The following is a 72,089-nucleotide window of genomic DNA, read 5'->3' as shown; positions in this document are numbered from 1 at the left end:
AAAAACCCATTTGAGTTTTTAAGTTCAAAATACAGGCCTACCTCCTCCCCTACAGCCTGCCTGTCCATCTCCAAAAATAGCCTTTTTGACAATTATACGCTCCTGTTTTAATTTGAAAAAAAAAACTAACAATAAAGTTGCCATATGCTGTCATCCTTTCATCCACTTGTCCTTCTAAACTTATTTTCCTAAAGCCTCCTACACTTATACTGTTCTTATGTTGCCAAGATATCGGGAAACCTGGCCCAAAAATTATGGATTGTAAAAGGGTAGCAGCATAAGGGAAAATACACATTTTGAACCCAAAAACCTATGAGTGTTTTCAGGTTAAAAATAGAGGCCTACCTCCTCCCCTTCTGCCTGCCTGTGCATCTCCAAAAATAGCCTTTTTAACAATTACCATATTTATCGGGGTATACCACGCACCGGCCTATAACACGCACCCTCATTTTACCAAGGATATTTGGGTAAAAAAAGTTTTTTACCCAAATATCCATGGTAAAATGAGGGTGCGTGTGTGAGCGTGTATACCCCGATACACCCCCAGGAAAGGCAGGGGGAGAGAAGCCGTCGCTGCTCCGCTTCTCTCCCCCTGTCTCTCCTGGGTTCTAGAGCCCTGCTGCCGGCCCTTCTGTCCCCCTGGCTATCGGCGCCGCTGCCCGTTCTGTCCCCCTGACTATCGGTGCCGGCGCCCCATTGCCGGCACCGATCGCCAGGGGGAGAGAAGCGGCACCAACAGCCAGGGGGAGAGAAGGGGCAGCGGCACCCATTGCCGGCGCCGCTGCCCCGTTTCCTCCCCCCATCCCCGGTGGCATAATTACCTATTGCCGGGGTTGGGTCCGCGCTGCTGCAGGCCTCCGGCGTGCGTCCCCTGCGTCGTTGCTATGCGCTGCACGGCGCGGCGCATGACGTCAGTGCGCCGCGCATAGCAACGTTGCAGAGGACGCACGCCGGAGGCCTGCAGCAGCGCGGACCCGACCCCCTGCAACAGGTAATTATGCCACCGGGGCTAGGGGGAGGCAACGGGGCAGCGGCGCCGGCAATGGGTGCCGCTGCACCTTCTTTCCCCCTGGCTGTAGGCGCCGCTTCTCTCCCCCTGGCTATCGGCGCCGGCAACGGGGCGCCGGCACGATAGTCAGGGGGACAGAACGGGCAGCGGCGCCGATAGCCAGGGGGTGAGAAGGGCCGGCAGCAGGACTCTAGACCCCAGGAAAGGCAGGGGGAGAGAAGCGGGCAGCGACGGCCTCTCTCCCCCTGCCTTTCCTGGGGGTGTATCGGCGTATAACACGCACATAGACTTTAGGCTAAAAATTTTAGCCTAAAAAGTGTGTGTTATACGACGATAAATACGGTATACGCACTATTTTTTGTTTGTTTTAGGAAAAAGCAAACAGTTAAGTTGACATACGCTGCAATCCTTTCATCCATTTGTCCTTCTACACCTATTTTCCTAAACCATCCTACACTAATACATTTTTCATGTCGCCAAGTGATCAGATTTCCTGGCCCAAAAATTATGGATTATAAAAGAGTAGCAGCATAAGGAAAAATTACACATTTTGAACCCAAAAAAACATTTCAGTTTTTAAGTTCAAAATGCAGGCCTACCTCCTCCCCTTCAGTCTTCCTGTCCATCTCCAAAATAGCCTTTTTAACAATTATATGCTCCTCCATTGCTTTGAAAAAATGCAAACAGTAAAGTTGCCATATGCTGCCATCCTTTCATACATTTGTCCTTCTACACCTATTTTCATAAACCATCCTACGCTAATACAGTTCTCGTGTCGCCAAGTGATCGGACTACCTGGCCCAAAAATTATGGATTATAAAAGGGTAGCAGCATAAGGAAAAATTACACATTTTGGACCCAAAAACCCATTTGAGTTTTTAAGTTCAAAATACAGGCCTACCTCCTCCCCTACAGCCTGCCTGTCCATCTCCAAAAATAGCCTTTTTAACAATTATACGCTCCTGTTTTAATTTGAAAAAAAACTAAGAGTAAAGTTGCCATATGCTGTCATCCTTTCATCCTCTTGTCCTACTAAACTTATTTTCCTAAAGTCTCCTACACTTATACCGTTCTTATGTTGCCAAGATATCGGGAAACCTGGCCCAAAAATTATGGATTGAAAAAGGGTAGCAGCATAAGGGAAAATACACATTTTGAACCCAAAAACCTATGAGTGTTTTCAGGTTAAAAATTCAGGCCTACCTCCTCCCCTTCTGCCTGATTGTGCATCTCCAAAAATAGCCTTTTTAACAATTACCGTATTTATCGGGGTATACCACGCACCGGCCTATAACACGCGCCCTCATTTTACCAAGGATATTTGGGTAAAAAAAGTTTTTTACCCAAATATCCATGGTAAAATGAGGGTGCGTGTGTGAGCGTGTATACCCCGATACACCCCCAGGAAAGGCAGGGGGAGAGAGGCTGTCGCTGCCCGCTTCTCTCCCCCTGCCTTTCCTGGGGTCTAGAGCCCTGCTGCCGGCCCTTCTGTCCCCCTGGCTATAGGCGCCGCTGCCCGTTCTGTCCCCCTGACTATCGGTGCTGGCGCCCCATTGCCGGCACCGATCGCCAGGGGGAGAGAAGCGGCACCGACAGCCACGGGGAGAGAAGGGGCAGCGGCACCCATTGCCGGCGCCGCTGCCCCGTTGCCTCCCCCCATCCCCGGTGGCATAATTACCTGTTGCCGGGGTCGGGTCCGCGCTGCTGCAGGCCTCCGGCGTGCGTCCCCAGCGTCGTTGCTATGCGCTGCACGGCGCGGCGCATGACGTCAGTGCGCCGCGCCCTGCATAGCAACGATGCAGGGGATGCACGCCGGAGGCCTGCAGCAGCGCGGACCCGACCCCCGGCAACAGGTAATTATGCCACCGGGGCTGGGGGGAGGCAACGGGGCAGTGGCGCCGGCAATGGGTGCCGCTGCCCCTTCTCTCCCCCTGGCTGTCGGCGTCGCTTCTCTCCCCCTGGCTATCGGCGCCGGCAACGGGGCGCCGGCACCGATAGTCAGGGGGACAGAACGGGCAGCGGCGCCGATAGCCAGGGGGTGAGAAGGGCCGGCAGCAGGACTGTAGACCCCCAGCAAAGGCAGGGGGAGAGAAGCGGGCAGCGACGGCCTCTCTCCCCCTGCCTTTCCTGGGGGTGTATCGGCGTATAACACGCACATAGACTTTAGGCTAAAAATTTTAGCCTAAAAAGTGCGTGTTATACGCCGATAAATACGGTATACGCACTATTTTTTGTTTGTTTTAGGAAAAAGCAAACAGTTAAGTTGACATACGCTGCAATCCTTTCATCCATTTGTCCTTCTACACCTATTTTCCTAAACCATCCTACACTAATACATGTCGCCAAGTGATCGGACTTCCTGGCCCAAAAATTATGGATTATAAAAGAGTAGCAGCTTAAGGAAAAATTACACATTTTGAACCCAAAAAAACATTTCAGTTTTTAAGTTCAAAATGCAGGCCTACCTCCTCCCTTTCAGTCTTCCTGTCCATCTCCAAAATAGCCTTTTTAACAATTATATGCTCCTCCATTGCTTTGAAAAAATGCAAACAGTGAAGTTGCCATATGCTGCCATCCTTTCATCCATTTGTCCTTCTACACCTATTTTCATAAACCATCCTACGCTAATACAGTTCTCGTGTCGCCCAGTGATCGGACTACCTGGCCCAAAAATTATGGATTATAAAGGGTAGCAGCATAAGGAAAAATTACACATTTTGAACCCAAAAACCCATTTGAGTTTTTAAGTTTAAAATACAGGCCTACCTCCTCCCCTTCAGCCTTCCTGTCCATCTCCAAAATAGCCTTTTTAACAATTATATGCTCCTCCTTTGCTTTGAAAAAATGCAAACAGTGAAGTTGCCATATGCTGCCATCCTTTCATCCATTTGTCCTTCTACAACTATTTTCACAAACCATTCTACACTAATACAGTTCTCGTGTCGCCCAGTAATCGGACTACCTGGCCCAAAAAATATGGATTATAAAGGGTAGCAGCATAAGGAAAAATTACACCTTTTGAACCCAAAAACCCATTTGAGTTTTTAAGTTTAAAATACAGGCCTACCTCCTCCTCATCAGCCTGCCTGTCCATCTCCAAAAATAGCCTTTTTAACAATTATACACCCTTTTTTTTTTTTGCTTTACGTAAAGCACACAGTTAAGTTGACATACGCTGCAATCCTTTCATCCATTTGCCCTTTTACACCTATTTTCCCAAACCATCCTACACTAATACAGTTCTCCTGTCACCAAGTGATCGGACTACCTGGCCCAAAAATTATGGATTATTAAAGGGTAGCAGCATAAGGGAAAATTACACATTTTTAACCCAAAAACCCATTTGAGTTTTTAAGTTTAAAATACAGGCCTACCTTCTCCCCATCAGCCTGCCTGTCCATCTCCAAAAATAGCCTTTTTAACAATTATACGCTCCTGTTTTAATTTAGAAAAAAAAAGCAAACAGTAAAGTTGCCATATGCGGTCAAACTTTTATCCATTTGTCCTTCTAAACCTATTTTCTTAAACCATCCTACACTCAAACTGTTCTTGTGTTGTCAAGCTATCGAACTACCTTGCCCAAAAATTATAGATTGTAAAAGGGTAGCAGTATAAAGGAAAATTACACATTTTGAACCCAAAACCCCATTTGAGTTTTTAAGTTAAAAAAAATACAGGCCTACATCCTCCCCTTCAGCCTGCCTGTCCATCTCCAAAAAATAGCCTTTTTAACAATTATACGCTCCTGTTTTATTTTGAAAAAAACAAACAGTAAAGTTGCCATATGCTGTCATCCTTTCATCCATTTGTCTTAAACTTATTTTCCTAAAGTCATCCTACACTCATACTGTTTTTATGTTGCCAAGATATCGAGCTACCTGGCCCAAACATTATGGATTGTAAATGGGTAGCAGCATAAGGGAAAATTACACATTTTGAACCTAAAAACCTATGAGGGTTTTCAGGTTAAAAATACAGGCCTACCTCCTCCCCTTCAGCCTTCCTGTCCATCTCCAAAAATAGCCTTTTTAACAATTATACGCCCTTTTTTTTTCCTTTAGGAAAAGCAAACAGTGAAGTTGACATATGCTGCCATCCTTTCATTCATTTGCCTTTTGCACCTATTTTCCCAAACCATCCTACACTAATACAGCTCTGCTGTCGCCAAATGATCGGACTACCTTTCTCAAAAATTATGGATTATAAAAGGGTAGCAGCATAAGGGAAAATTACACATTTTGAACCCAATCACCCATTTGAGTTTTTAAGGCCTACATCCTCCCCTTCAGCCTGCCTGTCCATCTCCAAAAAATAGCCTTTTTAACAATTATACGCTCCTGTTTTAATTTGACAAAAAGCAAACAGTAAAGTTGCCATATGCTGTCATGCTTTCATCCTTTTGTCCTTCTAAACCTATTTTCCCAAAGCATCCTACACTCATACTTTTCTTATGTCGCCAATTTATCGAACTACCTGGCCCAAAAATTATGAATTGTAAATGGGTAGCAGCATAAGGAAAAATTACACATTTTGAACCCAAAAACCCATTTGAGTTTTTAAGTTCAAAATACAGGCCTACCTCCTCCCCTTCAGCCTACCTGTCCATCTCCAAAAATAGCCTTTTTAACAATTATACGCTCCGGTTTTAATAAAAAAAAAAAAGCAAACAGTAAATATGCCCTATGCTGTCAAGCTTTCATCCATTTGTCCTTCTAAACCTATTTTCTTAAACCATCCTACACTCATACTGTTCTTATGTCGCCAAGTTATCGAACTACCTGGCCCAAAAATTATGGATTGTAAAATCATAGCAGTATAAGCGAAAATTACACTTGATCCCAAAAACCCATTTGAGTTTTTAAGTTCAAAATATAGGCCTACCTCCTCCCCTTTAGCCTGCCTGTCAATCTACAAAATAGTCTTTTTAACAAATATATGCTCCTCCTTTGCAAAAATGCAAACAGTGAAGTTGCCATATGCTGGCATCCTTTCATCCATTTGTCCTTCTACACCAATTTTCCCAAACCATCCTACACTAATACTGTTCTCATGTCGCCAAGTGATTGGACTACCTGGCCCAAAAATTATGGATTATAAAAGGGTAGCAGCATAAGGAAAAATTACACATTTTGAATAAAAAAAAAAACATTTGAGTTTTTAAGTTCAAAATACAGGCCTACCTCCTCCCCTTCAGCCTGCCTGTTCATCTCCAAAAATAGCCTTTTTAACAATTATACGCTCCTGTTTTAATTTGAAAAAGAAAACTAACAGTAAAGTTGCCATATGCTGTCATCCTTTCATCCACTTGTCCTTCTAAACTTATTTTCCTAAAGCCTCCTACACTTATACTGTTCTTATGTTGCCAAGATATCGGGAAACCTGGCCCAAAAATTATGGATTGTAAAAGGGTAGCAGCATAAGGGAAAATTACACATTTTGAACCCAAAAACCTATGAGTGTTTAAAGGTTAAAAATAGAGGCCTACCTCCTGCCCTTCAGCCTGCCTGTGCATCTCCAAAAATAGCCTTTTTAACAATTATACGCACTTTTTTGTTTGTTTTAGGAAAAAGCAAACAGTTAAGTTGACCTATGCTACCATCCTTTCATCCATTTGTCCTTCTACACCTATTTTCACAAACCATCCTACACTAATACAGTTCTCGTGTCGCCCAGTGATCGGACTACCTGGCCCAAAAATTATGGATTATAAAAGAGTAGCAGCATAAGGAAAAATTACACATTTTGAACTCAAAAACCCATTTGAGTTTTTAAGTTTAAAATACAGGCCTACCTCCTCCTCTTCAGCCTTCCTGTCCATCTCCAAAATAGCCTTTTTAACAATTATATGCTCCTCCTTTGCTTTGAAAAAATGCAAACAGTGAAGTTGCCATATGCTGCCATCCTTTCATCCATTTGTCCTTCTACACCTATTTTCACAAACCATCCTACACTAATACAGTTCTCGTGTCGCCCAGTGATCGGACTACCTGGCCCAAAAATTATGGATTAAAAAGGGTAGCAGCATAAGGGAAAATTGCACATTTTGAACCCAAAAACCCATTTGAGTTTTTAAGTTCAAAATACAGGCCTACCTCCTCCCCTTCAGCCATCCTGTCCATCTCCAAATTAGCCTTTTCAACAATGAAATGCTCCTCCTTTGCATTAAAAAAAATGCAAACAGTGAAGTTGCCATATGCTGCCATCCTTTCATCCATTTGTCCTTCTACACCTATTTTCCTAAACCATCCTACACTAATACATATCTCATGTCTTCAAGTGATCGGACTTCCTGGCCCAAAAATTATGGATTATAAAAGAGTAGCTTTATAAGGAAAAATTACACATTTTGAACCCAAAAAAACATTTGAGTTTTTAAGTTCAAAATGCAGGCCTACCTCCTCCCCTACAGCCTGCCTGTCCATCTCCAAAAATAGCCTTTTTAACAATTATACTCTCCTGTTTTAATTTGGAAAAAAAAAATAGCAGTAAAGTTGCTATATGCTGTCATCCTTTCATCCACTTGTCCTTCTAAACTTATTTTCCTAAAGCCTCCTACACTTATACTGTTCTTATGTTGCCAAGATATCGGGAAACCTGGCCCAAAAATTATGGATTGTAAAAGGGTAGCAGCATAAGGGAAAATTACACATTTTGAACCCAAAAACCCATTTGAGCTTTTAAGTTCAAAATACAGGCCTACCTCCTCCCCTACAGCCTGCCTGTCCATCTCCAAAAATAGCCTTTTTAACAATTATATGCTCCTGTTTTAATTTGAAAAAAAAAACTAGCAATAAAGTTGCCATATGCTGTCATCCTTTCATCTCCTTGTCCTTCTAAACTTATTTTCCTAAAGCCTCCTACACTTATACTGTTTTTATGTTGCCAAGATATCGGGAAACCTGGCCCAAAAATTATGGATTGTAAAAGGGTAGCAGCATAAGGGAAAATTACACATTTTGAAGCCAAAAACCTATGAGTGTTTACAGGTTAAAAATAGAGGCCTACCTCCTGCCCTTCAGCCTGCCTGTGCATCTCCAAAAATAGCCTTTTTAACAATTATACGCACTTTTTTTGTTTGTTTTAGGAAAAAGCAAACAGTTAAGTTGACATATGCTACCATCCTTTCATCCATTTGTCCTTCTACACCTATTTTCACAAACCATCCTACACTAATACAGTTCTCGTGTCGCCCAGTGATCGGACTACCTGGCCCAAAAATTATGGATTATAAAAGAGTAGCAGCATAAGGAAAAATTACACATTTTGAACTCAAAAACCCATTTGAGTTTTTAAGTTTAAAATATAGGCCTACCTCCTCCCCTTCAGCCTTCCTGTCCATCTCCAAAATAGCCTTTTTAACAATTATACACCCTTTTTTTTTTGCTTTACGTAAAGCAAACAGTTAAATTGACATACGCTGCAATCCTTTCATCTATTTGTCCTTTTACACCAATTTTCCCAAACCATCCTACACTAATACAGTTCTTATGTCACCAAGTTATCAGACTACCTGGCCCAAAAAATATGGATTATGAATGGGTAGCAGCATAAGGGAAAATTGCACATTTTGAACCCAAAAACACATTTGAGTTTTTAAGTTCAAAATACAGGCCTACCTCCTCCCCTTCAGCCATCCTGTCCATCTCCAAATTAGCCTTTTCAACAATGAAATGCTCCTCCTTTGCTTTCAAAAAAATGCAAACAGTGAAGTTGCAAAATGCTGCCATCCTTTCATCCATTTGTCCTTTTACACCTATTTTCCTAAACCATCCTACACTAATACATATCTCATGTCGCCAAGTGATCGGACTTCCTGGCCCAAAAATTATGAATTATAAAAGAGTAGCAGCATAAGGAAAAATTACACATTTTGAACCCAAAAAAACATTTGAGTTTTTAAGTTCAAAATGCAGGCCTACCTCCTCCCCTTCAGCCTTCCTTTCCATCTCCAAAATAGCCTTTTTAACAATTATATGCTACTCCTTTGCTTTGAAAAAATGCAAACAGTGAAGTTGCCATATGCTGCCATCCTTTCATCCATTTGTCCTTCTACACCTATTTTCATAAACCATCCTACGCTAATACAGTTCTCATGTCGCCAAGTGATCGGACTACCTGGCCCAAAAATTATGGATTATAAAAGGGTAGCAGCATAAGGAAAAATTACACATTTTGGACCCAAAAACCCATTTGAGTTTTTAAGTTCAAAATACAGGCCTACCTCCTCCCCTACAGCCTGCCTGTCCATCTCCAAAAATAGCCTTTTTGACAATTATACGCTCCTGTTTTAATTTGAAAAAAAAACTAACAATAAAGATGCCATATGCTGTCATCCTTTCATCCACTTGTCCTTCTAAACTTATTTTCCTAAAGCCTCCTACACTTATACTGTTCTTATGTTGCCAAGATATCGGGAAACCTGGCCCAAAAATTATGGATTGTAAAAGGGTAGCAGCATAAGGGAAAATTACACATTTTGAACCCAAAAACCTATGAGTGTTTACAGGTTAAAAATAGAGACCTACCTCCTGCCCTTCAGCCTGCCTGTGCATCTCCAAAAATAGCCTTTTTAACAATTATACGCACTTTTTTTGTTTGTTTTAGGAAAAAGCAAACAGTTAAGTTGACCTATGCTACCATCCTTTCATCCATTTGTCCTTCTACACCTATTTTCACAAACCATCCTACACTAATACAGTTCTCGTGTCGCCCAGTGATCGGACTACCTGGCCCAAAAATTATGGATTATAAAACAGTAGCAACATAAGGAAAAATTACACATTTTGAACTCAAAAACCCATTTGAGTTTTTAAGTTTAAAATACAGGCCTACCTCCTCCCCTTCAGCCTTCCTGTCCATCTCCAAAATAGCCTTTTTAACAATTATATGCTCCTCCTTTGCTTTGAAAAAATGCAAACAGTGAAGTTGCCATATGCTGCCATCCTTTCATCCATTTGTCCTTCTACACCTATTTTCATAAACCATCCTACGCTAATACAGTTCTCATGTCGCCAAGTGATCGGACTACCTGGCCCAAAAATTATGGATTATAAAAGGGTAGCAGCATAAGGAAAAATTACACATTTTGGACCCAAAAACCCATTTGAGTTTTTAAGTTCAAAATTCAGGCCTACCTCCTCCCCTGCAGCCTGCCTGTCCATCTCCAAAAATAGCCTTTTTGACAATTATACGCTCCTGTTTTAATTTGAAAAAAAAAACTAACAATAAAGTTGCCATATGCTGTCATCCTTTCATCCACTTGTCCTTCTAAACTTATTTTCCTAAAGCCTCCTACACTTATACTGTTCTTATGTTGCCAAGATATCGGGAAACCTGGCCCAAAAATTATGGATTGTAAAAGGGTAGCAGCATAAGGGAAAATACACATTTTGAACCCAAAAACCTATGAGTGTTTTCAGGTTAAAAATAGAGGCCTACCTCCTCCCCTTCTGCCTGCCTGTGCATCTCCAAAAATAGCCTTTTTAACAATTACCATATTTATCGGGGTATACCACGCACCGGCCTATAACACGCACCCTCATTTTACCAAGGATATTTGGGTAAAAAAAGTTTTTTACCCAAATATCCATGGTAAAATGAGGGTGCGTGTGTGAGCGTGTATACCCCGATACACCCCCAGGAAAGGCAGGGGGAGAGAAGCCGTCGCTGCTCCGCTTCTCTCCCCCTGTCTCTCCTGGGTTCTAGAGCCCTGCTGCCGGCCCTTCTGTCCCCCTGGCTATCGGCGCCGCTGCCCGTTCTGTCCCCCTGACTATCGGTGCCGGCGCCCCATTGCCGGCACCGATCGCCAGGGGGAGAGAAGCGGCACCAACAGCCAGGGGGAGAGAAGGGGCAGCGGCACCCATTGCCGGCGCCGCTGCCCCGTTTCCTCCCCCCATCCCCGGTGGCATAATTACCTATTGCCGGGGTTGGGTCCGCGCTGCTGCAGGCCTCCGGCGTGCGTCCCCTGCGTCGTTGCTATGCGCTGCACGGCGCGGCGCATGACGTCAGTGCGCCGCGCATAGCAACGTTGCAGAGGACGCACGCCGGAGGCCTGCAGCAGCGCGGACCCGACCCCCTGCAACAGGTAATTATGCCACCGGGGCTAGGGGGAGGCAACGGGGCAGCGGCGCCGGCAATGGGTGCCGCTGCACCTTCTTTCCCCCTGGCTGTAGGCGCCGCTTCTCTCCCCCTGGCTATCGGCGCCGGCAACGGGGCGCCGGCACCGATAGTCAGGGGGACAGAACGGGCAGCGGCGCCGATAGCCAGGGGGTGAGAAGGGCCGGCAGCAGGACTCTAGACCCCAGGAAAGGCAGGGGGAGAGAAGCGGGCAGCGACGGCCTCTCTCCCCCTGCCTTTCCTGGGGGTGTATCGGCGTATAACACGCACATAGACTTTAGGCTAAAAATTTTAGCCTAAAAAGTGTGTGTTATACGACGATAAATACGGTATACGCACTATTTTTTGTTTGTTTTAGGAAAAAGCAAACAGTTAAGTTGACATACGCTGCAATCCTTTCATCCATTTGTCCTTCTACACCTATTTTCCTAAACCATCCTACACTAATACATTTTTCATGTCGCCAAGTGATCAGATTTCCTGGCCCAAAAATTATGGATTATAAAAGAGTAGCAGCATAAGGAAAAATTACACATTTTGAACCCAAAAAAACATTTCAGTTTTTAAGTTCAAAATGCAGGCCTACCTCCTCCCCTTCAGTCTTCCTGTCCATCTCCAAAATAGCCTTTTTAACAATTATATGCTCCTCCATTGCTTTGAAAAAATGCAAACAGTAAAGTTGCCATATGCTGCCATCCTTTCATACATTTGTCCTTCTACACCTATTTTCATAAACCATCCTACGCTAATACAGTTCTCGTGTCGCCAAGTGATCGGACTACCTGGCCCAAAAATTATGGATTATAAAAGGGTAGCAGCATAAGGAAAAATTACACATTTTGGACCCAAAAACCCATTTGAGTTTTTAAGTTCAAAATACAGGCCTACCTCCTCCCCTACAGCCTGCCTGTCCATCTCCAAAAATAGCCTTTTTGACAATTATACGCTCCTGTTTTAATTTGAAAAAAAAAACTAACAATAAAGTTGCCATATGCTGTCATCCTTTCATCCACTTGTCCTTCTAAACTTATTTTCCTAAAGCCTCCTACACTTATACTGTTCTTATGTTGCCAAGATATCGGGAAACCTGGCCCAAAAATTATGGATTGTAAAAGGGTAGCAGCATAAGGGAAAATACACATTTTGAACCCAAAAACCTATGAGTGTTTTCAGGTTAAAAATAGAGGCCTACCTCCTCCCCTTCTGCCTGCCTGTGCATCTCCAAAAATAGCCTTTTTAACAATTACCATATTTATCGGGGTATACCACGCACCGGCCTATAACACGCACCCTCATTTTACCAAGGATATTTGGGTAAAAAAAGTTTTTTACCCAAATATCCATGGTAAAATGAGGGTGCGTGTGTGAGCGTGTATACCCCGATACACCCCCAGGAAAGGCAGGGGGAGAGAAGCCGTCGCTGCTCCGCTTCTCTCCCCCTGTCTCTCCTGGGTTCTAGAGCCCTGCTGCCGGCCCTTCTGTCCCCCTGGCTATCGGCGCCGCTGCCCGTTCTGTCCCCCTGACTATCGGTGCCGGCGCCCCATTGCCGGCACCGATCGCCAGGGGGAGAGAAGCGGCACCAACAGCCAGGGGGAGAGAAGGGGCAGCGGCACCCATTGCCGGCGCCGCTGCCCCGTTTCCTCCCCCCATCCCCGGTGGCATAATTACCTATTGCCGGGGTTGGGTCCGCGCTGCTGCAGGCCTCCGGCGTGCGTCCCCTGCGTCGTTGCTATGCGCTGCACGGCGCGGCGCATGACGTCAGTGCGCCGCGCATAGCAACGTTGCAGAGGACGCACGCCGGAGGCCTGCAGCAGCGCGGACCCGACCCCCTGCAACAGGTAATTATGCCACCGGGGCTAGGGGGAGGCAACGGGGCAGCGGCGCCGGCAATGGGTGCCGCTGCACCTTCTTTCCCCCTGGCTGTAGGCGCCGCTTCTCTCCCCCTGGCTATCGGCGCCGGCAACGGGGCGCCGGCACGATAGTCAGGGGGACAGAACGGGCAGCGGCGCCGATAGCCAGGGGGTGAGAAGGGCCGGCAGCAGGACTCTAGACCCCAGGAAAGGCAGGGGGAGAGAAGCGGGCAGCGACGGCCTCTCTCCCCCTGCCTTTCCTGGGGGTGTATCGGCGTATAACACGCACATAGACTTTAGGCTAAAAATTTTAGCCTAAAAAGTGTGTGTTATACGACGATAAATACGGTATACGCACTATTTTTTGTTTGTTTTAGGAAAAAGCAAACAGTTAAGTTGACATACGCTGCAATCCTTTCATCCATTTGTCCTTCTACACCTATTTTCCTAAACCATCCTACACTAATACATTTTTCATGTCGCCAAGTGATCAGATTTCCTGGCCCAAAAATTATGGATTATAAAAGAGTAGCAGCATAAGGAAAAATTACACATTTTGAACCCAAAAAAACATTTCAGTTTTTAAGTTCAAAATGCAGGCCTACCTCCTCCCCTTCAGTCTTCCTGTCCATCTCCAAAATAGCCTTTTTAACAATTATATGCTCCTCCATTGCTTTGAAAAAATGCAAACAGTAAAGTTGCCATATGCTGCCATCCTTTCATACATTTGTCCTTCTACACCTATTTTCATAAACCATCCTACGCTAATACAGTTCTCGTGTCACCAAGTGATCGGACTACCTGGCCCAAAAATTATGGATTATAAAAGGGTAGCAGCATAAGGAAAAATTACACATTTTGGACCCAAAAACCCATTTGAGTTTTTAAGTTCAAAATACAGGCCTACCTCCTCCCCTACAGCCTGCCTGTCCATCTCCAAAAATAGCCTTTTTAACAATTATACGCTCCTGTTTTAATTTGAAAAAAAACTAAGAGTAAAGTTGCCATATGCTGTCATCCTTTCATCCTCTTGTCCTACTAAACTTATTTTCCTAAAGTCTCCTACACTTATACCGTTCTTATGTTGCCAAGATATCGGGAAACCTGGCCCAAAAATTATGGATTGAAAAAGGGTAGCAGCATAAGGGAAAATACACATTTTGAACCCAAAAACCTATGAGTGTTTTCAGGTTAAAAATTCAGGCCTACCTCCTCCCCTTCTGCCTGCCTGTGCATCTCCAAAAATAGCCTTTTTAACAATTACCGTATTTATCGGGGTATACCACGCACCGGCCTATAACACGCGCCCTCATTTTACCAAGGATATTTGGGTAAAAAAAGTTTTTTACCCAAATATCCATGGTAAAATGAGGGTGCGTGTGTGAGCGTGTATACCCCGATACACCCCCAGGAAAGGCAGGGGGAGAGAGGCTGTCGCTGCCCGCTTCTCTCCCCCTGCCTTTCCTGGGGTCTAGAGCCCTGCTGCCGGCCCTTCTGTCCCCCTGGCTATAGGCGCCGCTGCCCGTTCTGTCCCCCTGACTATCGGTGCTGGCGCCCCATTGCCGGCACCGATCGCCAGGGGGAGAGAAGCGGCACCGACAGCCACGGGGAGAGAAGGGGCAGCGGCACCCATTGCCGGCGCCGCTGCCCCGTTGCCTCCCCCCATCCCCGGTGGCATAATTACCTGTTGCCGGGGTCGGGTCCGCGCTGCTGCAGGCCTCCGGCGTGCGTCCCCAGCGTCGTTGCTATGCGCTGCACGGCGCGGCGCATGACGTCAGTGCGCCGCGCCCTGCATAGCAACGATGCAGGGGATGCACGCCGGAGGCCTGCAGCAGCGCGGACCCGACCCCCGGCAACAGGTAATTATGCCACCGGGGCTGGGGGGAGGCAACGGGGCAGTGGCGCCGGCAATGGGTGCCGCTGCCCCTTCTCTCCCCCTGGCTGTCGGCGTCGCTTCTCTCCCCCTGGCTATCGGCGCCGGCAACGGGGCGCCGGCACCGATAGTCAGGGGGACAGAACGGGCAGCGGCGCCGATAGCCAGGGGGTGAGAAGGGCCGGCAGCAGGACTGTAGACCCCCAGCAAAGGCAGGGGGAGAGAAGCGGGCAGCGACGGCCTCTCTCCCCCTGCCTTTCCTGGGGGTGTATCGGCGTATAACACGCACATAGACTTTAGGCTAAAAATTTTAGCCTAAAAAGTGCGTGTTATACGCCGATAAATACGGTATACGCACTATTTTTTGTTTGTTTTAGGAAAAAGCAAACAGTTAAGTTGACATACGCTGCAATCCTTTCATCCATTTGTCCTTCTACACCTATTTTCCTAAACCATCCTACACTAATACATGTCGCCAAGTGATCGGACTTCCTGGCCCAAAAATTATGGATTATAAAAGAGTAGCAGCTTAAGGAAAAATTACACATTTTGAACCCAAAAAAACATTTCAGTTTTTAAGTTCAAAATGCAGGCCTACCTCCTCCCTTTCAGTCTTCCTGTCCATCTCCAAAATAGCCTTTTTAACAATTATATGCTCCTCCATTGCTTTGAAAAAATGCAAACAGTGAAGTTGCCATATGCTGCCATCCTTTCATCCATTTGTCCTTCTACACCTATTTTCATAAACCATCCTACGCTAATACAGTTCTCGTGTCGCCCAGTGATCGGACTACCTGGCCCAAAAATTATGGATTATAAAGGGTAGCAGCATAAGGAAAAATTACACATTTTGAACCCAAAAACCCATTTGAGTTTTTAAGTTTAAAATACAGGCCTACCTCCTCCCCTTCAGCCTTCCTGTCCATCTCCAAAATAGCCTTTTTAACAATTATATGCTCCTCCTTTGCTTTGAAAAAATGCAAACAGTGAAGTTGCCATATGCTGCCATCCTTTCATCCATTTGTCCTTCTACAACTATTTTCACAAACCATTCTACACTAATACAGTTCTCGTGTCGCCCAGTAATCGGACTACCTGGCCCAAAAAATATGGATTATAAAGGGTAGCAGCATAAGGAAAAATTACACCTTTTGAACCCAAAAACCCATTTGAGTTTTTAAGTTTAAAATACAGGCCTACCTCCTCCTCATCAGCCTGCCTGTCCATCTCCAAAAATAGCCTTTTTAACAATTATACACCCTTTTTTTTTTTTTGCTTTACGTAAAGCACACAGTTAAGTTGACATACGCTGCAATCCTTTCATCCATTTGCCCTTTTACACCTATTTTCCCAAACCATCCTACACTAATACAGTTCTCCTGTCACCAAGTGATCGGACTACCTGGCCCAAAAATTATGGATTATTAAAGGGTAGCAGCATAAGGGAAAATTACACATTTTTAACCCAAAAACCCATTTGAGTTTTTAAGTTTAAAATACAGGCCTACCTTCTCCCCATCAGCCTGCCTGTCCATCTCCAAAAATAGCCTTTTTAACAATTATACGCTCCTGTTTTAATTTAGAAAAAAAAAGCAAACAGTAAAGTTGCCATATGCGGTCAAACTTTTATCCATTTGTCCTTCTAAACCTATTTTCTTAAACCATCCTACACTCAAACTGTTCTTGTGTTGTCAAGCTATCGAACTACCTTGCCCAAAAATTATAGATTGTAAAAGGGTAGCAGTATAAAGGAAAATTACACATTTTGAACCCAAAACCCCATTTGAGTTTTTAAGTTAAAAAAAATACAGGCCTACATCCTCCCCTTCAGCCTGCCTGTCCATCTCCAAAAAATAGCCTTTTTAACAATTATACGCTCCTGTTTTATTTTGAAAAAAACAAACAGTAAAGTTGCCATATGCTGTCATCCTTTCATCCATTTGTCTTAAACTTATTTTCCTAAAGTCATCCTACACTCATACTGTTTTTATGTTGCCAAGATATCGAGCTACCTGGCCCAAACATTATGGATTGTAAATGGGTAGCAGCATAAGGGAAAATTACACATTTTGAACCTAAAAACCTATGAGGGTTTTCAGGTTAAAAATACAGGCCTACCTCCTCCCCTTCAGCCTTCCTGTCCATCTCCAAAAATAGCCTTTTTAACAATTATACGCCCTTTTTTTTTCCTTTAGGAAAAGCAAACAGTGAAGTTGACATATGCTGCCATCCTTTCATTCATTTGCCTTTTGCACCTATTTTCCCAAACCATCCTACACTAATACAGCTCTGCTGTCGCCAAATGATCGGACTACCTTTCTCAAAAATTATGGATTATAAAAGGGTAGCAGCATAAGGGAAAATTACACATTTTGAACCCAATCACCCATTTGAGTTTTTAAGGCCTACATCCTCCCCTTCAGCCTGCCTGTCCATCTCCAAAAAATAGCCTTTTTAACAATTATACGCTCCTGTTTTAATTTGACAAAAAGCAAACAGTAAAGTTGCCATATGCTGTCATGCTTTCATCCTTTTGTCCTTCTAAACCTATTTTCCCAAAGCATCCTACACTCATACTTTTCTTATGTCGCCAATTTATCGAACTACCTGGCCCAAAAATTATGAATTGTAAATGGGTAGCAGCATAAGGAAAAATTACACATTTTGAACCCAAAAACCCATTTGAGTTTTTAAGTTCAAAATACAGGCCTACCTCCTCCCCTTCAGCCTACCTGTCCATCTCCAAAAATAGCCTTTTTAACAATTATACGCTCCGGTTTTAATAAAAAAAAAAAAAGCAAACAGTAAATATGCCCTATGCTGTCAAGCTTTCATCCATTTGTCCTTCTAAACCTATTTTCTTAAACCATCCTACACTCATACTGTTCTTATGTCGCCAAGTTATCGAACTACCTGGCCCAAAAATTATGGATTGTAAAATCATAGCAGTATAAGCGAAAATTACACTTGATCCCAAAAACCCATTTGAGTTTTTAAGTTCAAAATATAGGCCTACCTCCTCCCCTTTAGCCTGCCTGTCAATCTACAAAATAGTCTTTTTAACAAATATATGCTCCTCCTTTGCAAAAATGCAAACAGTGAAGTTGCCATATGCTGGCATCCTTTCATCCATTTGTCCTTCTACACCAATTTTCCCAAACCATCCTACACTAATACTGTTCTCATGTCGCCAAGTGATTGGACTACCTGGCCCAAAAATTATGGATTATAAAAGGGTAGCAGCATAAGGAAAAATTACACATTTTGAATAAAAAAAAAAACATTTGAGTTTTTAAGTTCAAAATACAGGCCTACCTCCTCCCCTTCAGCCTGCCTGTTCATCTCCAAAAATAGCCTTTTTAACAATTAAATGCTCCTGTTTTAATTTGAAAAAAGCAAACAGGAAAGTTGCCATATGATGCCATCCTTTCATGCATTTGTCCTTCTAAACCTATTTTCCCAAATCATCCTACACTCATACTGTTCTCACATCGCCAAGTTATCGGACTATCTGGTCCAAAAATTATGGATTGTAAAAGGGTAGCAGCATAAGGGAAAATTACACATTTTGAACCCAATAACCCATGTGAGTTTTTAAGTTCAAAATACAGGCCTACCTCCTCCCCTTCAGCCTGCCTGTCCATCTCCAAAAAATAGCCTTTTTAACAATGATATGCTCCTCTTTTGCTTTAAACAAAATCAAAACAGTAAAGATGCCATATGCTGCCATCCTTTCATCCATTGGTCCTTCAAAACCTATTTTCCCAAACCATCCTACATTCATACTGTTTTTAAGTTGCCAAGTTATCGGACTACCTGGCCCAAAAATTATGGATTATAAAGGGTAGCCCCATAAGGAAAAATTACACAATTTGAACCCAAAACCCTATGAGGGTTTTCAAGTTAAAAATACAGGCCTACCTCCTCCCCTTCAGCCTGCCTATCCATCTCCAAAAATAGCCTTTTTAACAATTATATGCTACAATCCTTTCATTCATTTGTCCTTTTACACCTATTTTTCCAAACCATCCTACACTAATACAGTTCTCATGTCGCCAAGTTATCGGATTACCTGGCCCAAAAAATATGCATTATAAATGGGTAGCAGCATAAGGGAAAATTACACATTTTGAACCCAAAAACCTATTTGAGGTTTTAAGTTCAAAATACAGGCCTACCTCCTCCCGTTCAGGTGCTGTGAAAAAAGAACACAGTAAAGTTGCCATATGCTGCCACTCTTTCATCCATTCATCCTTCTACACCTATTTTCCTAAACCCTCCTACACTCATATTGTTCTCACGTCGCCAAGTTATCGGACTACCAGCTCCAAATATTATGGATTATAAAAGGGTAGCAGCATAAGGGAAAATTATACATTTTGACCCAAAAACGCATAAGAGTTTTCAGGTTCAAAATGAAGGCCTCCTCCTCCCCTTCAGCCTTCCTGCCCATCTCCAAAAATAGCCTTTTTGCCAATTATACACTCCTCCTTTGCTTTGAAAAAAGCAAACAGTAAAGTTGCCATATTCTGCCATCCTTCATATATTTGTCATCCTTCATCTATTTTCCCAATTCAAACCATCCTACATGCATACATGTCTGATGTGGATAAATAGTTAAACTACCTTAAGAGAACAATGGAGGTTAAATTGTCAGTTAATCCCAGAGGATGCCTTTATCTAAAGGCACTTCTTAATAAATAGACATGGAAGATATATGACAGAGGGCCAAAACTTTTTAAGAAGATAGTGGGTATAAATGGTTGACCTTTATTTAGTCTTAAAAACCAGACACAGTACACAAGTGACGTTTGTGATGCATTGCAAAATGAAAGAAGATATCTGATTGGTTGCTATGGACAACTAGGCAACTTAAATCTCAACGGGTTTTGATAAATCTCCCCCTATCTCTTCACTAGAGTTTAACCTTAAAATAGCTTATCCTCTATAGATATGGCCCCCTTGTTACATTTTCCTATGGGAAAACCCACAATTTGAGCCTCCAACATGTTATTTCCAAACAGTCCTACATTCATACTGCTCTAAAATCGCCAAATAACCTGATGACCTGAACCTAAAAATGATAAAGATTGCCAAGTCAGAAATTATAAAGATGGCTAAGTCATCGGACTACCTGGCCCATAAATTATCGATTATAAAAGGATAGCAGCATAAGGGAAAATTCCACATTTTGAACCCAGTACTTACGTGGGTACTGTATTATTTAGTATATTGCTAAATAATTTAACCCCTTAAGGACCGGGGGTTTTTCCGTTTTTGCATTTTCGTTTTTTGCTCCTTGCCTTTAAAAAATCATAACTCTTTCAATTTTGCACCTAAAAATCCATGTGATGGCTTATTTTTTGCACCACCAATTCTACTTTGTAATGACGTCAGTCATTGTGCCCAAAAATCTATGGTGAAACGGGGAAAAAAATCATTGTGAGACAAAATTGAAAAAAAAAACGCCATTTTGTAACTTTTGGGGGCTTCCGTTTCTACGTAGTACATTTTTCGGTAAAAATGACACCTTACCTTTATTCTGTAGGTCCATATGATTAAAATGATACCCTACTTATACAGGTTTGAATTTGTCGCACTTCTGGAAAAAATCATAACTTCATGCAGAAAAATTTATACGTTTAAAATTGTCATCTTCTGACCCCTATAACTTTTTTATTTTTCCGTGTATGGGGCGGTATGAGGGCTCATTTTTTGCGCCGTGATCTGAAGTTTTTAACGGTATCATTTTTGCAGTGATAGGACTTATTGATCGCTTTTTATTCATTTTTTCATGATATAAAAAGTGACCAAAAATGCACTATTTTGGACTTTGGAATTTTTTTGCGCGCACGCCATTGACCGAGCGGTTTAATTAACGATATATTTTTATAATTCGGACATTTCCGCACGCGGCGATACCATTTATGTTTATTTTTATTTTTATTTACACTGTGTTTTTTCTTTTATGGGAAAAGGGGGGTGATTCAAACTTTTAATAGGGAAGGGGTTAAATGATGTTTATTCACTTTTTTTTTGCACTTTTTTTTTGCAGTGTTATAGGTCCCATAGGGACCTATAACACTGCACACACTGATCTTTTACATTGATCACTGGTTTCTCATAAGAAACCAGTGATCGATGATTCTGCCGCATGACTGCTCATGCCTGGATCTCAGGCACTGAGCAGTCATTCGGCGATCGGACAGCGAGGAGGCAGGTAGGGGCCCTCCCGCTGTCCTGTCAGCTGTTCAGGATGCCGCGATTTCACCGCGGCTATCCCGAACAGCCCACTGAGCTAGCCGGCATGCTTTCGGTTTCACTTTAGACGCGGCGTTCAACTTTGAACGCCGCGTCTAAAGGGTTAATAGCGCGCGGCACAGCGATCAATGCCGCGCGCTATTAGCCACGGCTCCCGGCCGTTGTTAGAGGCCGGGCCCGAACCGCTATGACGCGGGGCCACGCCGTGGCCCCGCGTTATAGATCGGGAGTGGACACATGACGTTCCAGTACGTCATGTGTCCTTAAGGGGTTAACAACACAAGTTTAAAAGGTGAAGTCAAATTTTCCATTGAAAATTTAGAATTTTTCTAACTTTGAAGCACTCTGCTTGTAAGGAAAATAGACATTCTAAATAAATTATATTTTGATTCACAAATACATTATCTCTACTTTATGTTTGCATCATAAAGTTGACATGTTTTTACTTTTGGAAGACATCAGAGGGCTTCAAAGTTCAGCAGCAATTTTCCAATTTTTCACAAAATTTTCTAAATCGGAATTTTTCATGGACCAGTTCAGGTTTGAAGAGGATTTGAAGGGCTTTTTATTATAAATACCCCACAAATGACCCCATTATAAAAACTACACCCCTCAAAGTATTCAAAATGACATTCAGTAAGTTTGTTAACCCTTTAGGTGTTTCACAGGAATAGCAGCAAAGTGAAAGAGAAAATTCAAAATCTTCATTTTTTTACACTCGCATGTTCTTGTAGACCCACTTTTTGAATTTTTACAAGAGGTAAAAGGAGAAAAACCCTCTCAAAATTCGTAACCCAATTTCTCTCGAGTAAGGAAAACCTCATATGTGTATGTCAAGAGTTCGACGGGCACAGTAGAGGGCTCATAAGGGATGGAGCGACAGTGGGATTTTGGAGAGTGAGTTTTTCTAAAATGGTTTTTGGAGGTGTATGTCAAATTTAGGAAGCCCCTATGGTTCCAGAACAGCAGAAAAAAAACACATGGCATACCATTTTGGAAACTACATCCCTCAGGGCACATAACAAGGGGTCCAGTGAGCCTTAACACCCCACAGGTGTTTGACGACTTTTTGTTAAAGTCAGATGTGTAAATAAAAAAAATATTTCACTAAAATGCAGTTTTCCCCCCAAATTTTACATTTTTACAAGGGGTAATAGGAGAAAATTACCCCCAAAATGTGTAACTCCATTTCTTCTGAGTATGGAAATACCCCATGTGTGGACGTCAAGTGCTCTGTGGGCGAACTACAATGCTCAGAAGAGGAGTGCCATTGAGCTTTTGGAAAGAGATTTTGTTTGGAAAGGAAGTCAGGGGCCATGTGCATTTACAAAGCCCCCGTCCCGTGGTGCCAGAACAGTGGACCCCCCACATGTGACCCCATTTTGGAAACTATACCCCTCACAGAATTTAATAAGGGGTGCAGTGAGCATTTACACCCCATTGGCATTTGACAGATCTTTGGAACAGTGGGCTGAGTAAATTCAAAATTACATTTTTCATTTTCACGGACCATTGTTCCAAACATCTGTCAAACACCTGTGGGGCATAAATCCTCACTGTACCCCTTAATACATTACATGAGGGGTGTAGTTTCCAAATGGGGTCACATGTGGGTGGGGTCCATTGTTCTGGCATTATTGGGGCTTTGTAAACACACGTGGCCTTCAATTCCGGACAAATTTTCTCTTCAAAAGCCCAATGGTATGGGGTATACATATGAGGTATGTTCTCACTCAGAAGAAATGGGGTTACAAATTTTGGGGGGCTTTTTTCCTATTTTCCCTTGTGAAAATGAAAAATTTAGGGTACCACCAGCATTTTAGTGAAAAAACTTTTTTTTTTTTCATTTTCCCATCCAACTTTAACAAAAATCCGTCAAACACCTGTGGGGTGTTAAGGCTCACTATACCTCTTGTTAAGTTCCGTGTAGGGGTGTAGTTTCCAAAATGGGGTCACATGTGGGTATCTACTTTTTTGCGTTTATGTCAGATCCGCTGTAAAATCAGCCACCCCTGTGCAAATCAGCCACCCCTGCACTCTCACTCCTGAGCCTTGTTGTGCGCCCGCAGAGCATTTTATGCCCCCATATGGGGTATTTCCATACTCAGGAGAAATGGCGTTACAAATTTTGGGGGTCTTTTTTTTCCTTTTACTTCTTGTGAAAATAAAAAGTATGGGGCAACACCCATACATAGTGTAAATTTTTAATTTTTTTTTACACTAACAGGCTGGTGTAGACCCCAACTTTTCCTTTTCATAAGGGGCAAAAGGAGGAAAAGCCCCCCTAAATTTGTAGTGTAATTTCTCCCAAGTACGGAAATACCCCATATGTGGCTCTACACTGTTTCCTTGAAATACGACAGGGCTCCAAAGTGAAAGAGCACCATGCGCATTTGAGGACTGAATTAGGGATTGCATAGGGGTGGACATAGGGGTATTCTACGCCAGTGATCCCCAAACAGGTTGCCTCCAGCTGTTGCTAAACTCCCAGCATGCCTGGACAGTCAGTGGCTGTCCGGAAATGCTGGGAGTTGTTGTTTTGCAACAGCTGGAGGTTCCATTTTGGAAACACTGCCGAACAATACGTTTTTCATTTTTATTGGGGGGGGGGGGGTAAACAGTGTAAGGGAGTGTATATGTAGTGTTTTACCCTTTATTTTGTGTCATTGTAGTGTAGTGTAGTGTTTTATAGTACATTCACACGGGCGGAGGTTTACAGTGAGTTTCCCACTAGGAGTTTGCGCTGCGGCGAAAAATTTGTGGTAGGTCATAGTGTTGCTCGCGAATATTCGAATATTATTCGCGAATATCGCATATTCGCGAATTTCGCGAATAAAGCGCTATATATTCGTAATTACGAATATTCGTTTTTTTTTTTGTTTGTTTTTTTTTCACAGTACACATCACAGTGATCACCCTGTGTGAGACTGGCAAACTGCTGTGTGGGCATGCTAGGAGTTGTAGTTTTGCAAGATCTAGAGGGCCACAGTTTAGAGATCACTGCACAGTGATCTCCAAACTGTAGCCCTCCAGCTGTTGCAAAACTACAAATCCCAGCATGCCCAAACAGCAAACAGCTGTCTGGGCATGCTGGGAGTTGTAGTTTTGCAACATCTGGAGGGCTACATTTTAGAGACCACTGTTTAGAGACCACTATATTGCTAGGCAACTCTTCAGCTTCTGTAGGATCCACGGAGCCAGCCGCACGACATTGCCGCCCGCCGATCACCGCCGGCCGATCACCACCCGCTGCCGCCAGATGGGTAAGTGAATCTTCAGCGCCGGTCCTTTGTCAATTTCCCCATTCTGCTCCGCCTATTGTGGGTGGGCTGAACGGGGAAACTGAACGTTAACCCACCCGCCCTCGATCTGCTATTGGTCGTCCTTTTTATACGACCAATAGCAGGGAAAGGAGGGGTGGCACTCCTGCCACCTCACTCCTATCCCTTCAGGAGGGGTGGCAGGAGTGCCACCCCTCCTCTTGGACAACCCCGATCCCCCTTATTTTCCGGGTCACCATAGACCCGCATGACCCGAAATCGGCACAAATCGGCGGTGTGAATTCACCGGCGATTTGCGGCAATTGCCGACATGGAGGGTCTGATGACCCCCCCCCCCCTGGGCATTTGCACGGGGTGCCTGCTGATAGATATCAGCAGTCACCCCGGTCCGGTCCCCACCCGGCACGCGGTACGCCCTTGGTCCTTAAAGGGGTATTCCGCCTCTGGCATCTTATCCCCTATCCAAAGGATAGGGGATAAGATGTTAGATCGCCGCGGTCCCGCTGCTGGGGACCCGGGGGATTGCCGCTGCGGCACCCCGCCATCATTACTGCACAGAGCGACTTCGTTCTGTGCGTAATGACGGGCGATACAGGGGCGTCATTGCTCCGCCCCTCATTACATCATGGCCCGTCCCCTTAATGCAAGTCTATTGCAGGGGGCGTGACGACCGCCACGCCCCCTTCCAATGGACTTGTATTGATGGGGGCGGGCCATGACATCACGAGGGGCGGAGCCATGACGTAACGATGCTCCGGCCCCTGTATTGCCCGTCATTACGTGCAGAGCAATCTCGCTCTGCGCAGTAATGATAGCGGTGTGCTGCAGCGGCAATCCCTGGGGTCCCTAGCAGCGGGACCCCGGCGATCTGACATCTTATCCCCTATCCTTTGGATAGGGGATAAGATGTCTAGGGGCGAAATGCCCCTTTAAGTACCAGGGAGCAAAGGCGTACCTGTACGCCTTAGGTCCTTAACCCCTTAAGGACCAGGCCATTTTACACCTTAAGGACCGGAGCGTTTTTTGCAATTCTGACCACTATCACTTTAAACATTAATAACTCTGGAATGCTTTTAGTTATCATTCTGATTCCGTTTTTTCGTGACATATTCTACTTTAACTTAGTGGTAACATTTTATGGTAACTTGCATCCTTTCTTGGTGAAAAATCCCAAAATTTTATGAAAAAAATGAAAATTTTGCATTTTTCTAACTTTGAAGCTCTCTGCTTGTAAGGAAAATGGATATTCCAAATATATTTTTTTGGGTTCACATATACAATATGTCTTCTTTATGTTTGCATCATAAAATTTAGGAGTTTTTACTTTTGGAAGACACCAGAGGGCTTCAAAGTTCAGCAGCAATTTTTCCGATTTTTCACAAAATTTTCAAACTCGCTATTTTTCAGGGACCAGTTCAGGTTTGAAGTGGATTTGAAGGGTCTTCATATTAGAAATACCCCATAAAAGACCCCATTATAAAAACTACACCCCCCAAAGTATTCAAAATGACATTCAATAAGTGTTTTAACCCTTTAGGTGTTTCACAGGAATAGCCTCAAAGTGAAGGAGAAAATTCAAAATCTTCATTTTTTACACTCGCATGTTCTTGTAGACCCAATTTTTGAATTTTTGCAAGGGATAAAAAGGAGAAAATTTTTACTTGTATTTGAGACCCAATTTCTCTCGAGTAAGGACATACCTCATATGTCTATGTTAATTGTTCGGCGGGCGCAGTAGAGGGCTCAGAAGGGAAGGAGCGACAAATGGTTTTTGGGGGGCATGCCGCATTTAGGAAGCCCCTATGGTGCCAGGACAGCAAAAAAAAAAAAAACACATGGCATACCATTTTGGAAACTAGACCCCTCAGGGAACGTAACAAGGGGTAAAGTGAACCCTAATACCCTACAGGTGATTCACGACTTTTGCATATGTAAAAAAAATATATATATTTTTTACCTAAAATGCTTGGTTTCCCAAAAATTTTACATTTTTAAAAAGGGTAATAGCAGAAAATACCCCCCAAAATTTGAAGCCCAATTTCTCCCGATACAGAAAACACCTCGCATGGGGGTGAAAAGTGCTCTGCTGGCGCACTACAGGTCTCAGAAGAGAAGGAGTCACATTTGGCTTTTTGAAAGCGAATTTTGCTCTGGGGGCATGCCGCATTTAGGAAGCCCCTATAGTGCCACGACAGCAAAAAAAAAAACACATGGCATACCATTTTGGAAACTAGACCCCTCGGGGAACGTAACAAGGGGTAGTTTGAACCTTAATACCCTACAGGTGTTTCACGACTTTTGCATATGTAAAAAAATATATATTTTTTTTACCTAAAATGCTTGTTTTCCCAAAAATTTAAAATTTTTAAAAAGGGTAATAGCAGAAAATACCCCCCAAAATTTGTTAGGCAATTTCTCCCGAGTACGGCGATACCCCATATGTGACCCTAAACTGTTGCCTTGAAATATGACAGGGCTCCAAAGTGAGAGCGCCATGCGCATTTGAGGCCTAAATTAGGGACTTGCATAGGGGTGGACATAGGGGTATTCTACGCCAGTGATTCCCAAATAGGGTGCCTCCAGCTGTTGTAAAAGTCCCAGCATGCCTGGACAGTCAGTGGCTGTCTGGTAATACTGGGAGTAGTTGTTTTGCAACAGCTGGAGGCTCCGTTTGGAAACAGTGGCGTACCAGACGTTTTTCATTTTAATTGGGGAGGGGAGGGGGGCTGTGTAGGGGAATGTGCATATGTAGTGTTTTTTACTTTTTATTTTATTTTGTGTTAGTGTAGTGTAGTGTTTTTAGGGTACAGTCGCACGGGCGGGGGGTTCACAGTAGTTCCTCGCTGGCAGTTTGAGCTGCGGCAGAAATTTTGCCGCACCTCAAACTTGCAGCCGGATACTTACTGTAATTCACATTGGGGGGGGGGGGGAACATCCAGCTGTTGCAAAACTACAACTCCCAGCATGTACGGTCTATCAGTGCATGCTGGGAGTTGTAGTTTTGCAACAGCTGGAGGCACACTGGTTGTGAAACACCGAGTTTGGTAACAAACTCAGTGTTTTGCAACCAGTGTGCCTTCAGCTGTTGCAAAAGCTACAACCCCCAGCATGTACGGACAGCGGAAGGGCATGCTGGGTCTTGTAGTTATGCAACAGCTGGAGGCATACTACTTTGGCTGGGGATGCTGGGGATTGTAGTTATGCAACAGCTGGAGACACACTGGTTTGCTACTTAACTCAGTGTGCCTTCAGCTGTTGCAAAACTACAACTCTCAGCAGTCACCGACAGCCAACGGGCATGCTAAGAGTTGTAGTTATGCAACCACCAGATGCACCACTACAACTCCCAGCATGCACTTTAGCTGATTGTGCAAGCTGGGAGTTGTAGTTACACAACAGCTGAAGGTACACTTTTCCATAGAAAGAATGTGCCTCCAGCTGTTGCAAAACTACAAGTCCCAGCATGCCCATAAGGGAATGCTGGGAGCTGTGGTGGTCTGCCTCCTGCTGTTGCATAACTACAGCTCCCAGCATGCCCTTTTTGCATGCTGGGAGCTGTTGCTAAGCAACAGCAGGAGGCTGTCACTCACCTCCAACGATCCTCGCCGCACAGGTCAGTCCCTCATCGTCTCTGCCGCCGCCGCTCCTGGGGCCCCGATCCCAACAGGGGCGCCGGGGATCGGGGTCCCCAGCACCCGGGGTGCACGTCCCGCACCCGCTCACGTCCTCCGGAAGAGGGGTGGAGCGGGTTGCGGGAGTGACACCCGCAGCAGGCGCCCTGATTGGTCGGCCGGTAATCCGGCCGACGAATCAGGGCGATCGTGAGGTGGCACCAGTGCCACCTCACCCCTGCTGGCTCTGGCTGTTCGGGGCCGTCTCTGACGGCCCCGATCAGCCAATAATTCCGGGTCACCGGAGACCCGATTGACCCGGAATCCGCCGCAGATCGCTGGACTGAATTGTCCAGCGATCTGCGGCCATCGCCGACATGGGGGGTCATCATGACCCCCCTGGGCGATATGCCCCGATGCCTGCTGAACGATTTCAGCAGGCATCGGGGACCGGCTCCGCTCCAGATGGTTGCGGGGGGCCGGTAAAACACATGACGTTCTCATACGTCATGTGTCCTTAAGGACTCGGAAATGGAGACGTATGAGAACGTCATGTGTCCTTAAGGGGTTAAGTAGTTAAAGCGGTGGCTGCGCAGGTAATGGTACGTTCCATTAATTCCAGGAAAAATTGTATCTACATTCCCGCAAGATTGTCAACGTGACCTGGCTGGTTACCATGGAAACAAAAAGCCAGTGGATGGCTTCCTGTCTTCTCAGTATGGAACCTAGCCTGGATCGTATAGGCAAACTGTTATAATAGTTATACTATACTGCAGTAAAGTTGCACTGCAGCATAGTATAACAGGTGAAAAGTGTGAAAATAAAATGTTTTTCAATAAAAAGTCTAAAAAAAATTATATAAATGCCCCATTTCTTTTATTTTTTAATTTTTTTATTGACAATACTTTTTTTATTGACAATACTTCAAGAACATTACACAAACGCAATGCAAAGGTAACAGAAAAATACAACAAGGGGTCCAGTTATCATAGTTAAAATGCCCCATTTCTAATAAAGACCAGTATTATAAAATAAAAAAATAAAAACTATACATAATAGGTATTGCCACATTCATAATGACTTTTACTTTAAAATGATGTTATTTATCCCGCATAGTAAACACTATGAAAAAAAACCTACATAAAAATGGCAAATTTGCACATTTTGTTCCAAAAACTGGAATAAAAATTATCAAAAGGTAACTTGACCCAACAATAATACCAATAAAAAGTATACCTTGTCCTGCAAAAAATAAGCCCTTACACAATGAGACTGGATGAAAATTAAAAAGTCATGGCCACACAAATGGGAAACCACATGATTTAATGAAGTAAAAAGATGTTCACCTACACCACTCTTGATGAATACCCCCAGTAAATTGACCCAGAAGGACATGACTCTGTTCATTACAGAAGAAAAGACGGGCAGCGCTCATCCAAACAGTCACTAATGCCATTTATGTAGTAGAACTCACCTGGTATATAGGTGAGTTCTATAGATTCTTATATTTTTGACAAGGCCCTTGCAAAATAAAAGGAGCTATTTTATAGGTTGCTATCGACATCTAGGCAAATTTTCCTGTCAACAGGTTTTGATAAATCTCCCCCTATCTCTTCCCTTCTAGAGTTTACCCTTAAAATAGCTTATCCTCTATAGCTATGGCCCCCTATTTACTTACATTGTCTTCTGGGAAAACCCACAATTTGATGAATACCCTCTAGTAAATAGACCCAAAAGGACATGACTCTGTTCATTATGTAAGAAAAGAATTACAAAACGGGCAGCGCTTATCCAAACAGTCAATAATACCATTTATGTAGTAGAACTCACCTCGTATATATGGAGGGACACAGTTGACACGAAACAGTTGATCCAAGACAATGTATGTAAGCACTCCCTTCTCAAATATCCCCAAATAGCAGGGGAGTGAAATATATGGTAGGGAAAGAGTATGAAGAAAAAGGGGGAGGTGTAGAATGCATTTGACTGATATCACATTGGGGTGACCAAGACCAGGCAACCAGTACTAGCCAAGTTCACACAAAAAAAGTCCCTTCCAGCAGCTCACACCTCTGGATTGAAGTTGAACAGGCTCATAGATAGAAGATTTAATATCATCTGAATAAATAAATGAATAAATCTTCTATGCACACTATTAATCCAAATGTGGACCTGGCCTCTTCTTTTACATAATTAAAAAACATGTAATTTATCCTCCATCATTACAATATCCACAATAGTACATAGGGGCACAGATTTCTCCCAGATACATAGAAGATTCAACCCAGACATCATTTCATTTTATGCAGCTCCCATAGATTTAATGTGTGTGTGTGTGTGTGCACCTGAATTCTATGTTAATGCTTTTATTATAATGTGAAGTAAAATAACTGATATAACGTTAGGGGGAGAGATGATAGGAATCCTTTACTGATAAGGACATTGTGGCATTAGCTGGCTCTCCTAACATGGAAAATGTTCTTATCACCGCATGATTAAACCAATATATAGAGGTCAGCTGGAGGGGCCTAGAGACTCAGTGGGGGAGATTTATCAAAATCTGGGCAGCCTAAGAGTGGTGCAGTTGCCCATAGCAACCAAATAGCATCTTTCATTTTTCAAAAGGCCTCTAAAAGATAAAGGGGGTGATTTATCAAAACCTGTGCTAAGGAAAAGGTGCCCAGTTGCCCATAGCAACCAATCAGCTTGCTTATTTCATTTTTAACAAGGCCTCTGCAAAATGAAAGAAGCAATCTGATTGGTTGCTATTGGCAACTGGTCAAAGTTTCCTTTGCACATATTTTGATAAATCTCCCCAAAAATATCTAAGGGATGAAAGATGATACTCTTCCTGTACATAGGGTTTGATAAATCTCCCCCATGTGTCTAGAAGTTCAGCACTGAGGCCATTGAAATGATTGTGTTAGTTACATGAATGTGGTGTTAATAGTGAGAAATGTATAGAAAAACATTGTGTCCTACCTGTGCCGTCCATCAGATGAATGTTGCTGGATCCTAGAAGTTTGTTAAAAGGGAATAGAAAACAAAGCTATTTGTTTCTGAAAACAGCACCATACCTGTCCTCATGTTGTATGTAATATTACAAGTTTTCCCCATTCACTTTTCAAGAACTGAGCAGCGATATCACACACAACATTAGGACAGAGGTGGTGCAGTTTTTAGAAGAAATCAGCTCTGATTTTCTCATCCTGGATTACCCCTTTCAACTTCTCTTTGCTGAATGTTTTCCTTATCCTGTCCTAGGCATTTTGAAGGCATGCTAAGAACCAATCTTCTTGGTTTGTTGGTTGTATTCGGCTGCTCCTGGTCATCCTCCCTCTGATCCATGAAATGTCTTCTCTTCTTTGCTGCCTGATTATAAGAAAGGCAAAGATATAGATGATCCCTTGTGAGGTCACATGTGTGATGTCACCAACCTTGTCTCAAAGTTCTATAAGCGAGGGAAGAAATGTAAACACACACACACACACACACATATATATACCGTATATACATATCATTATTGTATAGGGTGATTTTTGCATTTTCCCCCCATTTTCTTCTACATAGCACTTTTATTCTGCCTGCCTTAATCTATATGTATATAAAACTCTTAGGGGGACATGTATCATTAGGTGTCTATTGTAGACACAGATCTACCCCTTTAGGCTTGGTTTCCATTTATTTTTTTTGTACACCTAAAAAAACGCCAGAAAAAACGCCAGAAAAACTGCCACAGGTTTTGGCAGTTTTTCTGGTGTTTTTTCTGGTGTTTTTCCTGGTGTGTGGAAACAGCCAAATTTGTCCCCTGTGGCAGTTTTCTCACTGTCTTCAGGTTCTATGGGTTGGATGCTGAGCGCCCGGTCCACAGAGGGTAGGGAGATGAGGAGTGATGTACAGCATCACTACTCACCTCCCCCGGCCGTATAGTATACAGGGGTGCATAGTGTACCTGTATATACTGTACAGGAGCCGGGAATCCTGTCACCAGACTGACAGGACTTCCTGCTCCTATAGCCCCTTTGGGCAGTATACAGAATATACAGCTATCTATAGATAGCTGTATATAGTGTATACAGAACAGGAGGTCCACTTATCTCCCTTGCTCCTGTCCCAGGGGGTCCGTGTGGCTCCGCCCCCTGGTGATGACATCATTAGGGGGAGGAGCTACAGACAGGATCAGGCTAGTAAGGGTCTGTAGCTCTGTTCACATTGTCCATTTTGTATAATGTGAACAGACCCTTCTGGCAGTGTCCTCCCAGACAGGGAGACTCCAGCTGTTGCTAAACTACAACTCCCAGCATGCCCAGACAGCCAAAGGCTATCTGGGCATGCTGGGAGTTTTAGTTTTGCACCAATTGGAGGCTAATCAAACAACAGTTCCCTAAAAATGTAACAAAGCCTACGCTAAACATGGATAATGAAAAACAAGAAGAAAGCGTAGATGGGATTATAAAATTATTAAACTTTATTGATAAGCGATAAAAAGCTTTAAAAATACAGCAAAGGAATATTGGCTGCACCCCGGCTAATTACCCTGAAAACGGGCGAGAGGCTCTTATAGGTGTTGCACTCTCAGTGCAACATCCCCAGGTGAGCAGACTGCGACCACCTTTTATTGCTCTTCCATCCCACCAGACTAACGGCACATTGCTGCTCAATTTTCTTCCATCCCACCAGACTAACGGCACATTGCTGCACAATTTTCTTCTGTCTTTTTTCTTTTATCCAGCATGTTACTGATATGTCCACTTAAAGTATAGGATAGTTAATTTAACCCTTAACTACCCCCATTTGTGAGGGTCAGGGTTTTTGTTTAAAGTCCCATGCAAATCAATGGGAAATGTATGTTCCCACATAACTTCCGTACGGCTGGAGATATTTCAACACCTGGTACACATATTACTGGTCGGGATATGAGGACAGGATAGGAGGTCGGGATATGAGGACGGGATAGTAGGACAGGATAGGAGGTCGAGATAGCAGGTCGAGGTAGTAGGACGGGAAAGGAGGACGGGATAGGAGGTCGGGATAGGAGGTCGAGATAGTAGGTTGAGATAGGAAGTCGAGATAGGAGGTCAAGATAGGAGGATGGGATATGAGAACGGGATATGAGGACGGGATAGGAGGACGGGATAGGAGGTCGGGATAGGTGATCGAGATAGGAGGTCGAGATAGGAGGTCGAGATAGAAGGTCGGGATATGAGGACGGGATAGGAGGTTGGGATAGGAGGTTGGGATATGAGGGTGGGATATGAGGATGGGATATGAGGATGGGATATGAGGACGGTATATGGGGTTGGGATATGACAACAATATATGAGGATGGGATATGAAGTCAAAAGCTTCCTCTGTTGATTTTCCTCCACAACAAGGATTAGGAAGGAAAAACTGGGCAACGCCGGGTACTCAGCTAGTAGGACATATAAAGGAAGGACTTATACTTCTCCTCCCTTATGGATCCACTTCTGACTTTGGCTCAAAAATTGCAGTGGCAGTTTACCTAAAACTGCCAGAAAAAAAAACAAGTGGAACTTAGCCTAAGGCTAATCTTGCCTCCACACAACTTATTTTTTGGTATTATTTTTACCTGAAAAAAAACACCACAAAAGCTGTCCTCTCATTTTATGCTCCCAAGATGCAGTATTTTGTGGCCTTTTAGTCTTGGCATTTTTCCTATGGCTTTTTTCCACTGCTTTTTCTCATTACAATTCATGTGATTTTTTTCATCACGTGACTCAAGGATTTCTTTTGAGAGTAAAAATTTTTAAAAATAAGAATAAAACGTCAATGTTATACCCACATTGTAATTTTCTAGGCGTTCTTTCTTTTTTATAGTATATTGGGGAAAAAAAAGTGACAAGATGAAAAAGATGACAAGATGAAAAAAACACCATAGTCTCAGCATTCTGTAATTTTAGAAAACTACCACCAAACCAAAAATCATTGGTTAAAAAAGATTAAAGATTAAAAAAAAACACCGAAGGTATAAACGCAGAGTGGGTCTGGTGTTTCCTATTTCCTTATTGGTCTCAGCTTTCATCATATTGATCTCAGCTTCCCCCCCCCCCCACAAAAAAAAAAAAAAAAACACCAAGTGGGAACAAAGCCATAGGGGGTTTTCCTGAAAACAAAAACGTAATGGATGGGGCATGGCTATATTTCCGCCATGTCCAGGCATTAGCAGGGAGTCAGTAGGGCAGTGTTTCCCAACCAGGATGCCTCCAGCTGTTGCAAAACTACAACTCTCAGCATGTCCGGACAGCCTTAGGCTGTCCGGACATGCTGGGAATTGTAGTTTTTCAACAGCTGGAGACAGCCTGCTTAGGAAACACTGCAGTAGGGAAATATAAAGCTCCATCTCTACATGGCATTGTTGTTTATGGCATCTTTTTCTCTCCCTTGTGGTGTTTTTTGAGTCAGGGACATATTTTTCCAAAACAGAGTGGAGAAGATTTATCAAACCTTGTGCTGAGGATCAGGGGAGCAGTCAGCCATAGCAACCACTTGGATTTCATTGCTCACAACAACCAATGAGATTCCATTGCCCATAGCAACCAATCAGACTCCAGCTTTCATTTTTCAGAGGCCTTCTTAAAAAAATGAAAACTGGACTATGATCGGTTGCTATGGGCAATGGAATTTGATTGGTTGCTGTGGGCAATGAAATCTAATTGGTTGCTATGGGTGACTGCTCCGCTAATCCTCTGCACAAGGTTTGATCAGTCTCTCCCAGTATGATCCGACAGTGACTTTTTTTTCACCCAGTTTGTGGGGGTTTTCGTCCCATTGACCTGTATTGGTTATAAAAAACAAATACATATACATATGTAAATGTGCGTCACAAATGAAACACATATACTAATATACAAAATTATTATTATTATTTAATTTTATTTTTTTGCGGGGGGGGGGAATGCTACAGAAACTAGTTTGCAAAAATTATATTTATTTTGCTGCGTTTTTTCCTCTACTGCAGAAAATCTGCCTCAAAATATACAGCAATATACGCACATTGGGGGAGATTTATCAAAACCTGTGTAAAGGAAATGTTACAACATGGGAGATAGCTAACACAATGTATAAGGTATTTATGGACCCCCCCTGTACAGATCCCATCCCCATCAACACTGATCTCTATGGGGGGGGGGCGGGGTCACCAATGTAACATCATGGGGGAGGGGAGTTATACAGTTACACATATTCCTGGGAGGTACAATCCCCAATCTACACAAACTGCCCCCAGTGTATCCTACCTGCTGTAATGTCCTGTATTGCCTGCTTCACAAGACAAGTGCATGCTGGGGATTACCTGGATTATATTCCCTGCACTAAATGACACTTTATAGAATGTCCTCGGGGGGCGGTCCATGTCCACGTCCTTGTTCCTCGATCCTACTCCTCCAAGCTCCTCCACACTCTTCCTCCAAGCTCCTCCTCCAAACTCCTCCTTCTCCAAGCTCCTCCTATGCTCAAATTCAAAAGCAAATAGCAAATATAATAAAGTATAATTATAAAGCAAATATAAAAAAGAATAAATTACAATAAGAAAATGCACAAAAAAATCCCCAGGAGGAGAGGATATCCTATGCTTACAAACTCCCACTCAAACCCTCATCAGAAACCGGTCGGGGGTGGATAATATAACCTGCAGTGATGATGTCACAGGACTCCATTTAAAGTGATAGAGTCTCTAAAATTCACCATCATGGAAATAAGCCTCGTATACACTGAAAATAGATGAAATGAAGGTAAAATATAATATATTGTGCTTTATTTTTTGCATGTTTTATTATATAATACAGAATTGACTATCACTATGACTTGTGTGTTTTTTGTTAGGGCTCATACAATGATATCTATGGTCTCGGCTGCAGTAATTTTAAACGGTTTCACTGACAGGGGTTAATATTGCTCACACCAGAAGAATACATGAAGCTAAAAAGTTAGAGCCCCTCCTCTGTAAGAACAGTTTCCTCTGTATAATATCATTACTATTTGTATTAATATTATAATTCATGGACAATAGATAAAATCACAACCCTACAAATGAAGGGAAATATGACTCCGATTAATGTCCTATCCCCGCACTTTTTCCCTTTCCCTGTGTAAGGCTCAGTTCACATTTGGGGTTTAGTGTTGACAGAAATTGCCATTACAGCCCAGCACTGGCTTCATATATGTATCACTAGCTTTTGCCCGCGGCTTCGCTCGCATAAAATTTGGGGTAACATAGATCTACTTTTTACGATCCTATAATAATTAGGCCGCTCTGGGTAAAGTCTATGGGCATCCAAACAACCCAAATTCTTTCAACTTTGATCGCCGTGTCTAAAGAGTTAATGCCGGACATCTGCCAGATCGGCGATGTCCGGAATTAGCCACGGGTCCTGGCTGCTGATAGCAGCCGGGACCGTGCGGGTATGATGCGAGCTCAGCTCCTGAGCTCGTTTCATAACCCTCCCATGCCGCAACGCCGGGTATACCCAGCTTGCGACAAGGGGTTAATTCATACAAACTTTGAACCCCCGTTTCACCCCTTGAGGGATGGAATTTTAGAAAACGTTGAAACGTGTTTCTTTTTCTCTAATTGTTAGCCTAAAAACAACGTTTCATGCTTCTAGCTTCAAAAATGACAGACTTCCATACAAACCTTCAACCCCTTTTTCACCCCCTTAAGGGTTGAATTTGAAAAACACTTTCTTATTCCTTGTTTACGTCTTAAAAACAACACCTGTGAAAAAATTCAGCTTTCTAGGTCCAAGGGTTTAGGCCTTGGCCAGCGTTGATGAGTCAGTGAGTCAGACCTTCTCTTTATATATATATATATATATATATATATATATATATAGATTATACCTTTAGGGCAGTGTTTACCAACCAGGATGCCACCAGCTGTTGCAAAACTACCAACTGCCAGCATGTCCTGGCATCCAGCATCCTGGGAGTTGTAGTTTTGCTACAGCTGGATGCACCCTGGTTGGTAAAACATTTCTCTAGCGTAAAGGGACATTTGGGGAGATTTCTAAAAACATGTGCAGAGAAAAAGTTGACCAGTTGCCCATAGTAACCTATCATATCACTTCTTTTATTTTTCAGAGGGCTTTTCAAAAATGAAAGAAGCAATTTGATTGGTTGCTATAGGCAACTGGTCAACTCTTCTTCTGCACAGGTTATGATAAATCTCCCCCATAGTGCCATGAGCGACATCCGAAGTACAGTAGAGCATAAAACTATATATGAGGATAGAATCACAAAATGTGTAGAGCATAATCCCCCATAACACCGGGTTTATACTGCTATACAACCATTACTAATAATGCCCCTCACCCACAATATTCTCTCATTCTCATTGGGGCCCAGATTTCCTTATACTGTCTACACGACGTCCAACACCCCCCACCTTCCCATACAGTTAAATTAAGTGACTTACAGGTGACGTTCTTCTCCATCTGGCTCAGGCCGCCATGATGACTTCTTCTAGCCAAAACTTCATCTCTTCATCATCTGCAGGACAAACATTTAAACACCACATTTTTTCAGTGCCCTCCCCTCCTCTACACAATCTCCACATCTATGGGCTCCCAAACAGTAATAATGCTCCCTCCCCCTTGGTGTCACAACAAAAGTGGGTAGAATAGTGGATCCCCCATTAAGTAGGTATATTCCCCCCAGTAGGACGGTGGGTATCTCTTACAGCAGTTAGTCACTTTATTATGTAGCCCCCCCCCCCCCCCCTCCTCCCCACAGGCAGGTAGGTTAAAGGAAAACTTTGAGGCCGATCACAGGCGGTCCGATCGCTTGAACACCCGCAATCACCATGACGGGATCTGGCGTTCATCGAGGAACACTTGCTGCAGATGGCACATGTTCCATGTATTTCTATGGGAGTGCCAGGAAGACCTAAGAACAGCACTCGGGGACCATCACTCTCTCATAGAAATTACTGGAGCATGTGCCGTCTATAATTAGACAACACATGCTCCTCACTGAGAGAGCTGGGGTCCTAAACCGGAGATTGTAGATGTCCCAGTGGTCGGACACCTCACGATCAGTTACTTAACCCCTATCCTGTGGATAGGAGATGACCTAACTTTTGCTGGAGAGCTCCTTTAATACATCCTTAGGTAGGCATTTTGACCCCCCTGCAAGTAGGTTAGTATGCTGGTAAATAGGTAGTGCTAGCATTGTAGATAAGTAGGTATGTAGCTAGCTAGGTAGGTAAGTACACTCCAAGTAGAGCAGCACTCCAAAAATCAGAAAATAGAGATAAGGTGCAAGCTGTATGGGAGCCCGGGTTAGAGGATCCACTTCACATAAATTTCCAAGAAGCAGCAGCACACAAGCGAAAATCGTGTCAAAAGGTGAAGGTTTATTCCATCAAACCAGTGAACAGAGTTGAGAGCAACGTTTCTGTGACCTCACGTCACCGAGCTTGATAACGGTGACGTGAGGTCACAGAAACGTTGCTCGCAACTCTGTTCACTGATTTGATGGAATAAACCTTCACCTTTTGACACGATTTTCGCTTGTGTGCTGCTGCTTCTTGGAAATTTAGGTAGGTAAGTAGGTAGATAGCCAAGTAACTAGAAAGATTATAGGCAAGTAGCTAGGTATGTAGGCAGCTGGACAAGTATGTAGGTAGGAAGCCAGGTAGGTAGATAAATTAGTAGGTAGGTAGCTATGTAGGTGGGTTGGTAGCCACATAGCTAGGTAGGTAGTTATGCAGGTAGGAAGTCAGGTAGCCAGGTAGTTAGCCAGGTAGCTATATAGGCAAGGAGGTAGGTAGCAAGGTAGCTAGGAAAATAAGTAGGTAGTTATGTGGGTAGTTAGCCAGGTAGCTATATATGTAAATAGGAAGGCAGTAAGCTAGGTAAGTAGGTAAGGAGGTAGGTAGCCAAGTAGTTAGGTAAATAAATAAATAAATAAATAAGTAGGTAGCTATGTGGCTAGGTAGCTAGCTATGTATGCAAGTTACTAGATAAGTAAATTGGTAGTTAGGTAAATATGTGGGTAGTCAGGTAACTAAGTAGCTAGGTAGATAGGTAGGTAGCTATGTAGCTAGCTTGCCAGGTAGCTAAGTAAGAAGATATATAGATAGGTAGTTAGATAGGTACGTAAGTAGGTAGGTAAATAAGTTGGTAGTTAGGTATGAATCTGTTCCTGTGTAAGAATCTAAGGTAAATCTGGAATATCTGAAGACTGTCTAAGTTTAGTGAACTATTTGTTGGATTGCTCTAATGCAAATTCAGGTGCTAAAATAATGGCACATTTAGGCCACGCCTCATTATAACTGAAGCCCCACCCCCAGCAGGAACAGCCTCGCCCCAGATCAAACTCTTGCAATAGTTAATCCGGGCCTGTATGTCTTTACAATACTAGAAGGGATATAACCAAAGTTATGGCACAGTATAGTATACATTATAATTAGGGATCTATGATTCCTATATACAATTATTACATATGGCCCTGCTATACACGCCTTATAGTAAGAATATGTACAAAAGAATGGGATGGAGTAATAAATTGATAAAAATATTATGACTTTATTAATAATTCATTACATTATAGAAACAAGAAAAAACATCATAAAAGGGAAAAGCCAACTATGGTGGAAAGAGGGCGTCACTCCAGGAGGTCCACAATGTAAACTACAGTATTAGACATATTTCATAAGTTGCACTACTGCTCATTCTATTGCACAATCCCATAGAGGGTATACCTCAACAACTATAAAGTGCTTAGAGACAGTATACATACCAATAAATAAAATCAAAGTACAAATAGAAGAGGGACCGCTGGAGAGACGCCACCCCAACGTACATTTCGGGTTGTCCTTCATCCTGGGGGTCCCCCAAGACGAAGGACAACCCCAGGACGAAGGACAACCAGAAACGTACGTTGGGGTGGCGTCTCTCCAGCGGTCCCTCTTCTATTTGTACTTTGATTTTATTTATTGGTATGTATACTGTCTCTAAGCACTTTATAGTTGTTGAGGTATACCCTCTATGGGATTGTGCAATAGAATGAGCAGTAGTGCAACTTATGAAATATGTCTAATACTGTAGTTTACATTGTGGACCTCCTTGAGTGACGCCCTCTTTCCACCATAGTTGGCTTTTCCTTTTATGATGTTTTTTCTTGTTTTTATAATGTAATGAATTATTAATAAAGTCATAATATTTTTATCAATTTATTACTCCATCCCATTCTTTTGTACAAATACTAGAAGGGGAATTATTTGTAATAATACTGATGCTGGGATGAAACCTTCCGTGTACCACACAATTGTGCTCTAGACTAACCGCCCAGCTTTTGTCAAACTACAAATCCCAGCATGCCATAGGTTGGAGAACACTGATCAAGGCTACAATCATGACATAGAGATGGGGTCACACAGGCCTTACACCAGTGTGTCTGCAGCTCGTGCAAAACTACAACTCCCACCATGCCTGGACAGCCTTTGCCTGTACAGGCATGCTGAGAGATGTAGTTTTGCAACAGCTGGAGGCACACCAGTTGGGATACACTGACTTATACTAACACACCTGTAAACCATTGCAGCGCCATCCTCAGGCAGGACTCCAGTGTCTTCAGGTATTCTTCAGGACACAAGATTTTTAATGTTATTTAGGGAATTTTCGCAGCATTACAAGAAGAAGGAATTCCTAGTAAAGAAATAAAATATAAAAGTGACATAAAATTTCTCAGTGTGTGAGATTATAATGAATGTGTAACAGATAAATGCAGATAATGGTGATGGCTGGTCCACATAGGGAGAAGACTGAGGAGGAATGTGTCACCAAATTTATCAGGGGCATTATTATATATCAGGGGGTATTATAATATATCAGGGAACATTATAATATATCAGGGGGCATTCTTATATATGAGGAGGACATTATTATATATCAGGGGACATTATAATATACCAGGGGACATTATTATATACCCGGGGACATTATTAGATATCAGGGGGGCTTATTATATATCAGGGGACATTATTATATATCAGGGGACATTATTAGATATCAGGGGGGCTTATTATCAGGGGACATTATTAGATATCAGGGGGGCTTATTATATATCAGGGGACATTATTATATATCAGGGGGACATTTATATACATCAAGGGATGTTATTATATACCAGGGGACAATATTATATATCAGGGGACATTATTATACATCAGGGGGACATTATTATATACCAGGGGACATTATTATATATCAGGGGACATTATTATACATCAGGGGGACATTATTATATACCAGGGGACATTATTATATATCAGGGGACATTATTATATATCAGGGGGACATTTTTATACATCAAGGGATGTTATTATATACCAGGGGACATTATTATACATCAGGGGGACATTATTATATACCAGGGGACATTATTATATATCAGGGGACATTATTATATATCAGGGGGACATTTTTATACATCAAGGGATGTTATTATATACCAGGGGACAATATTATATATCAGGGGATTATTATACATCAGGGGGACATTATTATATATCAGGGGGCATTATTATATATCAGGGGGACATTTTTATACATCAAGGGACATTATTATATACCAGGGGACAATATTATATATCAGGGGACATTATTATATATCAGGGGGACATTATTATATATCAGGGGGCATTATTATATACAGGGCCGGACTGGGACCAAAAATAGGCCTGGGCATTTTAGATTAAGCAGCCCATTTTGATCGTGGGAGTGGCTATGTGGAGGCAGAGCAAAAAATGGGAGGGGCTTAATGTTTATCATAACTGGGTGCGTAACAGAAAATTTATACTATATAAACATTAGGCTAGAGTAAACAGTGTATTTTAGGCATATTTCCTTGTGAATAATGTATTCGCAAAACCGCACAAAGACTGTGTCAGTATTTTTAACATTAATGTGCTTTATGTCTATGGGAAAGTAATGTCTGTGCACATAGTATGTAAACAAAAGGGCATATTTTTTATAACTGTGTACAAAAGTGACATGTCACGTAGCTACAGGCTCTCTCCTTCCTTGTTACGTCAGTGGCAGTTCTGGCAGGCAGTGGTTAGCGGGCACCAGGGCTGGACTGGCCATCGGGCATAACGGGCCGGTGCATTGCCGTGGAATGAGATTTGCCATAGAATGAGATGGTCCGCCTCCATCACATCCTATTGGCTCTCTCTTGTCACGTGACATATTTAAACGTCACGCATCAATGCGCACAGCAGTGTCAGTTTGGCTATCACAGGGAGAGGATCTCCTCACCCTGTGATAGCTGAAGCTGTATGTAGCTCTCATGGCCTCTGTGGCCCGACAGAAGTTCACACATGTACGCAGCTCATACGGCTGCCTCATATACAGTTACTCTATTATTACATCCACAGCGCTATCGGGATCCCTATGCCCGATGGCGCTGTCATCAGTGTGCGTCCCCGCGAGCGCCCCACGCCCGCAGCTCCACTCCCCGTCCCCCGCAGCTCTACTCCCCGTCCCCCGCAGCTCTACTCCCCGTCCCCCGCAGCTCTACTCCCCGTCCCCCGCAGCTGTACTCCCCATCCCCCGCAGCTCTACTCCCCGTCCCCCGCAGCTCTACTCCCCGTCCCCCGCAGCTCTACTCCCCGTCCCCCGCAGCTCTACTCCCTGACCCCCGCAGCTGTACTCCCCGTCCCCCGCAGCTGTACTCCCCGTCCCCCGCAGCTCTACTCCCCGTCCCCCGCAGCTGTACTCTCCGTCCCCCACAGCTGTACTCCCCGTCGCCCGTAGCTCTACTCCCCGTCCCCCGCAGCTCTACTCCCCGTCGCCCGTAGCTCTACTCCCCGTCCCCCGCAGCTCTACTCCCCGTCCCCCGTAGGTCTATTCCCAGTCCCCTGTTAACGCTCAGGGAGCGATCAACAGCGCTATGGGGATTCCTATGCCCGATGCCGCTGTCATCAGTGTGCGTCCCCGCGAGCGCCCCACGCCCGCAGCTGTACACCCAGTCCCGTTAACGCTCAGGGAGCGGGGAACAGAAAATAGAGCATCGGGCGCAGGTAAAGTAGTACTGCGCATGCGCAGCACTACGCGAATAACTTAACCTGCGCCCGATGCTCTACTTTCTGTTCCCCGCTCCCTGAGCGTTAACGGGACTGGGAGTACAGCTGCGGGCGTGGGGCGCTCGCGGGGACGCACACTGATGACAGCGGCATCGGGATCCCGATAGCGCTGTGGATCAACAGTAAATGGATATGAGGCAGCCGTATGAGCTGCGTACATGTGTGAACTTCTGTCGGGCCACAGAGGCCATGAGAGCTCCGTACAGCTTCAGCAATCACAGTGTGAGGAGATCCTCTCCCTGTGATAGCCAAACTGACACTGCTGTGCGCATCGATGCGTGACGTTTAAATATGTCACGTGACAAGAGAGAGCCAATAGGATGTGTTGGAGGCGGACCATCTCATTCTATGGCAAATCTCATTCCACGGCAATGCACCGGGCTGTGAGGTGAAATCATCATCATTATCAGGGCCTAGGTCGTATCGCCTCTCTTGCTGCTCATCTGAAAGATTTGTTTACACCAGCAAGTTTGACACTTACACTGCCTGGCAGGGCAGCCAGTGAAGAGGGAAGGGAAACTTATAGTGCCATCAATAACATACAGTATGTCCCTTCTAAAGCCATTTGTTCAAAAAACCCTCCCCCCCCCCCCCCAAGCCCCCCTTGTCCTCTCCAGACCACTCTGGCCATCCCTGATCCCTCTGTCCATCCCAGTACAGGATAAGTAATGTAATGTATGTACACAGTGACCTCATCAGCAGAATACTGAGTACAGCTCTGGAGTATAATACAGGATATAACTCAGGATCAGTACAGGATAGTAATGTAACGTATGTACACAGTGAATCCACCAGCAGAATAGTGAGTACAGCTCTGGAGTATAATACAGGATATAACTCAGGACCAGTACAGGATAAGTAATGAATAATATGTACACAGAGACTCCACTAGCAGAATAGTGAGTACAGCTCTGGAGTATAATACAGGATATAACTCAGGATCAGTAAAAGATACCGTGTTTCCCAGAAACTACACCCTACCCCGAAAATAGGCCCTAGCTGGATTATCTGGGTGGGCTGCAATATAAGCCCTACCCCGAAAATAAGACCTAGACCAGTGGTCTCCAACCTGCGGACCTCCAGATGTTGCAAATGTTTGCAATATCTGGAGGTCCGCAGGTTGAAGACCACTGACCTAGACAATGCCCGGGCTGAAAATATTAAAAAACAAACTTTAACTTACCTTCGTCCTCCGTTCCCCCGTTGCTAAGGAACCGGCCTCCCTGTCCTCCGCTGTTCTCGCTGCGGTCCTGGTGTTGGGACGTCACAGAGCCTTCAGCCTATCACCGGCCGAAGCGATGTCCCGCCTCGGCCGATGATAGGCTGAGCCCACTGTGATGTAAGAAGCCGGCCGGCTTCTTATATGACAGTCGGCTAAGCCTATCATCGGCCGAGGCGGGACATCGCTGCGGCCGGCGATAGGCTGAAGGCTCTGTGACGACCCAACACCAGGAAGCAGCAAGAACAGTGGAGGGACCATGAGGCCGGTGCCTTAGCAACGGGGGAACGGAGGACGAAGGTACGTTAAGTTAAAGTTTGTTTTTTAATACCCTATTTGCAGCCCGGGCACAGGAATAGATACAGCGCAGCGGCTGATAATTATTTGTGGGGGAGAGAAGCTGCGCCCGCGGGTGACAAACGATTATTACCCCGATGTGGGGTGCTGGGCTGATAAACCGGCGGGGGGGAGGGACGTTGGGGGGCAGAGCTGCGCCCATCACATGATAATAATGGGGGGGGAGGGGTGTAAATACCGTGGAACCGCCATGTTGTTTAATGTGCATAAAACTGTAACCCTACCCTGAAAATAAGCCCTAGTGTGTTTTTTGTGGCTAAAAGTAATATAAGACCCGGTCCTATTTTCGGAGAAACACGGTAGTAATGTAATGTGTGTACACAGTAAATCCACCAGCAGAATAGTGAGTACAGCTCTGGAGTATAATACGGGATATAACTCAGGATCAGTACAGGAAAAGTAATGTATTCTATGTACACAGTGACTCCACCAGCAGAATAGTGAGTGCAGCTCTGGAGTTTAATACAGAATATTTTTACCACTTTTTTTTGCTGCTCTTTGGTGCTTTTCTGTGACGTAGTCATTTTTTGTGCCAAAGTTAACGAGTTTTCATTTAGAATTTTTTTTTTTTTAAAGAACATACCAAGCCGTAATTTCAGTTCATATCATGCAGTGGTCAGAATGTATGATGTGCGCCTTTTCAGTTTGTTGCATCTTTCATCTTGCATCTTGCACAAATGTACTAACTGAGGCGCAAATCTACACCAGCCCTGACTTAGCTTACAAAATGTAGAGGAATCACCATACAGAGTGGAGTACTGATGTAAGAAATGTGATCAGCACTAGATATATCACATGTTCTGCGCCATTTGATAAATTTGGTGCAGGTACTCGGTTCCCACCACACAAATTAATGGGGTAAAAAGATGTGCACCTGATCAAATCCTTTACTTCAGTACTCCACTTTGTATGGTTCCCCCTCCGCGACTTTTTAGCCTGTGCAACAAAATGTGCGACTTTTTAATTATGCTGTTTGTTATTTTTGCAAGCCAAGTCAGGGCTGGTGTAGACTTGTGCCTCAGTTAGTGCAGTTACATCAAAAGATGTGGCAAACTTAAAAGGCGCACATGATAAATTCCTGATTACTGAATGACATCAAATTAAATCACCACTTGGTATATTTTGTGTGAAAAATCTTCTAAAGCAAATGTCGCAATGAAATGTCTCTGACCAGCATGTGATGCCTGCAGCATTGGATGCTGCAGGCATCCAATGAGCTGCTGGCTGCCCTCCCCTTCCTTTCCTATAGAGCTGTAGTTGGCAGGATCGTAATGAGGACATTCTGTCCCCCCTGAAGGTATTTAAAGAACTGTACAGTACTGTATGCGATGTCACACATCACATACAATACATATACACACTATACACCCCATACATCAATGTTTCCCTATCAGTGTGCCTCCAGCTGTTGCAAAACTATAACTCCCAGCATGCCCAGACAGTCAGTGGCTGTACATGCATGCTGGGAGTTGTAGTTGTGCAACAGCTGGAGGCACCCTGGTTTGTTAAACACTCCCCATACACTCCACATACAATGGTCATCCCAGAACCAATTAGCAGTTTCCCATAGAGATATGCATTCAACATACAATGGTTCCAAGGCCCCAGAACCAATTACCAGTTTTACATAGACATATGTACTCGACATATGATGGTTTCAACATATGATGGTTCTCCTGGAACCAATTAATATCATATGTTGAGGGACCACTGTACTTAGGCCACATTTGTCTACAATCAAGTGGATGTTCCTGATCCCTGTTCATCCTTGTTCCGGTCTGCACTGTGAGCATATGTTCTACAGAATGCTGTTCTCTGAGAGAGAGAATATAGTCTTCATAAGAGAGGTGATGTTGAACAAGGGCCTCTCTGTTTTACTGGTCTATTGTGGGCCTAAGAATCGGCCAGAGTCTGTCTTCCATATCAGGAAGGCTCGCCTAAAGCTTACTTAACCCAGCAAAGCTGCTACGAAAGCACTAATTAAAGGGACAATGTCCAAATCTCTATTCTTGAGACTCCAAACCTGTAAAGATGTATTCAATCATCTGTATTTCATTGAATTTATACTGCTGGATCCTGGGCTAGGCACGGGGGCAATAAAGACGCCGACACCAAGTCATGGACAACTGTAGCTTTACTGAGGATAGATAGTTGGTAAAGTCTATACAGTGCCACTAGGGCCCTAGGAGGTGACCACACTCAGAGACCTTGCAGGCTCGCTGGGACTTGTAGTAGGACTGGGTATATTAGTGCAGGCCACGTTGACTAGACAGACGACTTGACTGGTGACTGACAATTATTGCAGGTTTTGCTTACTTGCACTTGACTGTAGCTGCAGACTGGGCTTGAGGCCTCCAATGCTCTGGACACACACATTGAGACAGCTTGACTGCACTAGACTTCAGCAAGAAGAGAGAGAAGCTAGCCCCACCAGGGCTTATATGGGGGAGACTGGAAGGGAGCGCATAGGTCACCCTTGTGGTCAGCTAGTCACTGATACCTCCTGGGTAACAATCACATGGTACATTTTATTAAAGGTACAACACATCTTATAATACAAAACATATGCACAAATGGGGAAACAACTACAGGGGGCCCTAGGGACACTGCCGGACAGGGCAGGAAAGGTACAGGGCAACACCATCCCGTACTGGACCACCACAGATAGTTGTGGTGTTCACAGAGGAACATTGGGTTAGTCTGCCACTCTGCATCATAACATACACTGAGGACACATTGAGGATACTATGCCCAGCATAAGCCCCTACGTTTCCCATAGAGAAATGTCTATAATAGTGTAACAAAATGTATAACGTATAATGTATAATCATGTTATATTTTGCTTCAAATGCCGTTTAAGGGTTAATAATAGTGGGCTATTTGTAGCTGGCAAACATCCATGTCTCTGGTTTCAGCTCTGCATCACTGGCTCCAGTTCAATCTCAAGTAAGTGCCCTGTTATGTATCAGTAATGGATGGAGATATTCCACTGCTGATTCATTAAGGTATGGACCTTCTGTTGTTATTGCAACACTGAGCCGGGTTCTTTTATTATTGATCCTGCTTTGTTCTCTTGGGTGTGAGGTTAAGCATTTAAGAAATGTGCTGCAGTAGGGAAAGACCTATCACCAACCACTGGTGTTCTTGACACATATTCGTGCAGGAGGAAAATACCAGCCAGACATATCAAAAGGGAAACTATGAATAAATCCTGCAAAAGCAAAAGACCTAATAAACAGACACGTACAGGCATTCACTTTAACCCCTTAATGACCTATGGCGTACATTGTGACACGCTTGTGCCCTCTACTGACCTGTCTGTTTAGGTAAATACATGTATTTCTTGTGGGATAACGACTCTGGAAAGTACACTGCTTAAAAAAATAAAGGGAACACTTAAACGACACAATGTAACTCCAAGTCAATGACACTTCTGTGAAATCACACTGTCCACTCAGGAAGCAACACTGATTGACAATCAATTTCACATGCTGTTGTGCAAATGGATCAGACAACAGGTGGAAATTATAGGCAATTAGCAAGACACCCCCAATAAAGGAGTGGTTCTGCAGGTGGTGACCACAGACCACTTCTCAGTTCCTATGCTTCCTGGCTAATGCTTTGGTCACTTTTGAATGCTGGCAGTGCTTTCACTCTAGTGGTAGCATGAGACGGAGTCTACAACCCACACAAGTGGCTCAGGTAGTGCAGCTCATCCAGGATGGCACATCAATGCGAGCTGTGGCAAGAAGGTTTGCTGTGTCTGTCAGAGCATGGAGGCACTACCAGGAGACAGGACAGTACATCAGGAGACGTGGAGGAGGCCGTAGGAGGGCAATAACCCAGAAGTAGGACCGCTACCTCCGCCTTTGTGCAAGGAGGAGCACTGCCAGAGCCCTGCAAAATGACGTCCAGCAGGCCACAAATGTGCATGTGTCCACTCAAACGGTCAGAAACAGACTCCATGAGGGTGGTATGAGGGCCTTATGTCCACAGGTGGGGATTCTGCCTGCCCAACACCATGCAGGACGTTTGGCATTTGACAGAGAACACCAAGATTGGCAAATTCGCCACTGGCGCCCTGTGCTCTTCACAGATGAAAGCAGGTTCACACTGAGCACATGTGACAGACGTGACAGAGTCTGGAGATGCCGTGGAGAACGTTCTGCTACCTGCAACATCCTCCTGCATGACCGGTTTGGCAATGGGTCAGTAATGGTGTGGGGTGGCATTACTTTGGGGGGCTACACAACCCCCTATGTGCTTGCCAGAGGTAGCCTGACTGCCATTAGGTGCTGAGATGAGATCCTCAGACCCCGTGTGAGACCATATACTGGTGCGGTTGGCCCTGGGTTCCTCTTAATGCAAGACAATGCTAGACCTCATGTGGCTGGAGTGGGTCAGCAGTTCCTGCAAGAGGAAGGCATTGATGCTATGGACTGGCCCGCCCGTTCCCCGGACCTGAATCCGATTGAGCACATCTGGGACATCATGTCTCGCTCCATCCACCAACTGTCCAGGAGTTGTCAGATGCTTTAATCCCGATCTGGGAGGACATCCCTCAAGAGACTATCCGCCACCTCATCAGGAGCATGCCTAGGTATTGTAGGGAGGTCATATGGGCATGTGGAGGCCACACACACTACTGAGCCTCATTTTGACTTGTTTTAACCCCTTAAGGACCGGGGTTTTTTCCGTTTTTCCATTTTGTTTTTTTGCTCCTTGCCTTTAAAAAATCATAACTCTTTCAATTTTGCACCTAAAAATCCATATGATGGCTTATTTTTTGCGCCACCAATTCTACTTTGTAATGACCTCAGTCATTTTGCCCAAAAAACTACGGTGAAACGAAAAAAAAAATTATTGTGAGACAAAATTGAAAAAAACCCGCCGTTTTGTAACTTTTGGGGGCTTCCGTTTCTACATAGTACATTTTTCGGTAAAAATGACACCTTATCTTTATTCTGTAGGTCCATACGATTGAAATGATACCCTACTTATATAGGTTTGATTTTGTCGTACTTCTGGAAAAAATCATAACTACATGCAGGAAAATTTATACGTTTAAAATTGTCATCTTCTGACCCCTATAACTTTTTATTTTTCCGTGTATGGGGTGGTATGAGGGCTAATTTTTTGCGCCGTGATCTGAAGTTTTAACGGTACCATTTTTGCATTGATAGGACTTATTGATCGCTTTTTATTCATTTTTAAATTATATAAAAAGTGACCAAAAATGCACTATTTTGGACTTTGGAATTTTTTTGTACGCACGCCATTGACCAAGCGGTTTAATTAATGATATATTTTTATAATTCGGACATTTACGCACGCGGTGATACCATATATGTTTATTTTTATTTACACTGTGTTTTTTTTTATGGGAAAAGGGGGGTGATTCAAACTTTTAATAGGGGAGGGGTTAAATGATATTCATTCACTTTTTTTTCCCACTTTTTTTTTTGCAGTGTTATAGGTCCCATAGGGACCTATAACACTGCACACACTGATCTTCATAATTGATCACTGGTTTCTCATAGGAAACCAGTGATCGACGATTCTGCCGCATGACTGCTCATGCCCGGATCTCAGGCACTGAGCAGTCATTCGGCGATCGGACAGCGAGGAGGCAGGTAGGGGCCTTCCCGCTGTCCTGTAATCTGTTCGGGATGCCGCGATTTCGCCTGAGAGCAATCAGCTCTGAGCGCGCGGCTAAAGGGTTAATAGCGCGCGGCCCGCCGTGATATGATGCGGGGTTACTGTGTAACCCCGCGTTATATCAGGGGAGCAGGACCAAGGACGTACCAGTACGTCCTTGGTCCTTAAGGGGTTAAGGACATTACATCAAAGTTGGATCAGCCTGTAGTGTGGTCTTCCACTTTGATTTTGAGTGTGACTCCAAATCCAGACCTCCATGGGTTGATAAATTTGATTTCCATTGATAATTTTTGTGTGATTTTGTTGTCAGCACATTCAACTATGTAAAGACGAAAGTATTTCATACAATTAGTTCATTCATTCAGATCTAGGATGTGTTATCTTAGTGTTCCCTTTATTTTTTGAGCAGTGTATTTTCTTGTAGCTTGTGGTGTGCCATTACTTTGTTATTCTTTCTGTTAATGTATGATTAAGGTTTTGTTCTTACACTGCGTTTTTGTAGCAGTTTCACTGTTTCTGTTACAATTCGTTTAATTTTGCAAGATGCAAAAATGTGGTCAACTACTCTATTTTGTGCACAAAAAATATGGATGTTAAAGCCTAAACATTTTTTTTCTGAAAGAACAAACAATAAACATACGTTATAGGAGAACTCCAGCCAAATGAAATTAACTATATATAGCTGCACATGTTAAAGTTATATAACTTTGTTAAATACAAGTGTTATCCTTGCAGAATACATACCGTTTCTCTCATCTTTTCCACCAGGTAGGAAGTCCAGAAGTTCTTATTACACCACTTTGTAGAAGTCCGCACTCTTAGTGAGGTTGTAGAAAAATGACACTTTTCTGGTGCTTGCTGGATCGGGAGATGGATTTTGAAGGATACCAAAACTCCAGGTAGTTAGGAACAATGTTCTTTTATTGTAGCAAAATAAAATAAACAGTTCACAACGCGTTTCGAGGATGTCTGCACCCCTCTTCCTCAGGTCACGGAGGGGGACACATACACACAAGTGTTGATATATACATGTCCAAATTACAAGAAGCCTGCGAGAAAGCATCCGGTTTGTGGGCAGGTCGGGTGACGTCATGCTAGGCATGTGCATCAGTAATAAGTAAACACAGACCATGTGTATTTGACATCAAATACACATAGTCTGTGTTTACTTATTACTGAGGCACATGCCTAGCATGACTGACGTCATCCGACCTGCCCACAAACCGGGTGCACTCTCGCAGACTTTTTGTAATTTGGACATGTATATGTGGTGTCCCGGTACCGTATGGTATACCGTACCTTGTGTGGTGGTCCCCAAAGTCAGAGTTACTTCGTTTCAGTGGGGTCCTCCTGGTGGGATAACCCCTAGTCGCCTCTTCCTTATTTAATTTGATGGTGTTTATATGTATAAGTAATTAAATATTGAATTGTCTATATAGTGTCGCAGGACCTTAGGTCACATGACTAATGTTAATGCTAGAAAGGTATGTTGAAGGACCTTCTTAGGTCACGTGTGTGGTCACATGGTTAGACCATATTTTCTTGTAAGGTGAATGACAGATGGTATGGACCAATGAGCTCAAGGCCAGCCCCTGCCCATATAAGGGAGCTGCCATCAAATCCTTGCTCTCTTGGGTTCCGGTCTAGTGGAGAGAGAAGAAATCCGTGCAGCTTCCAAAGACAAGCTTAGGCCTGAAGCCTGCCAGCCTCAGCCTGAATCTAATTGTGAGTTTAAATATCAATCCCCGCTAAAGCTAGCGTGACTACTGGACCTAATATCAATCCCCTAAATCCAGTGGAACAGCGCATATAAATCTCCTGAGCTTAAAACTCACAAGGTCCCAACCAGCTGTTAGGATCCTAATAGAATCTTGTACAAAAACTGTTCCTGTTGAATGTTGCATAAACCCTGCAGTAAAAGTTCTGACAGTTTTCTGAAAACCTACGGTTGTGGACATTCATTTATTATACCTCCCTATCGTTCTTGGGACGGGTGGCGATAGGACAAGCATATACAGAGAAGCCCTCACCCTGGCGTCACGAGTGATAAGGGTTAAACAAGCACCCTTTAGTTACCGCAGAGCTACACCCCATATACCCTACAACCCCAGGCTACGACATATATAGCAACCCTTGTCAACCCAGGTCAGATGAGGCCATAGGTCTTCTGTGTGGAAGAGCCAGATTTCACAGGTATTTCGCCAAAGCAATGGAGCAGTAGGTAACAGGAGAAACTCAAGAACGTAGGAGAGACTCAAGAATGTCATGGACAAATTTGAAAAGGAGGTTATTTGGGGAGATTTATGAAAACCTGTGCAGAGGAGAAGTGGAGAAGTTGCCCACAGCATTTAATCAGATCACTTCTTGCCTACTATGACAGGCAGAGTGCATACAGATGGGAGCACAATGGCAATCACAGGACTGGTGGTAGAGGTTTTCTGATATAGGGGGCGTTGAACACAGTGAAGAAGCAAGCAGTGTGCCTCCAGCTGTTGATAAACTACAACTCCCAGCATGGCTGGACAACCAAAGACTAAGGCTAGGTTCACACAGCAGAATTTGTGAGGAATGTCCGCACACAAAATATGGGAAGACATTCCACACATTTGCCCGATCCGGCAAGTGTTAGGACCACACGGAAAAGACTGCAATACATTCCCTTGTGATATGTCTATTCTTTCTGCAGACTAGAGATGAGTGAAGTTACAGTGATTCGATTCGTCACAAACTTCTCGGCTCGGCAGTTGCTGTCTTTAGCCTGCATAAATTAGTTCAGCTTTCAGGTGCTCCGGTGGGATGGAGACTCTCTCCTAAGACTGTATCCACCTTTTTCTGGCCCACCAGAACACCTGAAAGCTGAACTAATTTATGCAGTTTAACCTCTTCAGGACATAGGGCGTATGGATACGCCCTGCAATCCGAGTCCTTAAGGACCGAGGGCGTATCCATACGCCCGTGGGAATTCCGGTCCCCACCGCTAGCCGGTTGGGGACCGGAGCCGGATGCCTGCTGAAATCGTTCAGCAGGCATCCTGGCATATCGCCCAGGGGGGGTCATTATGCCCCCCCCCCCATGTTGGCGATGGCCGCAGATTGCTGGACAATTCAGTCCAGCGATCTGCGGCGATTCCGGGTCAATCGGGTCTCCAGTGACCCGGTGACCCGGAATGACGGCCCCGAACAGCCATAGCCTGCAGGGGTGAGGTGGCACTGGTGCCACCTCACGATCGCCCTGATTCGTCGGCCGGATTACCGGCCGACCAATCAGGGCGCCTGCTGCGGGTGTCACTCCCGCAACCCGCTCTGCCCCTCTTCCGGAGGACGTGAGCGGGTGCGGGACGTGCACCCCGGGTGCTGGAGACCCCGATCCTCGGCGTCAATGTTGGGATCGGGGCCCCAGGAGCGGCGGCGACGACGACGACGACGACGAGGGACTGACCTGTGTGCCGGCAGCAGCAGGAGGTGAGTGACAGCCTCCTGCTGTTGCTTAGCAACAGCTCCCAGCATGCAAAAAGGGCATGCTGGGAGCTGTAGTTATGCAACAGCAGGAGGCAGACCACCACAACTCCCAGCATTCCCTTATGGGCATGCTGGGACTTATGGTTTTGCAACAGCTGGAGGCACATTTTTTCTATGGAAAAGTGTACCTTCAGCTGCTGTATAACTACAACTCCTAGCTTGCACAAACAGCTAAAGTGCATGCTGGGAGTTGTAGTGGTGCATCTGCTGGTTGCATAACTACAACTCCCAGCATGCCCGTTGGCTGTCGGTGACTGCTGAGAGTTGTAGTTTTGCAACAGCTGAAGGCATACTGGTTGTGAAACTCAGAGTTTTTTTTTACCTAACTCAGTGCTTCACGACCGGTGTGCCTCCAGCTGTTGCAAACTCTAACTCTCAGCAGTCAATGTACACCATGCACCGTACATGCTGGGAGTTGTAGTTTTGCAACAGCTGGAGGCACACTGGTTGTAAAACACTGAGTTAGGTCACAAACTCAGTGATACATAACCAGTGTGCCTACAGCTGTTGCAAAACTAAAACTCTCAGCATGTACAGTCTGTCAGCGCATGCTGGGAGTTGTAGTTTTGCAACAGCTGGATGTCCCCCACCCCCAATGTGAATGTACAGGGTACACTCACATGGGCGGAGGTTTACAGTAAGTATCTGGCTGCAAGTTTGAGCTGCGGCAAATTTTCTGCCGCAGCTGAATCTTCCAGTGAGAAACTACTGTGAACCCCCGCCCGTGCGACTGTACCCTAAAAACACTACACTAACACAAAATAAAATAAAAAGTAAAAAAACACTACATATACACATACCCCTACACAGCCCCCCTCCCCAATAAAAATGAAAGCGTCTGGTACGCCACTGTTTCCAAAACGGAGCCTCCAGCTGTTGCAAAACAACAACTCCCAGTATTGTCGGACAGCCGTTGACTGTCCAGGCATGCTGGGAGTTTTGCAACAGCTGGAGGCACTCTGTTTGGGAATCACTGGCGTAGAATACCCCTATGTCCACCCCTATGCAAGTCCCTAAGTTAGGCCTCAAATGCACATGGCGCTCTCACTTTGGAGACCTGTCGTATTTCAAGGCAACAGTTTAGGGTCACATATGGGGTATCGCCGTACTCGGGAGAAATTGTGTTACAAATTTTGGGGGGTAATTTCTGCTTTTACCCTTTTTAAAAATGTTAAATTTTTGGGAAAACAAGCATTTTAGGTAAAAAAATTATAACATTTTTACATATGCAAAAGTCATGAAACACCTGTTGGGTATAAAGGTTCACTTAACCCCTTGTTACGTTCCCCGAGGGGTCTAGTTTCCAAAATGGTATGCCATGTGTTTTTTTTTTTTGCTGTTCTGGCACCATAGGGGCTTCCTAAATGCGGCATGCCCCCAGAGCAAAATTTGCGTTCAAAAAGCCAAATGTGACTACTCCTCTTCTGAGACCTGTAGTGCGCCAGCAGAGCACTTTTCACCCCCATATGGCATGTTTTCTGAATCGGGAGAAATTGGGCTTCAAATTTTTAGGGGTATTTTCTGCTATTACCTTTTTTAAAAATGTAAAATTTTTGGGAAAACAAGCATTTTAGGTAAAAATTATTATTATTTTTTTTACATTTGCAAAAGTCGTGAAACACCTGTGGGGTATAAAGGCTCACTTTATCCCATGTTACATTCCCTGAGGGGTCTAGTTTCCAAAATGGTATGCCATGTGTTTTTTTTTTTTTTTTTTTTTTGCTGTTCTGGCACCATAAGGGCTTCCTAAATGCAACATGCCCCTCAAAAACCATTTCAGAAAAACGTACTCTCCAAAATCCCCTTGTCGCTCCTTCCCTTCTGAGCCCTCTACTGCGCCCGCCCAACACTTTACATAGACATATGAGGTATGTGCTTACTCGAGAGAAATTGGGCTACAAATACAAGTAAAATTTTTCTCCTTTTACCCCTTGTAAAAATTCAAAAATTGGGTCTACAAGAACATGTGAGTGTAAAAAATGAAGATTGCGAATTTTCTCATTCACTTTGCTGCTATTCCTGTGAAACACCTAAAGGGTTAAAACGCTGACTGAATGTCATTTTGAATACTTTGGGAGGTGTAGTTTTTATAATGGGGTCATTTATGGGGAATTTCTAATATGAAGACCCTTCAAATCTTCTTCAAACCTGAACTGGTCCCTGAAAAACATAGAGTTTGAAAATTTTGTGAAAAATTGGAAAATTGCTGCTGAACTTTGAAGCCCTCTGGTGTCATCCAAAAGTAAAATCACGTCAATTTTATGATGCAAACATAAAGTAGACATATTGTATATGTGAATCCAAAATTTTTTTATTCGTAATATCCATTTTCCTTACAAGCAGAAAGCTTCAAAGTTAGAAAAATGCAAAATTTTCTAATTTTCCATCAAATTTACGGATTTTTCCCCAAGAAATGATGCAAGTATCGACAAAAATTTACCACTATGTTAAAGTAGAATATGTCACGAAAAAACAATCTCAGAATCAGAATGATAAGTAAAAGCATTCCAGAGTTATTAATGTTTAAAGTGACAGTGGTCAGATGTGCAAAAAATGCTCCGGTCCTTAAGGCCAAAATGGGCTCCGTCCTGAAGGGGTTAAAGTCAGCAACTGCCGAGCCGAGAAGTTCGTGACGAACCGAATCACTGTAACTTCGCTCATCTCCACAGCAAAAACATCTGCCATGTGAACAGTGCAGTAGAATCTCATTGAAATCAATGGGACTCTGCTGCAGCGGAATGTCATTGCGGAATATTCCGTGTGAACATACCATAAAGCTCTAGTTGGGAAACACTGATCTAGGGCAGTGTTTTCTATACAGCAACCAATCAGATCACTTCTTTCATTTTTCAGAAGCCTTTTCAAAAATGAAAGAATCGGTCTGATTGGTTGCTATGGGCACCTCAGCAACTTTTCCTCTGGACAGGTTTTGATAAATCTCCTTCTGTGTCTCCAGCTGTTGCAAAACCACAACGCCCAGCATGCCTGAATACAGAATGTTGTAGGAAACACACTGTTAGGAAAACACTGCTGTGCTCTAGGGCAGTGGTCTCCAACCTGCGGACCTCCAGATGTTGCAAAACTACAACTCCCAGCATGCCCGGACAGCCGTTGGCTGTCCGGGCATGCTGGGAGTTGTAGTTTTGCAACATCTGGAGATCCGCAGGTTGGAGACCACTGCTCTAGGGTATCGAACAGCCATGGAGTTATATGTGAGATGCTGGCTACCTGTTCCATATGGCCACACCTTATCTGCACAGTGCACACCTGACTTATGTTCCTAAGGGGTTAAAGGGGTTGTCCTGTTAAAAACTAACAAAAAAAAACATGTTTAGTATCCACTTAAAATATCAGCAATGTCAACGAATAACGTATGTAAAACGTTACAAATATGAAAATTCTGCTCAAATCAACGGCGTCACACCGCCGTTAAAACTCCAACTTCCATGATCCCTTGCGGAGGATCCGTAAGCCAATGACAACTTCTGCGAGAAGAACACGTGCCTTTTCCCGTGCATTCAAACTTGATAGCTACCCGTTACGTCACAGACGGGCTGACTGAGGAGTCAATGGAATCGCTGAAGTTGTGACAGATGGGAGAAGCAGCCAATAGGAGCTGCGCACTGGGGGCGACTCTTCGGCTTGGCGTCCAGTGAGAGGCGTGGCTTGTTGGCGACGTTCCCGCGGTGGTTTGTGTGAGCGGGCGAGGCTGGAGCTGGCTGATGATGGTGTGTATGTGTGGGCAGAAGGGCGGCACAGGGGCAATGTTCTAGGGTGGGGAGCTGGACTGTATGCGGCCCGCGCTGGCTGACTAAATGCTCGGGGCCCCACAGTGACCTGTACTCCTGAAACGGGGCCTTTAGTCACTTTCCAGGCAGCCATGGTTTGCTGATATCTCCTTGGAAAGCCAGTATGGCGACTGCCCTCCCACAGCCCTACATCTACGTATATAGTAGTGCCATGTCTCCAAGTAGGCAGCTGTGCCACTCAGAAGGTTGGGGAGACTGGCTGAGTCCCCATTGGTTATATATCAGGCCTCATGGATCACAACTGTTACCCATAGCAACCAATCAGATCACAGCTCTTATCTGTAAGACTCTTATTGAATGCTGAGATTTCATTGGTTCGTTGCTTTGGACAACCTAGACACTTTTTTCCATAGACACTTGACAAATTAAAGGGGTACTCCAGGGAACTGAACTTATCAGACACTTACATTCCTATCCATAGGGAGAGGGTCCAACTGCTGAAAACTCCTGTGATCTCCTGGATGGGACTGCATCTTACCTGTCCCCGGCCCCCTCCTTCCTGGATGGGACTGCATCTTACCTGTCCCCGGCCCCCTCCTTCCTGGATGGGACTGCATCTTACCTGTCCCCGGCCCCCTCCTTCCTGGATGGGACTGCATCTTACCTGTCCCCGGCCCCCTCCTTCCTGGATGGGACTGCATCTTACCTGTCCCCGGCCCCCTCCTTCCTGGATGGGACTGCATCTTACATGTCCCCGGCCCCCTCCTTCCTGGATGGGACTGCATCTTACCTGTCCCCGGCCCCCTCCTTCCTGGATGGGACTGCATCTTACCTGTCCCCGGCCCCCTCCTTCCTGGATGGGACTGCATCTTACCTGTCCCCGGCCCCCTCCTTCCTGGATGAGAGCAAGTGACAGCCAAACACTGAGGCTGGACCGTCACTTACTGTCGTCCAGGAGGGTGGGGCCCCGTACAGGTGATCGGGGGCTCGGATAAGACACTAGGAGAGAAGTGTCTGATAAAATCACCTGATGCTTCTGATTTCCCTTTTTACAGACTGCTCACTGTAGCTATCAGGAAACGCTTACAGATCCTCTGTAGTGATCATCCTTAATCAGATCTAATGCTGTAAAGGCATGTGCGTGGGCAAAAAACACTACCTGTCTGTGCAGTTTGGGGGGTGGATCCTGAAGCTTCATTTCAGTGGGAGCTTAAATGACATCTGCAGTGATATAACACTTATCCCCTATCCACAGGATAGGGAATAAGTGTTTGATCACGGGGGTTCTGACCACTGGGACCCCCCACGATCTCCTAAACAGGACCTCGGCAGTGCTGCGCCGGCTAATGTGTGCAGCATCAACCTCACTGAGGTCGACCGTAGGCCCCATCCCCATACAGCTCTATGGGGAGGCATAAACGCTGCATCCCTGCCTCTTCCATAGAACTACATGTAGGAGGCGTGTTGGCCGCAGCATCACTCTGCAGCCGGCCAGTCTCCTGCACGGAGGATCCCCGCGTTTGCACCCCTCGCGATCACTTATCCCCTATCCTGCAGAAGGGGGATAAGTGTTATATCACTGCAGATGTCCTTTAAGTGTGAAGATAAAAAGTAACATGCCACAACTTTTTTTTATTGTGAAGTTCACTTCTCAAATTGAAATCCTATAGTTTTTGACTTCTATATATATACTCATAGGCCCAGATTTATCAAACTGTGAGAGAAAATTTGGACTTGTTAGCTGAGCTGTGATTGGTTGCTGTGGGAAAATCCCTCCACTTTTACACTCGTAGTTTGATAAATCTGGGCCATATAGTTTTTGAATCTGTGCAGATGTTGCGTCAAAAACCTTGCTGTCAATGGCCGCTTATCTTTCCTTTGGAAGTTGCAGATGATCTGGATTTTTCCCTGCAGTGACCGCTAAATGGGAAAATCCAGTATTACGTGCTGGCGGTTCAGATGAATGGCTGTCCTAATGTTATAGCAGTGTTTCCCAACCAGTGTGCCTCCAGCTGTTTCAAAACTACAACTCCCAGCATACCGGACAGCCTACTGGGAGTTGTAGTTTTGCTGCAGCTGGAGGCACACTGTTGGGAAACACTACATGAGAGCCTTGGACACAGAATCCCTGGGTACATCAGATAACCTAGGTCCAACCTACTGTCATTGTTTTGTTCTGTAAAATATAAGGTAACCTCTAAAGTCCTGGCCATGTTTATTTTATTAAAAAAAAAAAAAAAAAGCTGATCTTGTGGGAACTATATCCTGTGTGTTGCTGTACATTAGCCACTAGAGATGAGCGAACTTACAGTAAATTCAATTTGTCATGAACTTCTCGGCTCAGCAGTTGATAACTTATCCTGCATAAATTATTTCAGCTTTCAGGTGCTCCGGTGGCTGGAGACTCTTTCCTAGGACTGTATCCACCTTTTCCAGCCCACCGGAGCACCTGAAAGCTGAAATAATTTATGCAGGATAAGTAATCAACTGCCGAGCCGAGAAGTTCGTGACGGATCGAATTTACTGTAAGTTCGCTCATCTCTATTAGCTACCTCTCTGCTGGCTTCATCCATGGGCTCCTTATATCCCATTGATGTAATTTGTGTGTCCAGCTAACCCCAAAGGGCCCAGATAATATCACCATTGTTAGGTGCATAGGTTTGTAAGTACACGTAAAGGCCTGTTAGTCACCATTAATTGTCATTGACCTTTTTTCTTTTTATTGCTCCTAGGCGGACTTTTTAAAAGGCCTACCAGTGTACAATGAGAGCAACTTTAGTAGATTTCATGCAGACTCTGTGTGTAAAGCCTCAGTAAGTAATGTGCATAAGATGTTCATTATTTTACTACTTTCTCCTGTTTTAATGTTGGGAAGTCCTTATTATCTGACTGGTAGAGGCCCATGGCCGGTTGGATAGGGTCTGCCGCCTTTGCTGTTACTAGATTAAAGGGGTACTACAGTAGAAAACAACTTTTATTTTTTTTAAATAAACTAGTGCCAAAAAGTTTAACTAAAGTTAAAGGGGTATTCCAGGGAAAAACTTTTCTTTATGTCAACTGGCTCCAGAAAGTTAAACAAATTTGTAAATTACTTCTATTAAATAATCTTAATCCTTTCAATAATTATCAGCTGCTGGAGTTGAGTTGTTCTTTTCTGTCTGGCAACAGTGCTCTCTGCTGACATCTCTGCTTGTCTCGGGAACTGCACAGAGTAGAAGAGGTTTGCTATGGGGATTTGCTTCTAAACTGGGCGGTTCCCGGGACACGTCATCAGAGAACACTTAGACAGAAAAGAACTCCACTTCAGAAGCTCATAAGTATTGAAAGGATGAAGATTTTTTAATAGAAGTAATTTACAAATCTGTTTATCTTTCTGGAGCCAGTTGATATTTAAAAAAAAAAAGTTTTCTCCTGGATAACCCCTTTAAATTACTTCTATTTAAAAATCTAAGTCCTTCCCAGTACTTATCAGCCGATGTATACTACAAAGTTAGTTCTTACCTTTTTTAAAAATAAATTTCTGTCTGACCACAGTGCTCTCTGCTGACACCTCTGTCCATATCAGGAACTGTCCAGAGTAGGAGAGGTTTGCTATGGAGATTTGCTCCTACTCTGGGCAGTTCCTGACAGGACAGAGGTGTCAGCAGAGAGCACTGTGGTCAGACAGAAAATAAATTCAAAAAGAAAAGAACTTCCTGTGGAGCATACAGCAGCTAAGTACTGGAAGGATGTAGAAGTAATTTACAAATATGTTTAACTTTCTGGAGCCAGTTGATGTGAAAAAAAAGTTCATGCAAACATTCCTTATTTACAGTGTTACAATTCGCTCTAGCATGCTGGATATCAGCTTCTGGGCCAGATACTGACTGATGACAGCCTATTCTTGTCTTATCGGGTCTTGGAATCTATCACAATTTCTGTGATTTTATTTGTTCACCTTTTGAGACTTGATCTTATGTTCTCAATGGGATTGAGATCTGGGGAGTTTCCGGTCCCTGGACCCAATATTTTGCCCAGTGATAAGTCTTCTGGATGATTGGGAGCAGTTGCTATACTGCTCTTTATTCATGGCCGTGTTCCCTAGCGACCCCACACAATGGCTTCAGATGCTTTACTGTTGGCATGACACTAGACTGGAAGTGTTGTCCCTTCTTCGGTCATTGTTCCAGATGTCTCTACAATAACGTTATCTGTCTTCTGCAGTCCAATCCATGTACTTCCTGCAGAATGTCATTCCCATTAGATAATACAATCATCATAATGGTGAGATCAGCTGCCTTGTCCTCAGCAACACTTCCTCCTGTCACAAAGATATTAGAAAGTTGCTTTGTGGCAGGGCTTGAATTAACTGGAAGTGAGGGGTTATTTAGGTTGAAGAGGTTATCTGGGGGGAGGGGAGGGTTACATATATGCCCACTGCACATGTTATATATAAGAGAAACAAAAAATACAACAACAACAAAAAAAACGCTGGAGAAGGTTTGATTTATTTTTTATTTGTTTCTTTTTTGTTGTGCCTCCGGTGTCCCGGCTGCGACCCCCTTCATGTCAGAAATCATAACGTTTGGGCCCAGTGTTTTACTGTCCCTTAGCCAATCACTGGCTGGGGGCGCACACTACTGTTATCATTCTCTTAAAGGGGTACTCCACTGGAAAAAAAAAATCTTAAATCAACTGGTGCCAGAAAGTTAAACAGATTTGTAAATTACTTCTATTAAAAAATCTTAATCCTTCCAGTATTTATCAGCTGCTGTATAATCCACAGAAAGTTCTTTTCTTTTTGAATTTCCTTTCTGTCTGACCACAGTGCTCTTTGCTGACACCTCTGTCCGTATCATTAACTGTTCAGAGCAGAATAGCCTTTCTATGGGGATCTGCTCCTACTTTGGACAGTTCCTAAAATGGACAGAGGTGTCAGCAGAAAGCACTGTGGTCAGACAGAAATTCAAAAAGAAAAGAACTTTCTGTGGATCATACAGCAGCTTATAAGTACTGGAAGGATTAAGATTTAGTAATAGAAGTAATTTGCAAATCTGTTTAATTTTCTGGCACCAGTTGATTTAAGAAATTTTTTTTTCCAGTGGAGTACCCCTTTAAAGTGTTTTAAATATGTCCTTTTCTGTCCTGTTTAATGTAACGTTTGAGGAATTGTCTTGCAGAATAGACGGCCCTCAGTTTACCTGCCCACAAGAGAGTACCCTTCTGACCAAAGTAAGTGTGTTCTATTCCTTCATTGTTATGGTGGATGCTTGTCATATGATGGTTCTAACTTGTTTGTTTTACCTTCCAGTCATAGTAACAGAGAAAACAAATATACTTTTGCGTTACCTACACCAGCAATGGGACAAGAAGGTGAGACCCTTTTCCTCTATACACCACACTAGTCATTTGTAGGCATATATTATAATGGTCTTTTTTTTTTTTTCTGTGATTCCAATGACTCTTGAAAGGGAAGCCCCCCACTATTGAGAGCCGTCTTTTATTTATTTCTAGGCACAGCTTAGTTGTAATACCAGGCACAGCTGCTACCAAAAGTACTCAATGAAAGAAACCGATCCTCACCAATCTACTATTTATGGCCTAGTTTAGTCTTGGGAAATCCCATTAACATCTACATACAGTGGTCCCTCAACATATATTACTTGGTTACAGGAGAACCATTGTATGAAGTACATATCTCTATGGAAAACTGGTAATTAGTTCTGGGATGACCATTATATGTTTAGTGTATGGGGAGTGTTTAACAAACCAGTGTGCCTCCAACTGTTTCTTAACTACAACTCCCAGCATGCCTGTACAGCCATTTGCAACTGCTGGAGGAACACTGGTTGGGAAACATTGATGTATGGGGTGTATTGTGTGTACGGGGGAGCTGTAGTTCACCTTTTCCAGGTGACTCTTAGTCCCGGGAGAGGAGGATGAAGGACAGAACTCATAGATGAAAGTAGTCATCCAACCGGCTTCAGAATCTTGGTCTGTGGCTATGATGCCGCCTCGTTCCCGGGGCAGCCGGGTCTGTCAGTGGCCGCATGCACCCATCCAGCTGGGCGGGGCTCAGCCAGGCAAAACAAGGCACATTAAACAGCTATCCGGCGGCTGCTGAAAAGCTATTTTTGCGATGCCCCCGACACACAGAAGCATCGTATGTTTATACTTCCTTCAACTTACAATGGGCTCTGAGAGGCCACCATATGTTGAAATGATCGTATGTTGGGGGCCATCGTGTATTGGGGGACAACTGTGTAATGTTCAGCATATACTTTATACTCAGTAAATACTTTATACTAACCCCACATTACAGTATTTAGGATCCAATGTTTGACAATTGTTTGGCTTGTCTTAAAGATATATTAAGTTTGTGTGAATGTTGTTAGAAGCCATATTTCGAAAATTAAAGTTAAACTGCACTTCTCAGTAACTACAGGGATGTGGAAATTGTATCGCTCGACGCCCAGGACATGCAGTTCCTAGTGCCGGGCAGGTGAATTCTTCAGGCATTTAACCCTGCTTTGGGCAAGCAGGGCTAAATGCCTGAGGAATTCAAATATAACGGGGCAATCAATTTTGCCCTGTAGCTGTGCGCTGCAGCTTATAGCAAGCCGCGCAGGATGAAAGAGTCCCGGCATAGGCACGTGCGATGATGTCACTCATCATCCAGACTGAACATGCGGTCCAGTAATGGTGACCTTTGAGCCTGCAGGAGCCCACATGGGGGCGGAGGACAGGTAGCAGGGGATCATAGAGGGGAGGTTTGGTAAATAATTTGGGAGAGGAGAGGGAGGTTGGGCTGAAATATGACGGGGAGGGGGAGGAATATAATGACACAGGAGCCATCAGAGGGGGTATAATGGCACAGGGAGCATCGGGGGGGGGGGGGGGGGGGGAATGTAATGGCACAGGGGGCATCAAATGGGGGTAATATAATGGCACAGGGGACCCTATTTTATCCCTACCTGAAGGGGGACTGCCTACTTAACCTGTTTGGGACCACGGGCGCATGGATACGCCCTTGCGTCCTGGTACTTAAGGGCGCTGCTAGCCGGACTGGGATCTGAACGGGATGCCTGCTGAAATCATTCAGGCATGCCGTGAGACCCCCTAAAGCCCCCCCCCCCCCCCCCAACCATGTTGCCGATCACTGCAAATCGCCAATCAATTCAGATCGGCGATTCCGGGCTGATCGGGATTGGCCGATCAGTACTGATTGGCGAATCGCAGGGCGGGGGGTGTCAGTTGAGATCCCACACTCTGCCCGCCCCTGGATGTCGGGGCAGAGCGGGGGGAGATGGCTGCGATGTGCGGGGAAGATGGCGGGGACCAGCGGCCGTTACCTCAATCGCGGGGACCAGGACCGGTGTCTGACAGGAGGCGGCAGGCAAGTGGAGGCGGCGGCATCCCAGATGCAGCAGTGAAGATTGCCGTAAAGTGATCTTCACTGCTGCTTCTAGGAGGTTCAAAACTACAACTCCCAGCATGCCCAGACAGCCTTTGGCTGTCTGGGCAAGCTGGGAGTTGTAGTTTTGCAACATCTGGAGGGCCACAGTTTGGAGACCACGGTCCTTCCAGATGTTGCAAACTACAACTCTTAGCATGCCCAGACTGTCCAGGCATGCTGGGAATTGTAGTTCTGCAACATCTGGCCCTTCAGATGTTGCCGAACTACAACTCCCAGCATGCCTGGGCAGTCTGGGCATGCTTGGAGTTGAAGTCTTGCCACATCTGGAGGGCTACAGTTTGGAGACCACTACACAGTGGTCTCCAAACTGTTCTCCTCCAGTTGTTGCATAACTACAACTCCCAACATGCCCTTCGGCTGTCTGGGCATGCTGGGAGTTGTAGTATTGCAACAACTGGAGGCAAAGTGGTTGGGAAACATTGTCTGTTTCCTAACTGAGTTTTGCAACAGCAGGAGGCACACTGGTTGGGAAACAAACTCCCAGCATGCACTGACAGACCATACATGCTAGGAGTTGTAGTTTTACAACAGCTGGAGGCACATGGGTTGGGAAACACTGAGTTAGGAAACGCTGCTGTAGTCTGTTACCTAACTCAATGTTTCCCAATCCCAACCAGTGTGCCTCTAGCTGTTGCATAACTACAACTCCCAGCATGCACGGTCTGTGCATTCACATGGGCGGGGGATTACAGCAAGTTGTAAATCCCCGCCCATGTGAATGTACCCTAAAAACACTACACTACACTAACCCTAAATAAAGAGTAAAACACTACACCCTCCAATAAAAATGCAAAAAACGTCTTGTACGTCAGTTTTTCCAAAACGGAGCCCCCAGCTGTTGAAATATAACAACTCCCAGTATTGCCGGACAGCCATTGACTGTCCAGGGATATTGGGGGTTTTGCAACAGCTGGAATCACCCTGTTTGGGGAAAACTGACATACAGTATTTTTGGTGGGGGAGGCAAGTGTAACGCTTGCATCCAAGTACACCCCTATGAAAATCCCTGATTTAGGCCTCAAATGCGCATGGCGCTCTCTCACTTCAGAGCCCTGTCGTATTTCAAGGCAACAGTTTAGGGCCACATATGGGGTATTTCCGTACTCGGGAGAAATTGCGCTACAAATGTTGGGGGGGCTTTTTTCTCCTTTTACCCCTTATGAAAAGGTAAAGTTGGGGCTACACCAGCATGTTAGTGTAAATTTTTTTTACTCTGACGTGCTGGTGTGGCCCCATACTTTTCATTTTCATAAGAGGTAAAAGGAAATAAAGACCCCCAAAATTTGTAACACAATTTCTCCTGAGTATGGAAATACCCCATATGGGGCGTAAAATGCTCTGCGGGCGCACAAGGCTCAGGAGTGAGAGCGCACTATGTACATTTGAGGCCTAAATTGGTGATTTGCACAGGGGTGGCTGCTGGTTACAGCAGTTCTGACATAAACGCAAAAAAATACCCACATGTGACCCCATTTTGGAAACTACACCCCTCACGGAACGTGATAAAGGGGTACAGTGAGCATTTACGCCCCCCACAGGTGACTGACAGATTTTTGGAACAGTGGTCCGTGAAAATTAAGAATGTAACTTTTCATTTGCACAGCCCACTGATCCAAAGATCTGTCAAACGCCAGTGGGGTGTAAATGCTCACTGCACCCCTTATTACATTCCGTGAGGGGTGTAGTTTCCCAAATAGTGTGCCATGTGGGGTGTTTTTTTTTTGCTGTTCTGGCACCATGGGGGCTTCCTAAAATGTGACATGCCCCCCCAAAAACCATTTCAGAAAAATTTGCTTTCCAAAAGCCCTTCCCTTCTGAGCCCCCCTCTAGTGCACCAGAAGATCATTTTACATCCACATATGAGATATATCCTTACTCGAGAGAAATGGTGTTTCAAATTTTGGGGGACATTTTCTCCTATTACCCTTTTGTGAAAATGAAAAATTTGGGGTAACATCAGCGTTTCAGTAAAAAAATAAAAAATAAAAATTTCATGTCTAACTTTATTGAAAATTTGTCAAAAACCTGTGGGGTGTTAAGGCTCATTGTACCCCTTGTTACTTTCCATGAGGGGTTTAGTTTCCTAAATAGTATGCCATGTGGGGTGTTGTTCGCTGTTCTGGCACCATAGGGGCTTCCTAAATGTGACATTCCCCCCCAAAAAACCATTTCAGCAAAATTCGCCCTCCAAAATCCCATTGTCGCTCCTTCCTTCTCTTCTGAGCCCTCTACTGCGCCCACAAAGCACTTTCCATCCACATATGAGGTATTTCCTTACTCGAGAGAAATTGGGTTACATATTTTGGGGGGCTTTTTCTTCTTTTACCCCTTGTAAAAATTAAAAATATGGGTCTGCAAGAACATGTTAGTGTAAAAAATGAAGATTTTGAATTTTCGCCTCTACTCTGCTGCTATTCCTTTGAAACACCTAAAGGGTTAACAAACTTTCTGAATGTCATTTTTAATACGTTGAGGGGTTCAGTTTTCATAATGGGGTCCATTATGGGGTATTTCTAACATAAAGACCCTCAAATTCACTTCAAAACTGAACTGGCCCCTGAAAAATTCTGACTTTGAAACTTGAAAAATTAGAAAATTGCTGCTTAACTTTGAAGCCCTCTGATGTCTTCAAAAAGTTAAAAACATGTCAACTTTATGATGCAAACATAGAGTAGACCTATTGTATATGTGAATCAATATATAATTTATTTGGAATGTCTATTTTTCTTACAAGCAGAGAGCTTCAAAGTTATAAAAATGCAACATTTTCAAAATTTTCAGGAAACTTTGAAGATTTTCACCAAGAAATGATGCAAGTATCGGCGAAAATTTACCACTATGATAAAGTAGAATATGTCACAAAGAAACGGTCTCGGAATCAAATTCATAATTAAAAGCATCCCAGATTTATTAATGCTTAAAGTGACAGTGGACAGAATTGTAAAAAATGCTCTGGTCGTTAGGGTCAAAATGGGCTCAGTCCCCAAGGTGTTAAAGGGGTACTCCGGTGGAAAACGTTTATTTTATTTATTTATTTTTTTTAAATCAACTGGTGCCAGAAAGTTAAGCAGATTTGTAAAGTACTTCTTAAAAAATCTTTACCCTTCCATTACTTTTTAGCAGCTGTATGCCACAGAGGAAATTATTATTTTTTTTTTTTTGTCTTGTCCACAGTGCTCTCTGCTGACACCTCTGTCCGTGTCAGGAACTGTCCAGAGCAGCATAGGTTTGCAATGGGGATTTTCTCCTGCTCTGGACAGTTACTGATATGGGCATCAGGTGTCAGCAGAGAGCACTGTGGACAAAAAAGAAATTCAAAAAGTAAAATAATTTCCCCTGTAGTATACAGCTGCTAAAGTACTGGAAGGTTAAAGATTTTTTTAATAGTAGTCATTTATAAATCTGTTTAACTTTCTGGCACCAGTTGATTTAAAAAAAAGTTTTCCACCGGAGTACCACTTTTAAAGGAATACTGTAGTTCAAAATAACTCATTCCCATTGATAGATTGCGGGGGTCTGACTGCTGGGACAACCCATGCAGCCCTTACAAGAGAAGATCGGGGGGTTTGGGATAAGTTGTTCTGCACTGCAGTATTCCTTTAATGGGGTGGACTTATCAGGGCTCCTATCCACCTAATGGGGGTGACATACTGGTCTGCCTAGCAAGTTTTTATTAATAAAGACCCTATTTATTCTATTTTGGTTAAAAAAAAAATTTGGACTAGTAGATACTGCTCCGTTTTAGTCCCTTGGACAAGGTTTTGGCAGTATTGTCTGTTTTCGCCTTTTATACATTAAAATAGTTTTTTGTTTTACTGAAATCAGAAAAGATGTACTATACTTACTACTTTTCATAATGGCGTGTGCTTAACTTTATACTAATGCAATACTTAATCCCCTTGTGCCATTACCCTCCCCCCCCACTCCCTCCATCCATCTTAATCCCCTTGTGCCATTATTATCCGATAAGTCAAAAGGGGGTCGGAGGGACGGGGGAACTATGGCAAAAGGGGGTCGGAGGGAGGGGGGGAACTATGGCAAAAGGGGGTCGGAGGGAGGGGGGGAACTATGGCAAAAGGGGGTCGGAGGGAGGGGGGAACTATGGCAAAAGGGGGTCGGAGGGAGGGGGGAACTATGGCAAAAGGGGAATCAGAGGGAGGGGGGAACTATGGCAAAAGGGGAATCAGAGGGAGGGGGGGAACTATGGCAAAAGGGGAATCAGAGGGAGGGGGGAACTATGGCAAAAGGGGAATCAGAGGGAGGGGGGAACTATGGCAAAAGGGGAATCAGAGGGAGGGGGGAACTATGGCAAAAGGGGAATCAGAGGGAGGGGGGAACTATGGCAAAAGGGGAATCAGAGGGAGGGGGGAACTATGGCAAAAGGGGAATCAGAGGGAGGGGGGAACTATGGCAAAAGGGGAATCAGAGGGAGGGGGGAACTATGGTAAAAGGGGAATCAGAGGGAGGGGGGAACTATGGCAAAAGGGGATCAGAGGGAGGGGGGGGGGCAGAATAATGGCACAAGGGCATTAAGATGGAGGGGGGAGAGGGATAGTTGCACAAAGGGATTAAAATGGAAGGGGGGGGAATCATCCCCCCCCCCCAAATATTAATCCCCTTTTTCCATTAAACCTCCCCCTTCCATCTTAATGCCCTTGTGCCATTATTTATTTCTCCCCCTCATATCTCTCTCCCCCCCCCCCATCCCCCCCCCCCCCCCCCCCCCCATCCCATACACTTATTTTTTTACTTTTTTATTTTACATTACCCGGCCTGTTCAGGTATACCGCACGTCCCAGAGTCTGGTTTGGCAGGGCCGCACTGACGTGTGATGTCCTCCGCTGTACGGCACAACGTCAAGGGAGGTCACACGTCTCCCTAGCAACCACGCAGCTCCCTTACAATAGCCGAGGCCGCAGCTCCGGCCGCGGTACTTTACAGGGAGCTTCCGCGCCCATTCTCCGCTGTGTACTGACAAATACTGGCCGGTATTTGTCAGTGCATCGGTGTACCCTGCACAACGGGTGGCGTACCACCGGTTGAGAACCCCTGGTTTAGGTGGTGTATACATCATACACTAAAAGTAATTAACACTTATGATTTTTTTACATATGTAATTAGCAGTTGTTATATGTATACGTATATTTAGTGACATGAACGGAATTAGAATCATTTGGGGGAGAAACGCAAAGTAGTGTGTTACTGTTGACTGGATCTAGTCCTGAGCATGACAATAACTACATGGTTCACGTGTTACAGCTACTTGATGGGGCTCAGCACTCATGAACCTGGCTTGTATGTTTAGCAATGTTAGCCGGTTGGTAACCAGTAGCAAAACAATTCTGTCCTGAAAGTTTGTTCTAGGTTTGTTGAAAGAAGCTTCTGTTTAGAAAATGCTTTTCTGTTTACTACAAATGTAATAACTTCAATTTGTGTCTGTCTACAGAATGCTGCAAAGAAAAGAGACCAAGACCAGCTAGAAATAGGTGAGACATCTGCACCTCCACGAAAGATTGCCCGGACCGACAGCCAAGAAATGAATGAAGACACATAAGCACCACTGAGAAACTTCTTTACCAACCTTGCATCACACATCTCCATATTGTTTCCATCCTCACGGCACAGGATTACCCTGTTATGTGGATGGAGGTATCGCATCCTTCCTCATGGATACAACCTGTTTCTCTTCTGATAGGAGCCAAATTTGTATTTATTTCTTGAAGATTTTATTTATGCTGTGCTGAAACTTATCTGGGAATAGATGGAAGTGAAAGATTTCAGTCCCTGCCTGCCCTTTCCTTTTAATCTTTTTTTCTGCTGCTCCCTACACTGTGTACATGGTTTTAAATTAATTTGCCCAGGTTATGCCGGACTCTGCTCTAGACTCTGTGCTGCTGGAAGTCCTGTGATCCAGTGCCGCAAAAGCTGTCAGAATGGATGAAGCAGATGTTTTGAGCCTAGGAATATTTTCTCTGAAAACTGCTTCAGCCACAGTGCAATTTTTGTTCGATTGACTTTTTTTATTTTTTGCATGCATTTTTTATTTTTTGTGCATCCCAAGCCTCTGGGAGGACGACATCCACAGCCTGGAAACCACAACCTTATCAGTACAGTATTGTTCTGTTATCTTGTAGTTGCACCACTCAATGAAACTCTGCGCCAGTTACTGGTGTGCCATAATATAAATTGTCCCTTCTAGAGGCACCTGCATGACTAACATACTGTTTGAGGCATTGGACTTGTATAGCGTTCTTACCTCCAAGCGCTACATCCACCAAGAGCCCTTGTGTTTTTACACTGGTTTCCATAGCAAATGGAAAGTTCAATGTCATCCAGACTGTTAAGCAATCCTAATACATGAAAGGCCATTAGTACAGTTACCTGAGCATTCACCACCGTGTTGTCCACATCCCAACAGGAACCGTGAATTAAACCAGCCATAACTGGATTCATCCCAGCCGATCTGTTGTGGGTTCTTTTTTGTGTACATTTTATGCCATTCTGTTTTTTTGATTTTTTTTTTTTTTGGAAAGAGCAGTTGAAGGTGTGTTCTGTGTCAGTACTGTGACATGGCCATTTACCATAATTTTTCAAGTTCTGAAGCCCTTAACTCAGTTGCCTATAAAGCTCAACTAGTGCTTCCTGAATAGAAATGTTGCCTAGAAAATTCTGTTGCACAGTAGTTATGTCCTGTGGTAAGGAATAATCCTGTGGCCTTCCAATAAAGTCTCTGAAGCAGAGATTGCCTGTATTTTATCCCATTGTTTGTGCGTTATGCCTATTTAGTAATAGTATGGTCTGGATTAGATGCTACATCCTGTGCAGTGCTCTAGCTTTGAACGTGTCCCATGTGGAAATTGGAGTGAGTGCTGTAACTTGCCTAAAGCTGAGTATTTTTAGCCAAAGCCAGGAGTGGCGCTAACAGACTATAATGGAAAGAGATGCTCCTTTTTCTGTGTTGATCCACATTTGGTTATGGCTAAAAATACTGTGTGAAGCCATCAATACCTAAATATATGTTTAAG

At 44.1% G+C, this 72,089-nt stretch overlaps 1 protein-coding gene across 1 annotated transcript; it reads left to right on the top strand.

Annotated features, from left to right (window-relative positions):
- Positions 1–57,400: 57,400 nt before the first annotated feature.
- Positions 57,401–71,815, top strand: DDA1 (DET1 and DDB1 associated 1). Its single transcript, XM_056518232.1, has 5 exons — positions 57,401–57,587; positions 60,341–60,421; positions 62,768–62,819; positions 62,899–62,960; positions 70,511–71,815. Exons 1-5 carry the CDS (start codon positions 57,582–57,584, stop codon positions 70,616–70,618), a joined length of 309 nt encoding a protein of 102 aa, XP_056374207.1. The 5' UTR covers positions 57,401–57,581; the 3' UTR covers positions 70,619–71,815.
- The last annotated feature ends 274 nt before the right edge of the window (positions 71,816–72,089 follow it).

Source organism: Hyla sarda, chromosome 1, assembly GCF_029499605.1.
Source record: "Hyla sarda isolate aHylSar1 chromosome 1, aHylSar1.hap1, whole genome shotgun sequence".
NCBI lineage: Eukaryota > Metazoa > Chordata > Amphibia > Anura > Hylidae > Hyla > Hyla sarda.
Note: the sequence above shows the minus strand (reverse complement) of the source record. Positions and strands in the feature narration are given on the sequence as shown.

What these genes read in the sequence shown, in the direction of transcription:
- DDA1 (XM_056518232.1), top strand. An exon ending in ACTCTGTGTGTAAAGCCTCA is followed by an intron (nt 60,422 to 62,767) that starts GTAAGTAATGTG and finishes ATTGTCTTGCAG; the next exon opens with AATAGACGGCCCTCAGTTTA. An exon ending in ACCAGCAATGGGACAAGAAG is followed by an intron (nt 62,961 to 70,510) that starts GTGAGACCCTTT and finishes GTCTGTCTACAG; the next exon opens with AATGCTGCAAAGAAAAGAGA.